This window comes from Lampris incognitus, chromosome 5 (genome assembly GCF_029633865.1).
Source record: "Lampris incognitus isolate fLamInc1 chromosome 5, fLamInc1.hap2, whole genome shotgun sequence".
NCBI lineage: Eukaryota > Metazoa > Chordata > Actinopteri > Lampriformes > Lampridae > Lampris > Lampris incognitus.
This window is the reverse complement of record NC_079215.1, coordinates 27,278,630-27,347,787: the sequence shown is the minus strand read 5'-3', so window position 1 is coordinate 27,347,787 and position 69,158 is coordinate 27,278,630. Positions and strand designations below refer to the sequence as shown.

Genomic DNA, 69,158 nt, shown 5'->3' with positions numbered 1-69,158 from the left:
CGCACCATGCTTCATTTGCATCGAAATCTCCAGCGGGGGACAGCAGGAAAAGGGCATGCGAGGAGCTACAGCGGAGAGTGCAGACGAGTCAGCAGCAACTACGTGTGTGGACCAAGCAAGGTGACGGGAATTCCGCTAGCTTTGCGGGGGCTTTGGCAATAGTAAGGAATGGAAAGTCATTCACAGATGGCGAGTATGCCAAAACATTCATGCTTGATGTGGCCAATGAAGTGTTTGATGACTTCCCAAATAAAGACAAGATAATCAAACGAATAAAAGACATGCCCCTGTCAGCAAGAACTGTGCACGATCGTAGCATCATGATGGCAAATCAAGTCGAGGAAACACAAATTAAGGACATAAACGCCGGGACATACTTTTCTCTCGCGTTAGATGAGTCAACAGACGTTAGCCATCTATCTCAGTGCAGTATCATTGCCAGGTATGCTGCAGGTGACACACTGCGTGAGGAAAGCTTGGCTGTTTTGCCAATGAAAGGGACAACAAGAGGAGAGGATTTATTCACGTCTTTCATGGAGTTTGCTAAAGAAAAAAAACTAGCGATGGATAAACTTATTTCTGTCTGTACTGATGGTGCACCCTGTATGTTGGGGAAGAACAAAGGATTTGTAGCGCTTCTCCGTGAACATGAAAAGAGAGCCATCCTAAGTTTTCATTGCATCCTGCACCAGGAGGCGCTTTGCGCTCAGACGTGTGGCCAGGAGCTTGGCGAGGTGATGTCTCTGGTCATTCGAGGGGTCGACTTTATTGTTGCCCGAGCTTTAAATGATCGCCAGTTTAAAGCTCTGTTAGAAGAAGTTGGGAATCATTATCCCGGTCTGCTTTTACACAGCAACGTGCGTTGGTTGTCAAGGGGGAAGGTGCTCAGCCGTTTTGCAGCTTGCCTGAGTGAAATCCGGACTTTTCTTGAAATGAAAGGCGTCAAGCATCCTGAGCTAGACAACACTGACTGGCTCCTGCAGTTTCACTATCTCGTGGACATAACTGGCCATCTGAACCAGCTCAATGTGAAAATGCAAGGTATTGGAAATACAATCTCATCCCTTCAACAAGCAGTTTGCATTTGAAAGCAAGCTGGAAGTCTTTCTCAGGGACATTGAAACAGGTCGTCTTCTGCACTTTGAAAGACTGCAACAATTTAGAGATGCATGCTTAGCAAGTGACTCCACTCAACATCTGGATCTCCAGCAGCTAGCTGGCTTTACGTTCAATCTCCTGCAGTCATTCAAAGCACGTTTTGGAGAATTTCGTGCGCGCACTGGTCTTTTCAAGTTCATCACTCATCCACATGAGTGTGCAGTGGACAAAATCGACCTGACATGCATCCCCGGGGTCTCTATCGGAGACTTTGAGCTGGAAGTTGCTGACCTGAAGGCATCAGACATGTGGATGAGTAAGTTCAAGTCACTTAATGGAGAGTTGGAAAGTCTTGCGCGACAGCGAGCAGAGCTGGCGAGGGAACACAAGTGGACAGAAATTAAAAATCTTCAACCTGAAGACCAGCTGATTCTTAAAACTTGGAACGAGCTTCCTGTGACATACCACACAATGCAGCGTGTGAGTATTGCCGTATTGACCATGTTTGGCTCTACATATGCATGTGAACAGTCTTTCTCGCATATGAGGAACATTAAGACCAACCTACGCTCACGTTTAACTGATGGAAGCCTCAACGCCTGCATGAAGCTCAACCTCACCACGTATGAACCAGACTACAAGGCCATCAGCAAAACCATGCAGCACCAGAAGTCGCATTAAAAGTAAGACATATTTAATTTATTATACGTTAAAAATACTATATGGCTCTCAATGAAATATATTTAGAAATATTTGGCTTTTATGGCTCTCCCAGTCAAAAAGGTTCCCGACCCCTGATCTAAGGTCTACAAAAGCAACGGAGTCTACCGCTCTGCATGTTGTTGGTGTGATCTGGCCTCTAAACCCAACCCTGTTCAGCCCAGACCCTCGACAGGAAGTCCGAACCCCTCCAACTAGGGGCCAAAAGGAGAACAGTACGCAAGAGATCCAGCCTATGGGAGGCTGAAAAAGCCTTTTCATTGGACATGTGTGTGCTGTTTTAAATTCTACAGTCTTAAGGACCCCATGAAACGGCTAACGGAATGCTATTTAATTCCACAAACATGCGTTTCCTGTAAAAACAGGAAGCTGGGGGGGGGGACTTGTTGCGGATATTGATTGGCGTTTACAGTAGCCAATAGCGCTGAATGCGCCGCAAACAGGAGGGGGTCCCGCGACATGGTGTCCGACGCTAGATGTATTATAGTAGAACTGGATAATGGCTCATTTATGCTCAACGTTAAATACGTATACGGACGGAGTCTTCTGTCCGTACTCTGCGATCATTTCGTTCGTATTTCTGCACGTTTTCTGGGAGCTTTCGGATCCGTACAAACGGAGCAGTACCACCGGAAATACCACAGGAAATCGAGGAGGCAGTGTTGCGCAGTGTAGTTAATAGTTCACGTGCGACCAGCCAGCAACACGCAACAAAGAAGTCGAAGAAATGGCGGAACTTTTAGGGGAAAGGCTGTGCGAGTTAGAACTAGTTCTCTCATAGGTAAAATCAGGGAAAAGAATTCTCCGTCCACATGCCATGATGTATTTAATGGCCGCACAGTCCACCGCCGCCTACTACGCTGCCTCTTTTTTAAGATACATGATCATGATCTCCTCCACCGTCGCCATGTTTGCGCTCTTCTTCGTGTGAAAGTTCCGGCAGCCTAGACACCTTCCCTCTGAACTCGGACGTGAACTGTGAACTTAACTCTGAACTGCCCTCTAGTGGATGTATTGCTTAACAACAATGCCAACGTAAAACACGGATGGGAAGTATGTGGGCAGTGACGTTTAGAACATTTGAAACGGACGTATTTACGTACGTAAAGGGAGCATGCGCCGCCGCTCAGCCTTGCAGCAAATTCTTTCTAGTGGTCACTCGCGGTATTGCAGCCAAAAATCCCCTGGGGCCCAAAAAGTATTTCCCCCATAGATCACCATTGTAAAAGAGACGCCTGGAAAACTGTTGACAGGACACCTGCAGCTATAATCATGGTCAATTATCACTCTTTATATTGTAAATTTTTAAGCCATGGGGGTTTAATCTTTTTTTTAAATTCCAAAGCCCAGAAAAATCTTTTCTCTGCATGACGTCACGGCTGTGTGCGAGCGCTCTACGCGCGGTCATGCTGTATCTCGGGAACGAGGATCTTTGCGAGATTAAGCAAACGCTGTTCGGATGAACAATACATCCATGGTTTCAAGTCCCAAGTAAGTTCCGTAGTATTCTTATTATGCATCCATGAAGTCCGCTGGCATAGCATTATGAACGCGCAGCGCCGGATCCTGAACGCGGTTCACCCGTTCTCATAGCCAAGAGACATGATGGGAGTAACACTACTGCGCATATTCAATGGAACGCATGTACCCGGAAGTAAACCGGAAGCCAGAAACTTTTTTCGGCGTATGCGCCAGGCGAGCGATTCTCATAGGAATGAATAGGCGCCATTTTTAGATCCGGTATCCAGTTCTACATCCATGGTCCGACGCTGTGCTGGCGAAGGGGACGGCGTACAGCGGTGTGCGGCGGCGACTGTGGACGCGCCCCAGACCCTTCTCACGGCCTCGGCTGGATCGCGGGAGTTAGTTAGCACAACCAAAAACACAGCGACGACCGATAAGTGGGGTCGTAGGTGGTCCTGTGCGCCGGGCGGTAACTGGCAGAATTTATAGACATGGGGGAGGGACATTCAAAATTCGATAAAGTATTTTCATCGGACGCAACATTAGTATACGCCCCCGAGTGCAGGATGAGTCATGAACGTCTTATCATATTCCAGGAAATGACAAACTTATTAGCTACACGGGCTATGTTATCGGTTTATAACCCCCTTGAAAAATGGCTATGGTTGGTTGAGCATGAATACTGTCGTCATACATAAGAGACCCTCCATCTCTTCTGTGTGTGTGTGTGTGTGTGTGTGTGTGTGTGAGCGAGAGAGCGAGAGAAACCCTAACCCATGCTGCCTTCCTTTCTGACGCCAACGGCTAACGTTAGCTATCTCATCCGTCGCTTCTGTATGACGACAGTACAACGAGCACTCACCCTCCGTCTCTTCTGTATGACGACAGTATTCGTACTCAACCAATCATAGCACAGACAGACGAATCGGCGCAAGATTAGCGATTAGATCTTTCAAGGGGGTTATAAACACGGCCTATGTTATGCCTGCTAAAATACCGTTAAGAATACTTACTAAACGACTTTTTGTCATTGTCAAGCGCTTTGAATGGCTGTTGCAGCTAGAAAAGCGCTAAATAAAATGCAACATGATTGATTGATTGTTGGGCCAGATACTGGCGTATAGGTGACGATCAGTGCAGGATTTATGCGATTAAAAAAAAACCTTAAATATCTATTTTGGTTTCATGGGGACTTTAAAATTAGGAACGCTGGGATCCAGGCTGGGCCCAATACAGCATGTTCATACATACAGTGTATTAAGGCACAGGCCCCAAAACACACTGGTATGGTAAGGGGCATCAGACCAGTCTGTTTGCAGGCCGGCTGACACAGTTTGACAGCAGAAACTGTTTCACCGGGTGCGACACAGTAAATTCATATAGGTTGAGTTTCGGTTTCAGTCTCAGCAGAATTGTTGCCACCATGAGAGAACCAGTGTCGGTACAATCCTGACATCACGAACCATTGTCGAACCATTTATTTAATGAATGGGTCTTTATTTTATCCATTTGGTTCTGCGTAGCAGCAAAGGCATTTTTTATTGCCACAGCTAAAGAACCATAAAAAGGGTTCTTTTTAAAGGGAGAGCAACACTGCATTATCCACTCTCCATGGGGTAAACTCTGAGCTTCTTGTATTTCGTTGGAGACTGTGCACCTGTTTTTGCCTTTCATTGCATGGGAATAATCTGTTGACCTATTCTATATTGACTGATGTAGTCTCCGTTGTATACACTCCCTTTCACTGTTTAGATGTAATTAATGCACTTTTTTTTCTTGGGTGGGGGGAGGGGGATCGTTAGATAAAACACTGGAATTGGGCACATTTTCACTGTAGATGATTGCTCTATCAAATATAACTGGAAATAAAGCTGAAGCCCTCCCAACACAACTGAAGGAAACTGTTCCCTAGGTAACATCATGCAACCTGGTGATTAAGTTTCACCTATTCGCTATAAGTTATGTAATAATTGTATATATTGTTTCACTGTTTCGCTATAAATCATGTAATCATTAAGTGCCTCCCGGCACCTATTGCATGCCTATCCATCCTGAAGGAGGGATCCTCCGCTGTTGCTCACCCTGAGGTTTCTCCGATTGTTTTTTCCAGATAAGTTGGGGTTTTTTTTTTCGTTTTTTCTGTGCAGTTTTTCCTAATCTGAATCAAGTGTTTTAGGATGGCGGGCGTCGAACACTGCACACAATGTAACGTGACCGTAAAACCCTCATTGGACTAGATTTTGATTGAGGGCTGTAGGAATAAGTTGGACTTGACCGTGAAGACTTGTGCGCTCCTACACCACTGACCCTGCACCACGAGGCTGAAGAGCCAGCCAGTCCTTCAGGGCTTTGTCACAGGGCTAGGATTACATCATCACATAAAATATGGCTGCCTCTCCCCAAAGCCCACTTCCATATAAATCCACTCTCTTCCAACTGGGTGGGCCTCGTTAGCTAACCGTCCAATAGGACTGACCTCTGACAATGATATGCGGTGTGAAACGGTGATGAACATCCCAGTCAGGCCGTCTGTATGTGATGTTATCTGAGGTAACACGCTTTAGGGAGAGGGGGACCTGACACCAATCTTTGGGGTCTTACAAAATGGCTACAGTGTGGATAGTTTGCCTTGCAGCTGTCTAATCAGAGTTTAAGCCCACAGTGAGAACTGTGTCTCCACTATGAGCTCACTATCACTTACTGCAGAATGGCCCTTTAAGCTAACAGACCACAGCGCGGAAGGCCTAAATCAACACCTGATTGCCAAAGGAAAGGAGCACTCAGTTACAGTAATGCAACTCCAGCATACCACTTCTACAGTGGTCTGCTGGAGAAATGGTACGGGATCTGCATCTTGGTTCAAATGTACTGAGTTATGGTGAGTTGTATATTGCTGGAATGGAGGAAGACGATAAATTAAAATTGAAATTAAAGCGCTGTTGTGAAGAACTGGGCTTTAGTCCCAAGGAGCTCCTGTTGTACTGTTTTCACCCATTGTGCTGAATTAAAATTGAGTCCAACATCATCTCCAACAATTGGCTGGGGGGGGGGGACACCAATTAGCAAACAAACAAACAAATGTGTCAATTATTGACATCAGACTTGCATGCTAATCACATTTAAGTTATTCATAATGACGACACAGAGCACAAATAGGTCTATGTGAGTTATCTGTGCTTATCAAAACGTCCTGCCAGGCAATGTGTCCCGGACGGTCAACTGGTCCAGCTGATTAGATCTCGTTGCTAAAGGAGAGCTGAGAGTCGGCCTTGTTGTTGACCTTGGCAAGTGTATGAGACACAGATGACTATACAACACCTCATACAGGCTGATCCCACACGTCCTGCTCAGCCCATTGATACGTCAATACATATTCATACTTTTAACCAGATGAGAAATGTGCAGTAAGAAAGACAAGGGCTTGCATCACCCATATGAATCAGCTGCACAGTACACTGTACAGATTGACTCGACAACCATATGATCTACACAGCAATATTACATTTTTTCTACCATAAGGGGTTTTACATCTTTCGTTTATCAAAGAGTCATTGTTTTACACTTGTTTGACTTTATAACAGCTGTGTTAAAACACATTACCCCTACACTTGTCTTTGTAAATATTCGATGTTGTCACAAGACCATCAGATTAAACACTTACATTGCATTACGTTACATTACGTTACATTGGAAAAGCAGCTTTTACATTTTATACCTTTTATGACAAATTACCCCCCCACCTTTTTTGTGTGCTTCATGCAGGTTTTGTACACTAGACTAATGGTCAAGTGTATTTGGACACATGTTTAACATATTGACTCAATAGTTGTCTGTGTTTTACGAGTAGATCATTTGCACGACAATTTGGACGTTCAGACCAACCACTTGAGTTGCATATTTTTCCTTGTAATTTCTACCAAAAAAAAAAAACCAAGACAAAACAATTCCAACCATTTCTATAAACGCTGCAATTTTTCCCAATACACAGTGTTGACAAGCTAATGGCGGTCGGGGATTTGGTTTTAAAACGAAGCCATATTGTGCAACATTAGCGCCTTCATAACTTTAACCATCAAACGAGAAGTCTCCTGTGAAACCAGACATTACACAGACAGAGACTATAAACCGACTTAGATTAATGAATGTGGATACAGCCGCATAAACCTGTTTTTGAAATTAGCATAAAACGAAAATAGGAATGATGGCTTGGTATGCCAAAAAATAAATAAATAAATAAAAAACTGAAATTCATCCTGAAATCTTTCGATTAACGTGTTGCTGCAGGACGGTTTCTAACCATTTGATGCCCCATTGACGCAGAGCGGACAGACACACTGTTGTCTGTGTGGACTGTCTGAAAGGACAAAAGACAAATCCGTCTCTCGTCTTTGCTTTCCGACTTGATATGCCAGCCTGCATTATCGCCCATCAGTGTCGTGAGACAAGGCCTTTATACTCTGAAGAACGACCCAACCTGTCCTAAGGAGCACACACACAGACACACACACACACACACACACACACACACACACACACACACACACACACACACACACACACACACACACACACACACACGATGTGATGTTTACAAGATTGACTGATAACTATTGAGGTATCAGAGTATTATTCTCAGGATGCTTTCGATGAACTAGAATGAAAACCTGCCTCCCTCTCCCTCTCTCTCTCTCTCTCTCTCTCTCTCTCTCTCTCTCTCTCTCTCTCTCTCTCTCTCTCTCTCTCTCTCTCTCTGGATTTTTTTAATACACCATCCATGAAGAATTCAACGTAATTTAACAAAGTGATGTATCAGTATGCGTCATTGCATAGTCGATTTTGAATGTCATCTCATTTAAACTAGCTGACGAGTGATTTGGACAAATGTAAATATTATAGCTATCAAATGATTAATGCTAACGCATAACAATAATAATAACAATAATGATAATTATCATTATTATTCTTATTGTTAACATTAATAATTTGATATTTTTTTGCATATATCCAAAATGTGTAATAATAATACAACAATAATAGCAATAACAATATAATAACTATAATGATGATAATAATAATTATAATATAATAGCGATAATAATAGCAATTATTGTCATTGTTTACATTATCCAATGCATAACATTATCCAAATAATAACAAATTAGACACCTTAGTTTGGGGGAGAAAAAAAAGGATAGACACAGATTCGTCACACGTAAAACATTAAAAATTCAGTTAGTCTGAAAATTAAAACAAACAACAACAACAACAAAAAAATAATTTCTTACAAATCCCAATAGAGCAAATATATTATGATCATTCGTTTTGGTATATTGCAGATAGCCCGGTGGAAAGGTTTGTTTTTTCGTCACGGCACTAAAATAACAAAAAAAACAAAAAACAACCAACAACCATCATGCCAACGCTCGAGGACGGGCGGCTAGGTGACAGGAGATGCGACGTGTCCCCCGGTGATACAGAAGGAGCCTTTTGGTCTGAGTCGCGGCCCGACGCGGCGCTGCGGAGAGGGAGCTGCACGCTGCTCCTTCACAGCTGATATACGCAGCCCAGCTCTACATTACCTTTACAAACCAAACACCCATCCACCGCTTTGAGTTGAGGGACACGTCCCTACATGTGTGTTGTCCTCTACACACTCGGCATTCTGAGCACGTCCGGGTTAATCCAGCTATTTACCAGATACGGTTAAAATACTGACTGCAGAAAAAAATGTCACAGATTATTACTCCAAAACGCTTAAATAGATTGAGATCGCTCTCTCGCTCTCTCTCTCTCTCTCTCTCTCTCTCTCTCTCTCTCTCTCTCTCTCTCTCTCTCTCTCTCTCTCTCTCTCTCTCCCCCTCTCTCTCTCTCCCTCTCTCTCCCAAGCCCTCATTTACCGAAAGGCCTATTCTGGTATCTCGCCACACAGCTAAATTAGACCAAAGATGATAAGAGCACAAAGCATTGTAATTCCGCCCGGGCTCCTCCTCCTCCTCCTCCTTGCAGCCATGCGCTCTAATTAATGGGACACCCCACTCGCCAAAGCCCCGCACTGGACTGCAACATAGTCAAAGAGTGAGAGGGAGAGGGCGAAAGTGCCACTGGAGATAATTGATTATACCTCCCAATCAAATGGTAACTTGTTAGTAATCGTCAGTTCCCGCAACTCTTTGGACCTCGCCATTTTCAGGGAGGCATCTCACTCCTGCGGACTTGCTCTGGGAACGATTTACTCTCAAGACATCCCATTTTTGGAATATCCTTTTCTCTCCTTTCGCCCCCCCCCTCCCTTCTTCTTCTTCTTCTTCTTCTTCTTGCATTATAGTTTTCTGCTAGTACGTTGGTTTCAACTTGGAACTGTTATGTGACGTTTTGTTTTTTTTGTTTTTTTATATACAACATCGTTGTGTCGGCCGCTGGTATTAAACGAAATTAGTCCGCGCGCGTGCTCAATCGCTAATGATGACATCCAAAGAAGTGTCTAAATGTGACGCGGTGGAAAACAGACGGCGAAGCCCGCTAGACCACTTGCCCCCACCTGCCAACTCCAACAAGCCGCTGACTCCGTTCAGCATCGAGGACATCCTGAACAAGCCCTCCGTCAAACGAAGTTACACCATCTGTGGGACCGCACACCTGATTTCCTCGTCCGAGAAGCACCGTCCTTCAGGCATCCCTCTGTCCAGCCGGGCGCTCCTCACCCAAACCTCCCCTCTGTGCGCGCTGGAGGAGCTGGCCAGCAAGACCTTTAAAGGACTGGAGGTTAGCGTTTTACAGGCGGCGGAAGGTAATTCTTCACATGCATGGCCTTTGTATTGCAATGTCTCTTGAATATTTTTGTTTTTCTTTTTTGAATCGCGCATCTGTGCATGAAAAAACCGGAGTCTTCTCTGATCGCATGCTTTTAGAGCCTGAAAACATACGGGCCAACAGCAGCATATTATTGGTTGAGTTCCTTTTTCTCTCTTTTTTGAACACACGTCACCTTTTCCGCACTTTTACGAACTGACTTTCATCACGATAATCAAACGAACCGGTGATGCGGACGCGGTGGGAAGTAGCCCGCGTTATGGCGGGCCTGTGTACGCGCGCTGAAGTTGGGACCTTGCTCGTGTGCTGCATGCCGTGGCCTTCACGCGCGCGCGGCACAGCGAGCCCGGGAAAACAGCGGACGAAGCGCCGCAAAGGAATCGTGCGATTGTCGCAAAAACCCCATACACTGTTGTTACGATGATTATTATTTCTTTTTTCCCCTTTTCGTTTACACTCAAGGTTTCTTTTCATCTTCCGACAGGGAGGGACGGGATGACCCTGTTCGGCCAGAGGAGCACGCCGAAGAAGCGGCGGAAGTCTCGGACGGCGTTCACCAATCACCAGATCTACGAGCTGGAGAAACGCTTCCTCTACCAGAAATACCTGTCGCCCGCCGACAGAGACCAAATAGCGCAGCAGCTCGGCCTCACCAACGCCCAGGTCATCACATGGTTTCAGAACCGGAGAGCCAAGCTAAAGAGGGATCTGGAAGAGATGAAGGCCGACGTGGAGTCGGCCAAGGCCGTCGGCCAGGTGCCCTTGGAGAAGCTCGCTAAACTTGCGGACCTGGAGAAATGCGCCAGCGGGACACTCGGACACTCCCGGGCCGAGTCCCCGGCGCAGGGCGGCCAGCAGGAGCACGAACTCGCCCACAAACTGCGGCTGTCCCCCCTGTCGCCATTTTCAGACCACACGACGAGCAAAGAGTGCTCGGAGGACGAGGACGTGGAGATTGACGTGGATGACTGATTGTGCCAAGGTGCTGGGGGAGTCAACAGCGTTGCCGAAATGACATCGACATCACCGCCGAGGACTTGTAACTTGTACCGCTCCTTATTATTGTACCATCTCCGAAAATAAAATGTACCAAACTGTAATGACTTTTGTATTGACGGCACAAATAGGCCTATTCGTATAGTAAAAGCATGAACGAGCAAGAAATATGCAGTGATATTTTACGGTGTACTCATTAGCATCTTTCCTCTTGCAAACAAAGCAATATGATCTAGAAATACATTGATATTTGTTTTTTACAGCGGGTCCACCACGCACGCACGCACGCACACGCACGCACGCACGCACGCACACACACACACACAAAAGCGCGCACACACGCACACAAACGCGCATACGTGCGCGAAAACATACGACACATCCCCTCTCTCTCTCTCTCTCTCTCTCTCTCTCTCTCTCTCTCTCTCTCTCTCTCTCTCTCTCTCTCTCTCTCTCTCTCTCTCTCTCTCTCTCTCTCTCTCTCTCTCTCCCCCCCATATAACACATACCATTTTTGCATGTGAATGCATGTTTTGATTTTTATTCATCATCTATTTATTTTACTTTCTAAATTATATCGCTTGTATTATGTTAAGCCGAACCACGATGTCACCACGTCGCCGCAAATTCATTTTCTTTTTTTTGTAACCTTCACTTAAATTCATATTCTTTCCTTAAGCTGCGATGCATGGTCTGAAAGGCAAACTCGGAAATTATTCACATTTATGCGTTTTATGGGAATGTTCAAGCGATGGCAACACAATTAATATTGCAGTGATTTTGACAGCTACTTTACAGATTTATTGTTTGGATACGATAGATTTACAGTTATCAATTTGTCAAGTTTTTTTTTTTACACCTGTAAGTGCCTTTCTAAATTCAGGACAGCAAATGAAAACCAATGCACAAACTGTATATGTATATACTATGGGAATAAAATGGCTTTTCTGCATATTTCTTTTTACGTTGTAATTCTTGAGCTATTTGCAAACTCTACTATAAGTTTTTTTTGTACCCCATTGCAGAAACAGATTATTGTTTTAGCCGTGCCATTTATTTATTTTTTTTTCTTAAATAGGCCTATTGACTTTCACTTATATTATCAGCAGTCGCGTTTTGTGCCATTGTGTGCCATCCTGTCACGGGATGCTCTGAACACTTTGTGGCTCGGAATCTCACAGGTCTTTTCAAATCCCCGAAATGCGTATCATGGCTTGTTGACCCTGCGACATGCTTCTCCATTCGTGGCAAAAAATTTATGTGAGAAACACAAATCTGGTCCTGGGAGGAGAGAGAGAGGGAGAGAGAGAGAAAAAAGGAACGGGGATGCCACAAAAAAACACAAAGTTTTGGGCCAGTTTCTCCGGGGCTTTATATGCCTTTTTTTGTTGTATAGGCCATAATTTTGAGCGTAAAGCATGAAAAGTGGGGACAAATGAGCAGCGTTCCCTGATGTGACAAGTCGACGAGTCACAATGGAGCGTGGCCGCTCCCCCGCGGGCAGCCATACTGACACGAGTGTGTCCCACCGTACGGAGAGGGCGCGAGCGTTCGGAGGCCATATGGTTTTTGAATTTTTCTTCACAAATCCAGACAATTTGATGGATCGAGCTAACCCTCCTTTTAAACTGTTTAACTCAGTGGGAACAAAGGGCTATAATGCGTACATAGACTCTCGCTTCACGAGGGCATCTGCGGCTATTAATGTCCAAGTGGCTTTTCTTTTGCCCGCATGGCATTTTGAACAAGTCAATGAATTACAATGAAACTGGCTCCTTTTTGTGTGTAGGCCACTCCGTCTTTCTTCGCTTTCTTTCTTTTTTTTCTTTCTTTTTTTCTGGCCCTGGAATATGTTTGACTTCTGTCCAAGAAGGTTTTCTAAACAAGAAATGTGGCACATTTTGGCGAAAGTGTTTTTCATGTTAAGCAGCTATAGGGAGCCATACAGCGTTTAGATGCCAAAGTCTGCTTAGTGACTCTTTTGTTTGTTTTTGTTTTGGGTTTTTTTTCCCCACCGCCCCAACTCTTTCTTCTCGACCCTCTTTATCTCTTTTGTCTTTAAGGAGTTTAATGAAGCTGAAAACATGATGTGAGAAAGTGTCCAAAAGGGGGGGGGGAATTAACCCTCCTTGTTGAAAGAAGCAGGGTTTTCTGTTTTTTGTTTTTGTTTTTAATTTGTTGTAGGTTTTTGTTGATCCATGATATTTCTGTTGAGATCAACACAGTAAATCGATCTTTACAGAGTCCAAGTCGACCAGAATACACTTTTATATACACAACGTGTTAACGTTTCCTAAAGCAACCCCAGATTTTAATGCATGGTTGAGAAATATTTTAAGTATCAGTAAATCAATTTAATATTGCTTCGGTTCTGCTCTATCCTTTTTATCTCAAATTCCCCCACTCCCAAAATATCGTCTTTGAACGAGGGCGGTCTGGCGTTATAACTCTGCCATTGCTTTGCGCATTATCTTGACTTAATTCAAAAACATAACTGCGCACATTAGCAAAGATACGGTCATACGTATCGAGGCCTTCACATATTCACTCACACTGTGTGCGCGTGCGCGTGCGCGCGCTACCGAGTGCGTTTGTGCACGTATGCATACGCTTGTTCTTAAAATCACTTATTACTCCTCTGTCAGTGTCCTGAAGCCTATTCTGAATAAAGCATATTTATGACGGGGGAAAGTGTTGAGGCAGGCGGACTTTATGGATTTCCCTTGCTTACTTTATGAGGGCTTGTCAGGCGGGCTCAGTGATAAGTAATACTACTACAGTCTGGGAGATCAGCTCGTGGTAATTAATCCCGAGGTCTTAAGTGTATTTCACTATTTCAGTTCAAGATGGGGAAGAAAAAAAATCACTATTTCAATCGTCCGGAAAATTGAAGTTTGATGCATGAGTCCCAGCTGAAACAATGGGGCCACTCCTCTCTCTTCATCTACACTCCCTTTATCTATTTGTCCATTTCTTGCTTTTTTATACACGCACACGCACACACGCACACGCACGCACACACACACACCATATATATATATAAAACCACTTAAAAATAATTATTATCATTAATCATGGGAAAAAACAAATAGCTGTAGGACTACTTTTTTCAGAAAATAAAATTAGCAAAGACGGAAAATCATAAGCTCATTATTATTATTATTATTGTTATATGCCCTCTGATGGCCTGGCGGCCTGTCCAGGGTGTCTCCCTGCCTGCCGCCCAGTGACTGCTGGGATAAGCTCCAGCATCCCCGCGACCCTGAGAGCAGGATAAGCGGTTTTGATAATGGATAGAATGGATGGATATTATCATTAGTATGCTAATAATTTTAATAATTTCAATAACTATGACTCTATTCATTCTAATTGTGCCCACAATGATGTATATTAGAATTCTAATCATGATAATCATCATCTTTATCATCATCCCCCTCATCATCATCAAATACGGCTTTCAATAGATTTAATAAACGATAATTATCAGAAGTATGGCATAGTAGTAGTAGTACTTATAGTAGTAGTGGCAGTAGTAGTAGTAGTAGTAGGCTAGTAGTGGTAATAGTACAAGGAGTAGTAGTAGTAGTAGCTATAGTAGTGGTAGTAGTAATAGTAATAATAGTAGTAGTAGTAGTAATCTAGTAGTAGTAGTAGCAGTGGTAATAGTAGTAGTAGTCGTAGTAGTAGTTAAAGTACTAGTAGAAGGCTAGTACTAGTAGTTATAGTAGTAGTAGTAGTAATAATGATTATAATACTACTACTACAACTACTAATAATAATAATAATGGATTACATTTCTGTAAAAGGCTAGTAGAAGTTATAGTAGTAATAGTAGTAGTAGTAGTAATCTAGTAGTAGTTGAAGCAGTGGTAATAGTAGTAGTAGTAGTAGTAGTAGTAGTAGTAGTAGTAGTAGTAATAATGATTATACTACTACTACTACTACTATTAATAATAATAATAATGGATTACATTTCTGTAAAAGGCTAGTAGAAGTTATAGTAGTAATAGTAGTAGTAGTAGACTAGTAGTGGTAGTAGGAGTAGGAGTAGTAGTACTGGTAATTATAGTAGTAGTAGTAGTAATCTAGTAGTAATCTAGTAGTAGTAGTAGCAGTGGTAATAGTAGTAGTAGTCGTAGTAGTAGTTAAAGTAATAGTAGAAGGCTAGTACTAGTAGTTATAGTAGTAGTAGTAGTAATAATGATTATAATACTACTACTACTAATAATAATAATGGATTATATTTCTGTAAAAGGCTAGTAGAAGTTATAGTAGTAATAGTAGTAGTAGCAGCAGTAGGCTAATAATAGTAGTAGTAGTAGTAGTGGTGGTGGTGGTAGCCTAGTAGCAGTAGGCTAGTAGTAGTAATAGTAGTAGTAGTAGCAGCAGTAGGCTAATAATAGTAATAGTAGTCGTAGTAGTAGGCAAGTAGTAGTAGGAGTAAACCAGTAGTAGTAGTAGTAGTATAAATAGTAGTAGGAATAGTAGTAGGAATAGTAATAGTACTACTACTACTACTACTTTATTCTAAAGTAAATTTGCAATATAAAAAAGTAAATTTACACCCCGTTTATTGTAACGCGACTTTGAGTATTAGAAAAGCGCTATATAAGATTGATTTATTATTATTAGTAGTAGTATTAGGAGGAAAAGTAGTAGGAATAGTAGTAGTAGTAATAGTAATTGTAGTAGTAGTAGTAGTAGTAGTAGTAGTAGTAGTAGTAGTAGTAGTAGTAATCTAGCAGTAGTAGTAGTAGTAGTAGTAGTATAGCCTAAATATTAGCTTAAGAAAGAGCTATTGTATATTACTTGGAATACACGGCCGTCCTGTTGAGGCAGTTAATACCTCAAACTTCAATTTTACGCGCTGTTGAACTAAGCATGTTCCTGACAGAATTGATGTATGTATTAATTTCCTTTAACTGTTGATTAATTAGCCAACGCCGAATGGTTCAGAATGGAACAGTTGGGTTCGAATTTACATATTAATCAAATTCTAGTTGATAGTCCACATGATCTGGACGGTCAAGGTCATGTGATCATTGCTTGGACAGAAACACACTACCAGGGATTCTCTGGCTTGCTGCAGCAGTAGCCTGTCCACTGTATTAAAACCAAACACGCAGAACGAATAAAGTTACTTTCGCTTAAGAGAGTTTGCCTGTTTAGTTTTGTGATGGCAACCTCACACCACAGGCATATCAAAATGCCACTTAAGTGGAAGTTTACTACCAAACCACATGTAGCCCGTGGAATTAGATTTACCACCCGGCTACACACACTATATTGATGATCGTACGAGTGCGCACATTTTTGGCTGCATCTGTATATGCGTGTATGTGGTTTGGGGGGGGGGGTACCTATAGCCTGCACGGGCTGTAGTCCCATTCAGCGCACATAAGGTGAACATTTTGACACACTGTCAGTTGCCGCGGTGACTCATTTTGCCCCAATTCCCCAATAAAGAGTTGGTGCCAAGCCAGATGGTTAAGGCAAAAATAGCGCAATCCATTTTCGATTCGAGTTTGATCGACTCTGTCTGCACGGTATTAACTACATTTTTGTTGACCAATATTCATAACACGGGGTAGACTCACGTGTTATTACGTCAGTTAGACGCTTTTTTGAGTCTTTTGCAGCGTCAGTGATGAGACCAAAATTATGCTGATCAAAAATATGCATAGTGATGGAGGTACGTGCGCAACCGTGCACTTTTCAGCAGACACTTTCGGTAATTTTCAGGTACATGAAGAGGAGGAGGAAAAAGAGACACCTGCTGGTGCTTGTGAGAGAGGTCCGGCCAAGAGTTAACCAGCCATGGTTGCGTGTGTGTGTGTGTGTGTGTGTGTGTGTGTGTGTGTGTGTGTGTGTGTGTGTGTGTGTGTGTGTGTGTGTGTGTGTGTGTGTGTGTGTGTGTATGTGTGTGTGTGTTCTTATGAGAATAGAGAAATTCCACTTCCTTTTTGCTCTTTATCTATCCATCTGTAGGGTCACGATGGCAACAGGGCAAGCAGAGGAACCCAGTCAACCTCTTTACCCAGTGATTTCCTCCAGCTCCTCCTGAGGGATCCCCCAGGCCAGCTGAGAGGTGCAGTCCCTCCCGCTTGCCAACAATACCCTCAGCTGGAGGCGCCCTGTTATCTTTCTCTCTTCAGTCACCTGGGGAGTAGTACCTCGATTTTGTGCCCATGTGTGATGTGCTGCCTCCCCAAAACTTTGGAATTCTCCGAAAAACCGAATAACTAACAGAAGGAGGTGGCGACAGTTTTCAACAAACAGACAGAGGAAGAATCTTCTTTTAGTTTAAATCGATTTTCAATTCAGAATTTGCTTGATTCCGAGAATGTGAATCAAAAAAAGTGACGTCATGTTCTGCCCGTCAAAGCAAATCTCATTAACTTCGGATCGCTACAGTTTGCTGCAGTCTGTAGATAAAAATCAGGTTTACATTTCCATGTCAGCATTGCATATTTATTTTTAGGTCCCTACAAGACAGGCGGTCTGCTTGAGATTAATAATGAAAATGAACTGAGATTCTTATAACCTTATCCTTTTGAGTTGTTATATCATTGTTCATGCTTCACACTATTTTCCTCAATTCTTCATGCTGTACTCTGACCCTAGAAGTAACTTTTTAACAAAGCAGTAGTTCGCCGTTGTGGCTACAGAAACTATCGTCCCAGCTTTAAGACGTTATGCGCACACTGCGCCGTGTTGTGCAGCATTGGTCCTCGCCAATACCGTGCCGACTATCCCACAGCAACGTCATCAATGCTGGCGGTATTTTGAAGAAGTAGCTTAGCGTTTGGTTTTTGTTGTGGTGGTCTGCAAAGCCAGAAAAACGTGCGAAAATCCCAAGTATGGTAAGAATAATTATCATTTAAAACATTGCAAGATCTTTTGTAATGGCCGATACATCATAATAGCAATATAAAGTCTTTTTTTCAAAGTATCTTATGTTTCTTGGTGCCGGTGTGTTCGCGGTTTTTGCTCGGCTATATTGTAAATGTCTCTAATTCAGTATATTTCTGAGTTTAAATAAAGGTTGAATGAACGAACCTCTGAGCATTACCTCTGAGGATTGACGGTTCGCTCGGTACTAGTTAACTAATTATAATTCATCCGTAGTTTCAACACCAACTAATTTGCTGGGTGCAAATGCCACACATCAGCAAACAGACACTATGTTTGTCTTCAGGCTAAAGCAAATGCCAACAAGCCAGATGACCAGGGAGCCCTCTATGCGGGATGCTCCGAGACTGCGCAGACAGAGCTGCTGAATGAATGTGAAGAGCAGTTTGCGCAGCTTGTCAAGGTGAGATGAGGTTTTGATGGGTAGGCTAGATACCAGATTATAGGCAACCAACGTGCCATGAAGCAACGAGTATGCAGGTGTGCCATCCGACCTGTTACGATACCAAGTGATTACACACCGTCTGTCCTGCTCAATCACATTTCTGGTGTTGCCAGTGGTTGGAAAGAAAACCTGCATAACCCTTGATACTCCATGGCACATGGTTGCCTATGTCTGGTCTGTACTTTTCAGCCGTAAATTGTGGGATGTGCTGTGAAGAAAAACTATTTGTTTTTCTGTTACAGCTTCAGAATGAGCTTGTATTGTCTGAACAAGATTTGTGTGAGAATCCACAAGAACAGGTGAGGCAGCAATGATATGATTTCCTGTCCTTGTTTTTCAGCAAAAATACTTTCTATGAGTAGTTCTGCAATATGATCCTAGTGAGTGATATATGTGCTATAATTTATTTTAGACTCAAGTCAAGTGAAATATGTATTCATCACCATAGATCTGTAAAGTTACAGAAATTGTTTTTAACAAGTGTCATTCAGTCAGAAAATGAATAATTAAGGTAACATTGTTGGCTCCTTAAGATGTTTTGTAAAATAAATGCAATTTTTACAACATATAGTTCATTCTGGTTTTATCATATAGTGCCTATAACAAGTTCACAATATCATACAAACTAAATACTTCATTTTACTCCTGCACACAGGGATTTTATACCCTGTTTCCACTCGCCGGGCATTAGCTTGCTGTGGTCATGTTGGTGGAATGTCTTCTTTACAGCTGGTGTCTCACTTTCTTCACATCATAATGAATCATGATGAGTTTGGATTTTAACAAATTTCTGTTCAAGCTAACCATCACTCAACCGTTAAACAGTATACTGTTGTGATCTCAACCTACCATAACAACTCTTACCAAATTAAAAGTATATAAAAATGCTACTTTATTTGTACCAGTGGTCATTTAACCTCTGAATTGTTTTTATTAATATTCTAAATGTTTTTACAGTATTATACTGTATTTGAATTTATATTGACGTCTTAATTCTGCTCCAAGCCTTGATTGTAGTATGTGACAAGCATTGGAATCAAGCATAGGAACAAAAGCCTTTTCAGATGAATCTAAAGGGGCATATGATGAAACCATTAGAAAATCTATGAGGATGCATATTTCTAAGTGCACTGTAGTAGACTTAAGACTTATGACTAGTCCAAGACTACGTTTTAGGCTACTCATAATTTAAGTCTGAAATGTGTAATTAGTTTTAGTTCTACTAATATGTTGTAATTTCTGATAAATTCTAAATAGTTGAATTTAAGATGTATGTTAAGTTTGCACATAACACGTGTGTTAAGTATGCAAATATGCTTGCACTTTTAACACGAAATTACCTTTCATCCCTTAGTCAGTGAATAGACTACTAGAGGTTGAAGCTGAAATGAAGCAGTGGATGTCAGTGGAGCCCAAATGTAAGTATGAAAAAAATAGTCAGATACTGCATCATGTTAGAAAATAAATAACATACATTATGTAATATGAATGAAAATAATAACAATAAACAGTCAACATGATAACAAATGCTAACAAAATATGAATTCTATGATCTCAAAGGGGAACTGCAGAGTTTTTGGCCACTGGTAGTGCTACTGAGCAAAGTGGGTCCCCAGACCTTAACATAATGTTTCATGGTTTTCAAACGCGCGTGTGTGGACATATGTGCATGCCTTGAGCACAGAGATGTCAAATGACATACAAAATACTAACTGGCTGACAAAGGCTAACTGTAATTTTACAGCTGTTAGCTTTTTTTTATGGTCTTGCAGTCGTCTGACAACAAATATAAAGATATATGTCAATGAAAACACCTGTATTGTGTTATTTACTATATTGAAATACAAATAAGTGATCAGAGACTGAATTTAACACAACAGAAGGTTGTCTTCTTAATGTTGTGGGCAAAGGGGAGGACCGATCTTTGCCTTACTAAGATGAAGAGGAAGTATGACTGCCATGCCTGCAACTTAGACGATCAGTCAAATGAAGGGGCAGGCACTTCCTCTCCCAAGTTGCTCCACTGAAATCCCGGTTTTTATTGTGGCTTTCTAAATATTAAAAATAAAAATGTTTTGAACATCTTTAAAAGTAATAACTTGTCAACATTGCTGTGTGGGGTCTAACTGCATACATCTGCATGAGGGAAATTATGACAGTTATAACCAGCCCATGTTTGGTTACATGGAAAACTCTGCAGTTCAGCTTTAACTGAAATATCTAAACAGATTTGTGACACAGTAGCAAGACATTGCCCTCCTTGTTGTTTTTTTTAAATTTTTTTTATCTCATATTCAGGACAAAAAAAGACCTGTTCCAACTTTTCTACCTCATAGGCAACATTGCTAAACAATTTCCCCCCACTGTCATGATTATTTGAAGTTGTAACCCCAGTAATTCTTGTCAAATTCAATTATGAGTATTCAATTATGAGTATTGACGGCACGGTGGCGCAGTGGTTAGCACGGTCACCTCACAGCAAGAAGGTTCTGGGTTCGAGCCCCAGGGTAGTCCAGCCTTGGGGGTTGTCCTCTGGAGTTTGCATGTTCTCCCTGTGTCTGTGTGGGTTTCTTCCGGGTGCTCCGGTTTCCTCCCACAGTCCAAAGACATGTAGGTCAGGTGAATCGGCCTTACTGAATTGCCTCTAGGTATGAATGTGTGTGTATGTCGGCCCTGTGTGATTGCCTGGCGGCCTGCCCAGGGTGTCTCCCCACCTGCCGCCCAATGACTGCTGGGATAGGCGCCAGCCTCCCCGCGACCCTGAGAGCTGGCTAAGCGGTTCGGATAATGGATGGATGGATGGAATTATGAGTATTGTCAGTGCACCACTAATCCTTTAGCAGTCTAAATTATGCAATGTGCATCTAACGTATGAATTTGTTTCTTTAGCTGAACTTTGTTGATTAATGCAATTAATGTTTTTTTTTTCCTTTTCCAGTGTTGGCAACAAATCCTGAAATTTCACTTAATGCTGGAAAGAAGGAGGTACATATGTATAATAGAAGAATTTGTTATAGAGTATAAAGTAATTAGTGAACTTTTTTTTTTTAGCTTAAAACGTATTGGACCTTTGATGGTACAACTGATAAGATGTTTTTCACAACAGCCATATTGACATAAAATAGCAGGTAAACACAGGTCTAATTAAGGAACTTGATTAAGGATCTGTTCCATGGGGTGTCTAGCTGGCGTGGCGGTCTATTCCGCTGCCTACCAACATGGGGATTGGTGGTTTGAATCCCCGTATTACATCCGGTTTGGTTGAGCGTCCTTACAGACACTACAGACACGTTTGGCCGTGTCTGCGGGTGGGAAGCTGGATGTGGGTATGTGTCCTGGTCGCTGCACTACTGCCACCTCTGGTCAGTCGGGGTGCCTGTTTGGGGGGAGGGGGAACTGGGGGGAATAGTGTGATCCTTCCACGCGCTATGTCCCCCTGGCAAATTCCTCACTGTCAGGTGAAAAGAAGAGGCTGGCAACTCCACATGTATCAGAGGAAGCATGTGGTAGTCTGCAGCCCTCCCCGGATTGGCAGAGGGGTTAGAGCAGAGATCGGGACTGTTCGGAAGAGTGGGGTAATTAGCTGGATACAACTGGGGAGAAAAAGCCCCCCCCCCCCCAAAAAAGGATCTTTCCATTTAGTGTTAGCAGAGCCTTTCCAGTGAGCCAACATGCACCATAGCAGCACCTGACTCTGTTTGACCGAACTTTAATTTGTATGATTGGTAACGCCTGGGTTTACCCTATTTCATGTCAAACTGACTGCTGTGAAAAAGTTCTATTGCCCTCATGCTAAATTCAGCAAAACATGACTAACATTTTAGGGAGAAATTTTGTGCTTTCTTACTACCGGGGAAAATGCACATTAAGATCAACCATTGTAATTATCATCCAAAGATGTCAAGACCCATATGACATCAAATGTAGGGCCCACTGTGTTAGACCAGTAAAAAAAATGAGCCAAGTAGAAAAGCAACATCCCAGCATTAGCCAGCTAATATCTCTGGGTGGACTTGGGAGAAGCTGAGGTGTGGTGTTCTAGTACAGCACCACAACCTTCAGCCTGCCCACACCACTATTACTGTCCTCTTGCTCTTTACCTCCTTTTTTTTGTTTTTTGTTTTTTTCAAAAATGTGATTCGGTACTGATGGGCTAAAACCAAGTAATGTCCCCAGGTAAATACATTCTGGTATTGTAATCAGTCTTCTTCTCTTTGTTCTCCACAGATGCTCAGGCTGTGCTCCGAACTTGAAATGATTTCTTCTTGCTGCAAAGCCAAGAGAAATAAACTGCGTGAAACCAAAAAATGGTGACATATCAACTATTACTCTCCAAAGTGGCACAATTTTACTTTGCCTCACAACATGGCAATATTTTTCTGAAGTGCTGAATTAAACAGGCTTTTTTTTTTTTTTTTGATGGGGGGCTCATCCACATGTTGGTATGAATACTTGTAAGTAATGGCTGTGGAATGCTTTTTAAAAAAATTTTTTTTTCAGTGAATTGAAATGGCTGGAGAAACGGAGGGAGCTACTGAGTGCTGCCACTGCTCATGCTGACCAACTCAAAATAGAGAGGGAAAAACTATCTGAAAAAACGTACGTGTGATATCACTTTTATATTTATATTACTCCTTGGGCATTTAACATTTGGGTATGCTTGGGAGCGCATCTGAGAACGTCAATGGAGGGCAGAGGAGTGGGGCTTTAGGGTTTGGTGCAGAAAGAATAAATCAAGAGACACTCACATTTGAGCTATATCCTGAAAATGCAAGAGGCAAAAGTCAAGATATCCTCTTTTCCTATTAAGATTTTAATTGAGAGATAAAAATGAAAGTAGCCTATGTCATGTTTTAATTTAGGCTTCAAGTAGGCCATCACAAAATATGCAAGCTTCTGTTGGAAATACTTTGACCCATCTTTTATACTTGCCAGTCCATTTTAAATGAAGAGGTTTTCGCCACCACTACGAGAGAGGGTGTGTATTAATAGTTAGGAAGCAACCGAGGCATTGAAATTATGTGGAACTTTAGTGAAATTAGGTTTGCTTTACATTGAACATATGGTACTTGACTCAGACAATAACATAGCTAAGTGGGAGCAGATTCATTACGGGAAACATGACAAATTTTGTAAGCAAATTTTGATCAAGTAATGTTGATCCCCATAGGGAAATTCTTTTTTCATATGCCAAACCTGAGAATTTGGTGGTAATTTGCCTAAAATCTCAGACTACAGGTAAACACTAATACATGCTGTACTGTTTATGACCAAATTTTTAACATATAACCTTGCTCACAGCTGTTGAGTTTTGTTCTTTTCCTGGAATTGCCCTAAACATACATTCTTGGCTACAGTAAGCCCAGGCTCAGACTTATGCTTGATGTTAAAATCCTCTTTTTATCTTTTACCTCTAATTAAATCTGTCCAGCCCCTTATTAGAACTGCCTATTTGTGTTTTCAACTATAGGTGCTTTCCAAAACATACGATTCTACAGGAATCTACTTGAGAAAATCCTTCAGAAAAATTGTAATGGTGGCTAAATAATCCAAAGTGATAAATGTAGCATGGCCCACAACAAACCCATCACTGAGTTTGTACTAAAAATCGTTGTACCATTTATTGTTTGTACACACACAAACAGTGAAATCTATTCAAATGTTAATCATTTGTTGACGCGTGTGGTGTGTGCGTGTGTGTGAATATATTTGTATCCCTGACAGTATACTGCAGGACATCAGAAACAACATACAGAAAATGAGAGACTACCAGAACAGCTTAATGGAGACATTGGGATATGTATTGGACACTCACTTTCCTTGCATCGGGGACAAAAAGGTGTAAATACCTACCATGTACAGTATTTCGCAAACACCATTGTTATCACAGCCTATTCTTCACACAGACACTTGTGGAAACATTGTCTTTTGAGTTTTCATCATTCATGTTTATCTTACTTGCTCGGTTTCCTTTGCAGGACACTCCGCATCCATTAAATGAGAATCAGATTTCACTCAATGAAATTCTTGAGGTGGGTTTTGTTTCAATTCACGATAGATGTAAAATTGATAAACGAGCGACTTGTTTTTAGAGTTTAATTTTTTAGCAAGTTTAGCTCACCAATTAATTGGTACTGTAAATTGCCTCCTGACTAATTCACATTTTTTTGTGAGTAATACCAGCAGGCTTCTCTTGGGAAACGTATTTACACATTACATAACTAGTTGTATTCATCGTAAATAAGTGTAAAGAATATCAAAAATGTATCCTTGTCCAAAAGCATTTGCAACTCACTGCATATCATCATGGTTATTAATTCACTTTGCAACCCAGTAGTATTAAACAATCCATACATCACTTCAACGCTACATAGTCCTGTGTAACAAACAAAAATCCCATCAAACTGAACCAAATGCAAACGCACTGTTACTTTGAGAATCCCCTCATCTCAGTCATTACCTGTCTGTCATACCCTCCTAGCGGCTAATGAATAAGGCCGTAGAGACGCCACACGACCCCTACGTGGACATCGATGAGACGTTCTGGCCACCCTATGTAGAGATGCTGCTCCGCTACAGTGTGGCAGTGAGGCACCCAGAAAATAACTTCAAGATGCGCCTGGAGATCTTTGATTAATGGCTGTGGTGGATTGCCCAACTACAGTTACAGTTACCAGTAGCGGAAGTGTCTTATTGTACAGTGCTATCATAATAATGTTGTCTGTACTGTTGCGCTATGAGCTTAACTGTTGTTTAAGCTTGAAAGCCAGTTCGGAATTATTTCATGTATTTTACTGTTAGTGTGCAATGTCAATCTGTGATTTTGCATTTACCCTTTTTGTTTACCAAATTAAGTCAAACATGTTATTGTAAAATACGTTGTATCTAAATACATTTTTAATTATCCCATTTTCACTCCCAATAAATGTAAAACTCCAAACAATGTCGTGGTGTTAATGTGGGGACTGAAATACCAATGTGTGCCTCAGTTCCAGATAACTTGAATTCTCACTATCAGACATAATGTATTTGAAAGTAAAGAGAATAAAACTTTGTACATTTTATTTTTTACGAAATAAAGTTGGTGCCCGTCGTTCAAAGCGTGTCGTCAGCCCGAGACTGTGGGCGGAGAAAGAGGTTCCGGTTCCGGGTATTTTCATATTTGTCTCGGAGCTGTTCCTCCTTCTGACTATGGTCTTTCATTGGAAATTTGCCACGATTGACGAAGATTTTTAATAGATCGCCCGTATCGAAGCCATCGTCACTAAGCTGTTAAAATGACGACTCGTTCAGAGAGAGAGAAGGCCCAAAAACTCAACGAGCAACATCAGGCCATCCTGTCCAAAATGTTACGAGAGGAAGACAACAAGTACTGCGCCGACTGCGAGGCTAAAGGTGCGGTATTTGACCAAACTTGTTCGCGTGGTTTAACGTTAATATATCAACGTAACTCTTTTTTCCGAAATCCAACGCTGGCCTCTATACAGTCAATTTTCCATTTATGTTACCTTGTTAAGCTAAGCTAACTAGCCAACTAGATAGTTGGGTCAGTGGGCAAGTCAGCTGATATCCTCCCTTCCTTGAACTAAGTGGCTAATGCTAAGCTAGCTAGCCGGTTGATTTAAACGAGGCTACTAAGGGATTTTTTTCGCACATTTGTTTCAAAAACCTTTTAACTGTGTAGGCAGTCACTCTGATAAATATTGAGTGCAATTTTTATGCCATGTCATTGTTTTAAGACTAGCCATGTTTCAAGTATTTCCCAAGTCAGTACAAGTTCATGCATGTTTGTCAGCTGCCTCTTGCATATCTCCTTCTCCGCCTTTTCCCCCTTCAGGTCCAAGATGGGCGTCCTGGAACTTGGGTGTATTCATCTGTATCAGGTGTGCTGGAATCCACAGAAATCTAGGCGTGCACATATCCCGAGTTAAATCTGTCAATCTTGACCAATGGACATCAGAACAAATACAGGTAGGCTTGATAGCCCACTTCGTTCTGTTCATAATAGACTTTTAACTGATATCTTATAATAGCCTCGCTTGGAGAGGGATATTGATACGACTGTCTCCTCCAACAATGCATTATTCTAACCTCTTATGATTACCATCATCATTATCAAAAGACACACAACAGGAAATGTATACTACTATGACCTAAATTTGTCTTCTCTACTCATCCCGTTTGTCTTTTCTGTCTTAGAGTATACAGGATATGGGTAACACCAAGGCCAGACAGCTTTATGAAGCCAACCTTCCAGAAAGCTTCAGAAGGCCTCAAACAGACCAGTATCCTTTATTATTAATAGACACACACCAAGCACCCTTGTTTAGATTGTTCTTTATCTATTGTGTTGCATGGTTTTTGCCCCCTTTTCCACTTAACTTTGATCCCAGAGCAGTGGAATTCTTTATCAGGGACAAATATGAGAAAAAGAAGTACTACAGCAAGAATGGGACCAATGGAGGCAGTGTACGCGGCAATCATGTATACTTTAGCATCCTACTTTTATTAATGGGGATCTATATCACTTTTTAAAACAAGTTGTCTTTTTTTGTTTGCTCAAAAAAAAATCCTAGCATATTAAATGCCAAGCTGTCTTTTTTGTTTGCTCACAAAATTTACCTTGCATCTTGAATCAAGAGTTAACTTCTTTTTTTTTAATCCAATCACTTTCTTTCAAATTTCCTTTTGGGCCCTCTGGCTACTCCAGACTCAAATAAAATGAAATGCATTAAATATGTAAATGCATTGCATAGTTAAAAATACCATTTGAATAGCTGAAAAACATGAGCACTCATCAGGCATGTGGTTTTTTCCAAATTTTGACTTTTTTTTTTACATTTTGAGATCATGATGAATCAAACCAAGTCCAAATATATGACAACCATATTTAAATAGATGAATAACCTTAAATGTTGATCCCTTGTATAAATCCTTTTAAAATTGGAAATGGTCCAGCACTGACAGCATTATTGACCATTTAATTTCAGCTTGCCTTAATTTTTTCTTATTTTTTTTTTTAATGCATCTCAAGCCTACTGTTCAAATCCATTTTCTCTTTTATTTGCTAGCCGAAAGAGAAGGATGGCAAGAGAGAAAAGGAGCCAGACAGAGGGAATAAGGTTTCGTCCTACGCAAAGGTAAATATTATAGACTTTCCTTGGTAAGTTCTGATGATGGCATCTGAAAGTTAAAAGGTATATTGAGTATTATTCTGCTGCTTGTAAACACATTTTGAAATGTTGGCCCCTCCTCTCTCGTTCAGCAAGATGCGAAGCCCACAACTCGGTGTTGCTTTTCATTACCATATTCTCCTGTGCTTGCCAACAGTGGAAAGCCGACACCAGATTCACTCTGATTTTGGAGTGAGCCCTGTCTGCTTGGCTTTTGGCCTCACTGTATTTGTTTTTTAGGGGCTGTGACGGTCATTAGGTATCATTTCACCTGTAACGATCTGGCACTGAACTCACAGAACGCTGCAGTTTCAAAGAGTTGCACACACAAGCAGTGCTATTGGTACCGGGCATTGACTGACAAACCCACTGCCAAAATGTTTACACCCAGAAACATCCTGAACATTCAGAAAACAAATACATCCAGAAGGCAGGGTCTTTACTGACACTGATGCAGACTACTAGTAATGATTAACTAGGTACATTTCTGGATAGTTTATGCTATCTCATGGGGGGAATCCTACTTGATGTTCCTTTAATCTGTCTTTTGAACCTCCCTGAATATTTTATGGTTAATTTTAATATCTAAGTAGTGTGTATCTTCTTAACTTCAATTGACTTTGTCTCAATCTTCTTTGTTGAAGAGTGAAGAGTGCCGGCCCGTCCCCAAAATCAGCCCAATGAAGAGTTCAGAGCCCTCTGTCAACCTTCTGGGCCTTGGTGCGTGTCTTTCCCTGCCTCAATGTTTTTTAACTCCTGAAAAGATCCTATTGTTCAAAATGTTTTGGAAATGCCATGAAAATGTGTATCATTTTTTTTTGGTTTGTTTTTTTTCCCAAACCACCTTCTTTTAATGCCAAGCTCAATAGTTGGTCAGTGGAGATATAGCAAAAAACAAGTCCTTATATCTTAAGTTCCGCTTAAGAGCTATAGGTTGCTTAAACAAGACCATTAACATTTCTACTGGCTGACTGACCATCGGCAGCTATTTTCGTAACCATTATTGAATGATGACAGAAATTTGCTGTTTGTCATGGAGAAGTAATGAAACGTAGCAGTTCTATAGGAACCTTACTTTATTGTGTTGCACTAAATATTGTTGTAATGTCTGTTATTTGCTGGTCTGAGAAATTCATATAGTGTTCTGATTGTTGCCAACCTTTTTACATATCCTGCCCTTTCCTCTCCAAGCACATTGTTACAGATTTCAAGAGCCCCATAACAACACTAGCAATTTTTCAACATGGATAACTATGACAAAAAAATGTGATTGCAGTCTCTTCAAGGCACGTTTGACTAATTGTCAGCAGTGTCAATGATTTGGAAAGAATATCCAACACTTAGTTGTGAACTCCATTATCCTTGCTTGTTTGCCTGATATGACTCTTCATCTGTAGAGAGTTAGCAACTGTTGCATCCCTAATTCTAATGGCTCTCATCTCTTCCTCAACATCTACAGTTTATTGCTGTTTTGCATCACAATTGAATAGATTGTTCTTGTTCTCCTTATTTTTACAATTAAAACTACAAGCTCGACAAACGGCCTTTTTTGATGGGAGATTTCCCCACTGCTCCCTTCCCAAATCACCTAACATATTTGCTACTCAACACTATTTTGAATGAGCACAATCATATGAAGTTCTGCTCACCAGAATAGTGATAGGTTTCTCCAAAATACAAAAACAACCACCCTTTTCTCTCATTATCTGACTCTGGTAATGGGTTCAGGGAGCAAGATTAGTTCTTGTCTCTCCCTTTGCCCATTTCTGATTTTACATCAAAAGTGATATGGAGATTAGATATGTTGTGGAGTTTGTATTCTTTCAGTTTACTACTGAAAGCTTAATTGTGCTAAGTAGTTAGGCTAGTTTGATTTTCATTGTAACTCAATGTTTGTAGCTGTATGGGCCAACCTACGGGACATGCTAATGGGCACAAATGCTTGCATCAATTAAAGCAGTTATTTGTATTTGTTTTGTCAACAACTTGTCAATAACTGTCATAGTGACACCCCCCCATTAAAAAAAAGAAGAAGAAGCAAACGCACTAAGGCAGTGGGAACATGTTCAGTTCCATTTCGGCTGTAGTTTTAGTGTATCTGTTTTTGCCACCTGTCAAACCAGTTTTCTCACCTTTCTGCCACAGATGCACCAGCAGCTGTTTCAGCTAACAATGGTAGCACAAGCACAACTCAGAACAACAACGACCTGGACATATTTGGACCTATGGTATCCAACCCCCTCCCCTCATCCAACCCTTCTGCTCAGTTTACTCAGGTAAAACCAAGAAATAATGATGATGATAAACTTTAATTCAGTACATTTCGATATCTCTTACAAAGTTTTACAAAATAGTATACTTGAGCACAGTTCAGCTAAAGTACTTGTATTTCTGAATGTTGCTGACCCTCACTTGTATAACTACAGTATACTGGACCATTTGTGGACCTTTTGTGAGTCACAGTTTGCTGGATTATTTATAACTCGTGCTCTGTCAGAGCATCAGACAAGTAGGAAATATAAATAGTTAAGTCTATTTTTTTTAATCTATTGTCATATGGTTCTTGATTCCAGTCCAGCTGATCAGTGAATCAGAAACCTGGTATCGATTTCCTTTACTCTTTCTTCCTTCAGGCTAACTCCAGTAACCCCACCAGTACCCCAACACAAGCTCCGGCAGGAGGGGCAGTAGCAGTGGGGGTCAGCTCAGGGTCATGTCAGGGAGAGCTTGACTTGTTCAGCGATAATGGTGCCAGCAGCAAAGGGGATGATGTAGCCAAGAAGCCGCTTTCCAAGGACTCCATCCTGTCCCTCTATGGAACTAGCAGTATGTCCCAGCAAACCCCCGCTGGTAAGGACATGCTTGTTTAAGATTTTACACAGACGTGTTTCTTTGAGAATAATCTTGATCGGTTAGAAACCTTTTCCTTCTTAGTCCATGAGTTTGACACCTTTAACAAAGATTGTAAAGGATAGAAGATGAGGCTGGTATATTCTTGGGATTATTATAGGGGCTGTCATAGTGGTACCATTTTTACGACAGCCTAACTAGCTTTTATTGGTATCCTGTATTACGGTTTTTCACCACTAAGTGTGGTAGGTGGCCTTTCCTATAATGTATTGTAATTGTGTGTTTATAATTTGGTACAAGCAAGCAGCGTCACATGGCTATACAGTAACAACTCTTTCATTCTGATGTTGGTTAGTGATTTAACACTTGAAGCTCATTTTTGCATGGATGTATTCATTTGTCCATATCTTCAACCATCATCGCTGGTTCAATAATGCACATTTTGCATTTTATGATTACAAAATGTGGTGTGTGAAATTCGTAACCCATGTTGGACATAAATTACAAAAACCACCCTGATAAGATGACCCCAGAAATGTAGGCTTCTTCCAACAATTTATGGGACTATGGGAATAACTTCTCCAAAATGAAGGGTTGCTTCCCAGCCCTGCTGCCCAGTCTCAATCTAGAGATTTATAGCTTTAAGGTTTGAGTCTCAAAAGGAGAATCACATGGTTAGTTTTTTCAATCTAAGGTTTATTGATTCTCAAAACGAAAATCACATGGTTAGTTTTTTCAATCTAGAGAGCTAACTGAATGTGAATGTAATAAGAGACTCGTGTCTACACCTTAATGTGAAGAAAAATGGTCGATAAGTTCCTCATGAAGAAGAAATCCAGAACCCTCAAACCGGATAGCTATATCTCTGATGACAGCCCTCATATACCTTGGTATTCTCATTCCAACTTTTCTTTTATAAAATAGGCCCAAAAAAGGGCAAAAATACCTAAATTTAATTTTAGGTGAATAAGAAACTGTTAAACCATGGAACCATGGATGCTGTGAAATATTTTAACGCACTGATTTGCCCCCACTGGATGATTTGCTTGGCCAGCTAGACTTCAAGCATCGAGAGGAACATTAAAACCCACCTTAGGATATTTCATTTATGTATTTGTTTATTTTATTTTTTTAACTTATGTGAATTTTTATCCGTTGCCTGGTCCTCGTGTGAGTCTGCATGCAAGGCCAGACGAGGGTGACAGTGTGCATCTCTTGCCCATGTACTGCTCTGTATATTGTCTCTGACATACCGATGATTGCCACTTGTCTGTGAGTATGTGTATGGTCTGGGTAGATTGTAAAACTGAATTGCCCTTTTAGGATAAATAAAGTTGTCGGAATCTGAAAAAACCCATTCAAGGTGTTTACTAAACAGGCATTTAAAATGCTTGATAGAAAACTTTAACGTCAATGCCACGCAGTATTCCCTTCAAGTATGACTGTATGAGCCTGATATAATCCAGTGACATTTACAGATGCCTATCTTGGCTTTTCTGCAGGTTGGCCCTTCCCGTTTTCCACCAGCATGGAACTGGTTCTGTTCCAGTTCACGCACCTAATTTTTAACGGTTCAGAGCATTTCGACCAAAATTAAATTGATTTGGAACCCTAAAAGTTGGTTCCCAGCTGGAACCAAAAAATAGTAGGACCTGAAGTGGGAACTGTGTTGACATCTGTGGGTGTGTCATATTCTAGGCTGGAAAGAGAGATGGAGAAGGCAACAATGGAGAAGTAAAGTGAGAAATCATTGGGGGGGGGGAAAAGCGTGCAGTCGTCTGCCAATGAAACCCAAAGCTTGGTGATGATTTTGTCATCTCTCAAGTTTCAGAAAATGCTCAAGAGTAGCACAAGAGAGTAAGCTGTATGCTCAACTAGTCAAAGAGTTGGCCAAGGCACACTCAAACTCCAAAACAAATAATAAACTACAAACTTCTTTCAGATGCAGGTGCAACGAAAACTTGATTTCTCTGGGATGGGGTGCTAATTAAAATAAATCATATTTAAAAATCACTATCAAACTGATGTAAAAATCGCACACCCAAGTTCTTTTTGATATGCTTCTTTATTAGTCTTTGACTAAAGAAGCATATTAAAAAGAACTCCTTGGGTGTGCGATTTTTTTTTTTTACATTAGTTTAATGGTGATTCTAAAATAAACTGCACAGTGCAATGCTCTCCATTGATGATGTATCCTTGATTACAATGGCTCAAAACTGATGGAAACACTGGCAGGTTCACTAAATTGCACCAAAGTTCCAAGAATCTTGAACAGAGCAGGTTCAAGAACCAGAGCTAATTTGGTGGAAAGGGGTTATTAGTGATTCTTTTTTTTAAAAATATTTTTTTTAATAAAGCAGAATTCAAAGCAACAGATCCACAAGATCTATCCTGACAGGTGTCTGTCATCCTACTGAGAAAAAAATCCCTTCCTCCAGCCTGCTTTCTCACTGAGAGCCACATATATTTGGAATATGTAGCATTCATACACAACAGTACAAAATAGTACACACATTTAAAATACATGCACAACAGTACAACATACAATATTTTCAGACGCAAAGTAAAAGTATAGTGCATGGACAATCCAGTGCGGGAATGACCCTTGATACAATATTATAACACCCCTCTCCATAAACAATTTTTTTTTTAAATCCTGCTTTTTTACTCCTACTGAAGTGCTCCAAAAGTGGCATGTTCCTACTTCCTTTCATGTCTCTCACCTGGTTATTTTAATTATAATTTGCAGTTATTATCAAGCCGCAGGGATTACAGTAAAAATGTCCAAATGGTTGACACTGGCCAGTTTACCTTTTTTGAGGTTGATTAATCTGTATGGGCTCTGTTTAGATAAACAAATGAAAATTTGAAGCCAAAAATGTAATATTAAGATGATGCTGATAACTGATATTAAGTTGCTGGTCCAAATCTTTGCATTTCCTCAATCCCTTGTTTGACCTTTTTGTTGCATGGTGATATCCCTCTTACGTGGTTCTCTTTCACAAGTTAAAGTAATTTACTGCATAGGTCACTGTCGTTTTATCCATCATATAGATGCAAATCCATGCACACAGCATGTAATGCCTGACACAAACCAGGTTTTTAAGCTTTCTGGGGCCTGCACTACACCTTCCACTGCAAAATGTTAAAGGGAAATGTCACAGATTGTTTTGTGTATGTGCAATCCGTACCGACGAGTAATGTGGTCGATTGAAGAAAAAGAAAATCTCACTATGTTACTACTACTACTACTACTACTTTCGGCTGCTTCCGTTAGGGGTCACCACAGCGGATCATCCGTTTCCATTTCTTCCTGTCTTCTGCATCTTCCTCTGTCACACCAGCCACCTTCATGTCTTCCCTCACCACATCCATAAACCTCCTCTTTGGCATTCCTCTTTTCCTCTTCCCTGGCAGCTCCATATTATTATCATTCTCCCAATATACCCAGCATCTCTCCTCCACACATGTCCAAGCCATCTTAAGCTTGCCTCTTTTGCTTTGTCTCCAAACCGTCCAACTTGAACGGTCCCTCTAATATGATTGTTCCTAATCCTGTCCTCTTTCGTCACTCCCAGTGAAAATCTTAGCATCTTCAACTCTGCCACCTCCAGCTCCGCCTCCTGTCTTTTCATCAGTGCCACTGTCTCCAAACCATATAACATAGCTGGTCTCACAACCAACTTGTAAACCTTCCCTTTAACTCTTGCTGGTACCCTTCTGTCACAAATCACTCCTGACACTCTTTTCCACCCCACTCCACCCTGCCTGCACTCTCTTCTTCACCTCTCTCCTGCACTCCCTGTTACTTTGGACAGTTGACCCCAAGCATTTACAGTCATATGCCTTCATCACCTCCACTCCTTGCATCCTGACCATTCCACTGTCTTCCCTCTCATTCACGCATAGGTATTCCGTCTTGCTCCTACTGACTTTCATTCCTCTTCTCTCCAGTGCATACCTCCACCTCTCCAGGCTCTCCTCAACCTGCACCCTACTCTCGCTACAGACCATAATGTCATCCACGAACATCATCGTCCATGGAGACTCCTGCCTGATCTTGTCCGCCAACCTGTCCATCACCATTGCAAACAAGAAAGGGCTCAGAGCCAATCCTTGATGTAATCCCACCTCCACCTTGAACCCATCTGTCATTCCAACCGCACACGTCACCATTGTCACACTTCCCTCATACATATCCTGCACCACTCCTACATACTTCTCTGCAACTCCCGACTTCCTCATACAATACCACACTTCCTCTCTCAGCACCCTGTCGTATGCTTTCTCTAAATCTACAAAGACACAATGCAACTCCTTCTGGCCTTGTCTATACTTCTCAATCAACATTCTCAAAGCAAACATCGCATCTGTGGTGCTCTCCCGTGGCATGAAACCATACTGCTGCTTGCTAATCGTCACCTCTCCTCTTAACTTAGCTTCTATTACTCCTTGCCATATCTTCATGCTGTGGCTGATCAACTTTATACTGTAGTTGTTACAGTTCTGCACATCGCCTTTGTTCTTGAAAATCGGTACCAGTATGCTTCTTCTCCACTCCTCAGGCATCCTCTCATTTTCCAAGATTGTGTTAAACAATCTAGTTAAAAACCCCACTGCCATCTCTCTTAAACATCTCCATTCCTCCACAGGTATGTCATCAGGACCAACTGCCTTTCCACTCTTCATCCTCTTCATAGCTGCCCTCACTTTCTCCTTGCTAATCCACTGCACTTCCTGATTCACTATCCCTACATCATCCACCCTTCTCTCTCTCTCATTTTCTTCATTCATCAGCCCCTCAAAGTACTCCTTCCACCTTCTCAGCACACTTTCCTCGCTTGTGAGTACATTTCTATATCTATCCTTGATCGCCCTAACTTGCTGCACATCCTTCGCAGCTCGGTCCCTCTGTCTAGCCAATCGGTGCAAGTCCTTTTCTCATTCCTTAGTGTCTAACCTGTTATACAACTCACGATGCGCCTTTTCCTTTGCCTTTGCCACCTCTCTCTTTGCTTTACACTGCGTCTTCTTGTACTCCTGTCTACTTCCTTCATCTCTCTGACTATCCCACTTCTTCTTTGCCAACCTCTTCCTCTGTATAATTAGCTGTACTTCCTCATTCCACCACCAAGTCTCCTTGTCTTCCTTCCTCTGTCCTGATGACACACCAAGTACCTCCCTCACTATTTCTGCAGTGGTTGCCCAGCCATCCTGCAACTCTTCACTACCACCCAGTGCCGGTCTTAACTCCTCCCTGAACTCCACACAACAGTCGTCTTTCTTCAACTTCCACCATTTGATCTTTGGCTCTGCCTTCACTCACTTCCTCTTCTTGGTCTCCAGAGTCATTCTACAGACCACCATCTGATGCTGCCTGGCTACGGTCTCCCCTGTCACTACCTTGCAATCTCCAATCCCTTTTAGATCCCACCTTCTACATAAGATATAGTCCACCTGTGTGCACTTTGCTCCACTCTTGTACGTCACCCTGTGTTCCTCCCTCTTCTTGAAATATGTATTCACCACAGCCATTTCCACCCTTTTTGCAAAATCCACCACCATCTGTCCTTCCACATTTCTCTCCTTGACACAATACCTACCCATCACCTCTGTTCCCTTCACCAACATGTCCATTGAAGTCCGCTCCAATCACCACTCTCTCCTCCTTGGGTACCCTCTCCACCACGTCATCCAACTCACTCCAGAATTCTTTTCTCTTCCATCTCACACCCAACTTGCGGGGCATTGCACTGATAACATTCAGCAATACACCGTCGATTTCCAGCTTCATACTCATCACTCTGTCTGACACTCTTCACCTCCAGCACACTCTTGACATACTCTTCCTTCAGAATTACCCCTACCCCATTTCTCCTCTCATTCGCACCATGGTAGAAGAGTTTGAACCCACCTCCGTTACTCCTGGCCTTACTCCCCTTCCACCTAGTCTCTTGCACACACAGTATGCCTACCTTTCTTCTTTCCATCATATCAGCCAACTCTCTCCCTTTACCAGTAATAGTGCCAACATTCAAAGTTCCGACTCTCACCTCCACACTCCTACCTTCCCTCCTCTCTCGCTGCCTCTGGACATTTCTGCCCCCTCTCCTTCTCCTTCACCCAACAGTAGCATGGTTTCCACCGGCAACCTGCTGGTTAACCGTACGGTGGAGGTCGTTGGTAACCCGGGCTTCGACCGATCCTGTATGGAAATCTTATTTATGATCCGGATATTTGATTTGGCAAAGATTTTACACCGGATGCCCTTCCTGACGCAACCCTCTCCATTTATCCGGGCTTGGGCTCGGCACGAAGAATGCACTGGCTTGTGCATCCTTAGTGGCTTGGGTTAAAATCCTCACTATGTTGATGGGAGAAATTGGCATTCGCCTGCTCAGTCTTTCCCACAGTGCCTACACACATATCAGAATGCATTGCACGTAAGCCTCTATTGTAGTCCAAATGCCATTTCGCTACTGCCGCAGAGACGCAGAAACAATCGGGGACACCTGCAGGTGTTTTTCATGTGCAATCCCTGTTGCAGATAGCCAGAAATAAGGTTGAAAATCGGTGAATTTTACCTTTAAATTAACTATTTTCGTTATATAATACTTTTTCTCTGTTTTTTGCATTTCTTCCCTGTTGATCAGCTGGCATGTTCATGGGTCCCTCTCAGATGCAGTTCCCTGTCCAAGCCACTGCCTGCTACCAGGCCTTCCCTGGCATGGGGACGGCTATGCCTCCCACCACAGTCATGGGTGCCATGATGGCTCAGAGTGGGGCAGCCATGATGGGGCCTAACTCTGGTGTGATGGTTGGCATGACAATGCCCAATGGGTTCATGGGGAGTGCCCCCAACACAAGTGTGATGGGCATGGCACCCCGAATGATGGGACCACAAGGTGGAACCATGCCTGCGGGCATGGTACCTGCTCAGGGCATGTACGCTATCCAACCTGGGCAGCAAGCTCAGTGGAACATGAGTCAGGTATGGAGAAGTTAAACCTCCACTGGTATGTTGATGTACTAATTACCCAAGTAAAAATTTGATCACAGTGTTAACTTCTCTCTCTTCCACCCTCAGATGAACCAGCAGATGTCAGGGATGACTCTTAATGGTGCTGGAGGACAGATGGCTTTTGGCCAACCTACCTCAGCTATGGGTGGTTGGGCAGCCAATGCTTCTGGCCAGACCCTCAGCACACAGCTATGGAAGTGAGCCTTTGAAGAGTCAGTGATTGGAAAAGTAAGAGGAGTGGTTGTAATTGGTGAAAAACAAATCTTGCGTATCTCTGAAGCCCACTATGAACTGATGCCCATTTCCAGCATTGACCATTCCCCTGAAGATGAAAACTTTTTTTTTCTCTTTCTCTCTGTCTCTCTATTTCTCTCTATTGTGTGAGTGAATTGGGAGTCATACATCTTTAATGGTCAGCAGTTTCTGCTCATCATCTGGTTTTTGAACATACATTTTATTTTCCTTTTTTTGGAAAAAAAACAACAAAACAAGGTAGACTCTCCCAAAAAGACCATCAACATATCAGAAAAGCTGCAGGACCAGTTGCACAAGCTTTTATTGTATCACTGTATCATTATAAAATTATGGAAAATTTAAAATGAATAGTATTTAAAGGGAGATTTAAAGATATGACTATCATGTCTTGACAATAGTGCTCCCGAATGTACAGCGCTGTATAACCTTTTAAGTACCTGTGGTTCCCCTGTAAAAAAATAAAATAAAGTATATTAATCCAATGGTATGATTTTGTTGAGTCTTTTAATTAGCTGCTGTTTTTATGGTCCGAATGTGATGGACCTCTAAAGCCTAATCATTTTTAATTTTGCTTGAACACTGAATCCAGATGAAGTCTTGAGAGCCAGGAAATGACATCACTGTAAAGGTCTACTCTGTTACTAATGGGCAACGTATCTGGTCTCACCTGCCAACTTTGATCCTTTTACCTTAACACTTTTCTCATGAACAAAGCTCAATACGGCTAGATGGCCGGATCGTATTACAAATACTTAACCATTTGCAAAGCCTCTTTCAAATCTAATCAATGAAATCTTTATCAGTGTTATAATCAACTGGTAGCCCATGTAAGGATGCTTTCTTTATTCATGCTAAAAGTCTAGCTCACTTTGTAGTGGTAGAGGTTTTGACCCCTTATGTTCAAGCAATAGATTCAAGCCAGAATGTTTCGATGAATCAAGTTTAAGATTCACGGCAAGAAGTTCTTGGGTTCGAGCCCCGGGATAGTCCACCCTTGTGGGTCGTTCCTCTGTGTGGAGTTTGCATGTTCTCCACTGGTCTGCGTGGGTTTCCTCCTACAGTCCAAAGACATGTCGGTCAGGTGAATTGGCCATACTAAATTGTCCCTACGTGTGGATGTGTCAGCCCTGTGATGAACTTGTGGCCTGTACAGGGTGTCTCCCTGCCTGCCGCCCAATGACTGCTGGGATAGGCTCCAGCATCCCCATGACCCTGAGAGCAGGAATAAGCGGCTTGGATAATGGATGGATGGATGGATGGATGGAAGTTGTAGATGAGGCCAGCCAGAGGCTTAAGCAAACTAAACGGCCACTTACGGCCCTGTGGTTATTTTTTTTTTTCTTCTCCGCAATTGTATCCGGCCAATTACCCCACTCTTCCAAGCCATCCCGATCTCTGCTCCACCCGCTCTGCCGATCCAGGGGAGGGCTGCAGACTACCACATGCCACATGTGGCGTCGCAAGCTGCTTCTTTTCACCTGACAGTGAGGAGTTTCACCTGAGGGACATAGCGTGTGGGAGGATCACGTCATTCCCCCAGTCCCCCCCCCTCAACAAGTGCCCCGAGCGACCAGAGGAGGCGCTAGTGCAGCGACCAGTACACATACCCACATCCGGCTTCCCACCTGCAGTCATGGCCAATTGTGTCTGTAGGGACGCCCGACCAGGCCGGAGGTAACACGGGGATTCAAACTGGCGATCCCCGTGTTGGTAGGCAACAGAATAGACCGCCACGCCACCCGAACGTCCTTGGCCCTGTGGTTCTGTGTAGTCACATGAGTAATGATGTGTTGCTGGGACACTGGTTTTGGGGCTCATCGAATTCTGATTAGGACCCCAAAACGGCTTGGGATCGAAGCCAAAAATATTGGCAGCACATAATTTGTTAGAATGAGGTTTCTCAAAGGTTTGTTTTTGTCATATAATTGTATGACATCAACTGCAAACGGGAACAAGGACAAAAGTATTAAGGTGATGGGCTGGGCCAGTTAATAGAGAAAGGATATAGCCTATTAGCCATTCACCACAAATGTAGGTTATCCTTTTCACTATGTGAGCAATCCGTGGCTGTGTTCAGATATGTAATCAGATGTACAGTCGAAATGGATTTATCAACCAATGAACATGTAAGAAAACACTGCACATGAAACAACACTGTTTCAAAGCAAAGTCAGTTATGAAGTCCCCCATCTTCTGTTTTTCAAAAAGTGCAAAATTAACACACGTTTCGGGTTAAAACTCTACCAAATTGGTACACAGGATCTTCCATCCCTCAGACATGAAAAGATGGGGCAAGTTTTTGAAAATGTCAAAACTTGAGCCCACAGTGATTATAACAGTCTTACAATAAATTGTCCTGTACACAGAAAAAGGTAATAGTGTGCCAAATGTCTGAGCAAACCCGATGGGAATAATTCACAAAATATCTGTGTAGGTCTTGCTAGCTATTTGGTGCTAGCTACATCCCACCAGATAACCCTTCCAAAGAAAGACAGACAGGGATTCTCTTCCATCAACTTTAGTTGGAAACTTGTGAAACTGTAACACAATACAGACGCTGTATCAGAAATGCATGCAACATTACAGCTAGCAACAGAAATGCGACATCGCGGCTAACATAAAATATAGAGCTAACGGATCTAGCCTAGTCTAACTTAGCTAGATAACAAGTCGGCTGAGTATATTAATATATTTGTTAACATACAAACTGTACTCAGATGTTGCTTTAGCTGGCAGGAAAATAAGAAAAACAGTGTTGAAGAACTGCAGAACTGACGACTGCTAGAGACGAGAGCACCAAGGTAACGTCACACTGGTTCAGGGAGCCTCGTGTGCACCAAGTTAAACAATAACAACCATGGCTATATACTACCACAAGAGGGCGCTACGACATCAGCTAAACATACAGCTACACTCATGAGGCAGAACAATATCAATGACAGACAGAAAATAGCCTATGATTTTTTTTTTCCAGAATTTTCTCCCCCCAAAATTGAAATTTTTGTACATTGTCAAACCTCACACTACATTAAAGAAATGTGGAGTACTTTGCAAACAAAGCAACAATTTAAGACTGTTGACAGGCTGAATAGATTTTATTCGCTAATATTTGATCCTCAAAGGATCAAATTATGGACTGTGCCAAGATAAGTTACACCTCTGCACTGATATGCAAAACTTTACATCCAACTTGATTCTCACTAGGACTATTATTCAGCTTATTTCACACAACAAGCAGAATTTTGACTGAACTATGTAGGCAAGATAAATGCAAGTGAATGAGTAGAGAATTATAGTGTCAGCTATAATTTTGACAGAATTTCTTGAGTCTAATTGGTTTTTTCCCCCCTACTGCCTCCTTTTTTGAAAGAATTCTATGACAAAAGTGCCAAAAGATCTTCATGCACATAAAGACCACCGAAGATCTCTAAATCACACCATCTCCATCTCTTTTCCACTCGTCCATCCCTCCAGCCTTCTTTGCAAGCTCATAAAGTTAGCGTTACGACTGAGGTAAGCTAACCATAAGGTCTTAGGTTTCTCATTTTCAGACAAAGCATAGCTCCAATTGTGCTGGAACCCCCTTCATTGCCGCCGCAAGATGCAATATTTTTCCTTGCATCCTGAACCAAAGCAAATATATGAGAGTTGGGGATTAGATGCTTCTATTCGAGGTTATCTCTGTTGTCTCCCTCGGCTTCCCAATTCACCATCACCTTAGAGCAGCTCTCTGATGTGAAACATCAGCAAACTGAGCAGACCGCTTCACCAGAAGCTGACTCCGTCTTCCTTTATGATCAGCCCCTTCATAAAGTCACTTAGATCTCTTCTTCAAGGCTATGATGACCAGTATAATGGGCTGCTCTCTCTGATCACACATTTAATATATGACCTCTAGACACTAGAAAAAAAAGATTTGCTTCAGTGTCTGGACCTGTGGGTAAGCACCCTGCATAGCATCTCCTAGCATCACCTAGCATCTCTCTCATTTATGTCCATATTTCATCTGTTTTATCCATATGTGTTTGTAACAAGAAGAATTTTGACCTACTAAATGGCAGCAGGCCACCTTAGATTGCATGGTAGAACGAGGTGCTTATGAGCCAAAGTTACTTGTGGGCCTTCACACTGCTGAAATACAGAGGCCAGCATAGAAGTAGACTTACTCACAGTGCCTTCACTGAACAAACTGAATTCTTAAATAACATTTTTTTCTCCTTTTCATTTGATTCTCCAAACTTGAAAGTATCTAAGTTAGTACTTATTTATGAAGTTATGAATTGAATAATTTATTGAATAACCCTGAAGTTGTTAATATCTACACCTGCAATACCTTTTGGTGTGGAGCTTCTTGAACACTTGATGGCAGCATGGTACCTCGACAGCAGAACAGTAATATCCAAGTAGACCACAAGCTGTCAACTTTGAGGCCGTACCTATATATAAGGCCTGACAGCCACTCCAAATCAATCCACTGCATGAGACTTTTCATACACAGCAAGGTGTGGCTGGAGCAAGCAATGTAATATTTTGTTTGATTATATGTATCACATGTCTGTTGTGAAGCAGGCTTTGGGGAGAATTTAGGGAAAGCTGAGTCACACCATTTAGTTGCTCTGGAAGTGAAATGCTCCTCAGTCTTTTCTGCCTTTGAGCAGCATTGCCCAGGCAGCTGTCTCAGTCAACAGATATGTATTACATTTTTATTTGTTCTTTAAAAGTTGAACACAACAAAAAGGCATATTTTACAATCTGCAGAAGTCAAATGTTATTTTCATCATTACCTCATTGAGTTTTGTTTGTTCATATCACAATGTTAAAGGATTGAAAACCATTTTTTGTTCGTGTTTGATGATCATTTGCCATGATGACCGTTTCAATTTGTGCAAAAGCAGCTCGCTCCTGCGTTTTGCAGCTCTGCCATTGTTTGCAGATGGAGAGATAAGAGAGGGCTTTGCTTTCCTGAACTAGCCCAACCTGTTGAAATCCCCCCTTTCATTATTTCTGTTATCTTTCCATTGTGTGCTCTAATCAAATGCCACTCCAAACTTCTTTATGTGAATAGCAACAGTGAGGATTTTTAATACACCATTTGAAAAAAAAAAGAAAAGAAAAAAAGCATAAACTTCAAGTCAGTAACTCTTTGGCAATATCAGGAACAGTAAAATGTATAACAACTCTGGTGAATTTTGATGTGTTTGCACAAGATGCAGCATGCTTAAACTCTGCTCCGGCTCATTCTTGGCCTGATTTCAAAAGCCCTGAAGAATACTTGATGCTTTGAGGCAGAGTTTAAAACTTTCACAGGTACGTCTGATGCCGTACCCTGGCTGTGACCTCTGGCAAAGAGGTTAGCTATTCCTCTCAGAGTCGGTGTCAAACTTAGCACCGCTCCAGAATAGAGACTGTCGGCAGAGTGAAGAATGTCTCTTCTCTCCCCCGGCCCTCATATGGGCCTTCTCAACTGAGATACACAGCAACATTCCTGCACTCACTCTGTTTTGGAGACGGATATCTCATGCGCACCAGCCTTGAAGTTATCTGTCGTAGGCAAAGCTAATACCTAACTAAACATGCCAGTTACAGGGGCTTATTTTTAATTTGGGGGAAATGTCACCCGAAAGATTAGGCATACTTGCAAAGTGAGAGGCAGACAGAAGCAGAGGTGGCAAAACCCTGTCCAGAAAGTAAAAATCCTAACCATATATTTGTTCCCCCCATGTACTAAACCAATTGATTCTAATCCACACCACTCTTCAGTTGGGCAGGGGGAAACTAGATAATGAAATCAGCTGATAGTACATGGGTGGATCAAATGCATGGTGAGTACTTTTACTTTATGGATATGGTTTTGCCACCTCTGGTTAAAGAAGTGAGTCAGCCGAGCTTCGCTGATTCATTAATTCATTTGGTGTTTTCACATGTTTAACTTGTAATATTTCCTTTGCAGTCTCGCATTTTGTATAGAGTGTATAAAATACATTTTGTGTATTTTTTGCTTTTGTCCATTTTACACTTATTGTATGTCTGTCCGTCCGGGAAGAGGGATCATTCCTCTGTTGCTCCTCCTCAGGTTTCTCCCATGTTTTTCCTGATAAGGTTTTTCTTGTGGAGTTTTTCCTTATTTGTGTCGAGGATGTCATCTGTCATATATTGTCATATATTGTTATATTTGTACTGACCATAAAGCCCTTTGGGACTACTTTGGGATTTTAGGCTATACTACAAATAAGCTTGACTTGAATATAAAACCGAGAGTGAACATTTTTGAAGCAGTGGAAGGAGAATACACACAATAACTAACACATGTACTCATAGTTGGCAATGGCTGACTCTCATTACAGATTTATGGGTTTGGTTGATAAGAAATTTCGGAAAAAATCCAAGGGGATTCAGCTCCTCGCTAAAGGTTACATCAGTTGTTGCATTTACTTCTTGTGGGATTATACATCATTATTTTACTAAACCACTTTTGGAAACATGCACAAAACAAGTATCAAATAGCCATCAGCCTAACAAAGTTGGGGGGACATACTTACTAAAACATCTGACCTCTTTTACTTTGATCTATTGGAATCATCAAACCTGTAACGACAATGTGCACTTTACTGTGATGTGAGATCAGAGCTGCAAAGCAAACAGCTTAGCTTTCATGAGATATCCGTCATCAAAACTGACTTCCTTTCCTGACAGGTGCCTGTGGTCTTGGCTTATCGCAAAGTGGATTTAAATCACAAGAAGGCTTGGCATATCATTACTGGATGTAAATTGCCTTACACCTTTAGTTTGTATTTTCACATGACGGAATGTGCACAATGATTTTTCTCAATAACACTGACAAAACAGTGTGTAAATACGCTCTAAAATGCATTTACAAATGGGTTGAAATCATACTTGCCACCACTCCTGGAGTTTTGACTGTTTGGCCTACCTTGTCAAAATGTCCGTCCCTCGCTCAGATTTGTAGTAACCGTAATACAAACCCAATCCCTAACCCTAACTAACCCACAAGCACAGGTTCAGGTTAGAGTTGGAGTTAGAGTTAGAGTTTGGCCAAGATCTTGATTGATTGATTGATTGATTGATTGATTGATCGATCTCTAAGATAAAATGTCTGCCTTCCCTCCCCCACTGTCTGACCATCCCTGACTGACCATCCCTGACCATCCCTTGTTAATTATTATAATGGCACACACTCCTCCTGTCTTGATCAACTGGCCCCCGTTAAAACCAAAACAGTCTCATTCACACACTCATCTCCCTGGTATACTCCTGAACTCCATCAAATGGACTCCCATAAGCACCAGCTCAAAAGATTCTGCAAGAAAACTGGTTTAACCGTGCATTTCCAGGCCTACACAGACTACCCTCAACAATAAAAAGATGCTCTCATCACAGCCCGGTCCACCTGCTACTCAAACCTCATACTCTCTGGCTCAACAAACCCCAAGGCTCTCTTTTCCACAATAAACAGACTTCTCAATCCCAGTGACAATACCTCCAATTCCTTCATAGTTAACAAGTGCACCTCTTTACTTTCATTTTTCCAAACTAGACTTAGACTTAAACTGCTTTTATTGTAATTTTTGCATATGCATGTCTCATACATACGGGGAATGAGATTGTGTTTCACATGGACCACAGTGCCATATAAAAACAAATAATGCACAATGAATATTAAAAAACAAGAAGTACATTAAAAACAAAAAAGCTCTTCACAAACCTAAACATCATAAGGACCCCCGACACAGACACTGAGTTTCTAGCAGTGATAGTTGTGCAGGTAGGTGTGTTGTTTAAAGTGACAGTACAGTTAATTGTGCAAAAGGAAGGTCAAAAGGTCATTGTGCGTAAGGTCTGAGTGTTCAGGCTGTTAAGGAACCTCACACCCTGAGGAATGAAACTGTTGCATAGTCTGGTGGGGGCAGCACAGATGCTACAGTACCTCCTGCCAGAGGGTAGGAGGGTGAAGTGGATGGCATCCTTCATGACACTGAGGGCCTTCTGGGCGCACCAATGCATCATAGATGGCCTGGATGGATGTGAGAGCAGTTCCTATGATCTTTCCAGCTGTCTTCACTATTCGCTGTAAGGAGTTGCAGTCAGAGGCATTGCAGTTCCCATGCCAGACAGTGATACAGCTGGTCACAATGCCCTCTATGGTGCCTCTGTAGAATGTGGTGGGGATGGGTGGGGGGAGACTCACCCTCTTCAAACACTACAGGAAGTGGAGATGCTGCTGGGCCTTCTTGGAGAGTGCAGTAACATGTGAGGACCAGGAGAGGTCCTCTGTGGTGTGCACTCTCAGGAACTTAGCGCCTCTGACTTTCCACGTCCATACCATCAATGGTCAGGGGGGTATGTTGGGTGCTGGGCTTTCTCAAGTCAATGATTACCTCCTTAGTATTCGCTATGTTTAGGGAGAGGTTGTTGATTTTGCACCATGCCGCCAGTTGGTCCACCTCCACTCTGTATGGTGATTCATCATTGTTGTTGATGAGGCCTACTACTGTAGTCATTAGCAAACTTTATGATGATGTTGGAGGTGGATGATGCTGTGCAGTTGTGAGTCAGCAGGGTGAATAGGACCAGACTGAGCACACAGCCCTGTGGTGTGCTGGTGCTCAGTGTGATGGTCCTGGAGGTGATCCTGCCGATTTAGACTGACTGTGGCCGCCCTGTGAGGAAGTCCAGCAACCAGTTGCAGAGGGACGTGTTAAGGCCCAGCTGGCTCGGCTTCCTGATCAGGTGTTGAGGTATAATTGTGTTAAAAGCTGAGCTGAAGTCAATGAACAACATCCTCACATAGCTGTTCTTTCTCTTCAGGTGGGACAGGGCTGGGTGAAGGGCAGAGGTTATGGCATCTTCTATGGAGTGGTTAGCACGGTATGCAAAGTGGAGGGGTCCAGAATGGAGGAGAGGCTGGACTTGATGTGCTTCATGACCAGCCTCTCGAAGCACTTCATGATGGCGGTAGTTGTTGTGGCAGGACCCGGGGAACTTCTTTGGCACTGGTATGATCATAGTAGACTTGAAACACATGGGGATGATTGCATGGGACAGCGAGATGTTGAAGATGTCAGTGAGGATATTTGCCAACTGCTCAGCACATGCCCTGGTGGCTTGGCATGGGATTCTGTCTGGACCCGCAGCTTTGCGTGCGTTACTCTGGAGAGGGTCTTTCTCTTGTCGTCTGTGGTAACTTGCAGAACCTGGTTGACCCCTCCCTTGGCATCGCTGGTGCTGCCCTTTCCTGGCTTAATTTATATCTCACAAACAGAGAACAGTTCATCACCATCAACATCTGCACCTTCTTCACTGCTCCTCTGTCCCAAAGCATCCCCCAGGGTTTGGTGCTTGGCCCTCTCCTGTTCATCCTTTACATGCTCACCCTTGGTAATGTCATACATCATCATGATCTCCACTTCCACTGCTACGCCAATTACATCCAGCTCTATATCTGCACTAAATGCATCACGACTACAACTTACTTCAGTCTGACCAACTGCCTCATTGAAATTAAATCATGAATGCAAGCCAACTTCCTCAAACTAAATTGTGATAAATCTGACATGATTATTTTTGGTCCCCGAATCCTTTACCAAAACCACTCACAACTTCTGCCTCACCATTGATAATGCCACTCTGTCTCCCTCCCAACACATCCGTGACCTTGGAATGATTTCAACAGGAACCTCTCCTTTGAACACCACGTCAATCAAGTCACCAGAACTGCCTTTTCCACCTAAAAAAATATGGCTTGTCTCCGCCCATCACTTTCCTTCTCTGCTACCAAAACTGCCGAAACAAATCCAGAATATACTACTGCAACAGCATTCTGTACGGCTCACCATCCAAAGCCCTAAACAAACTCCAATATATCCAGAACTCTGTTGCTCGTCTGTTCACCCATTCCCGCTCCTATGACCACATCACCCCTGTACACCAGAACCTCCACTGGCTCCCTGTCCCACAACAGATCCAATTCAATGTCTGTCTCCTTACTCACAAAGCCCTCCATAACCAGGCCCCCTCCTACCCCACCGACATGTTCCACTACCATGCTCCTTCCCGCAGTCTTCACTCATCTGATGCCAACCTCCTGTCTCCACCACTCAGGACCAAGCACCGGATCTGGGGCAACAGAGCCTTCACCATAGCTGCCCCCTCCCTCTGGAACTCTCTCCCCAAATACATCTGAGACTGCAGTGATCTGTCCACGCTCACATCATTAATCAAAACTCACCTTTCCAGAACTGCTTTTAATGTGTGATTAATGTTGTGTGTTACATGTTTTTGGTGTGCTGCTTTTATGTTTATTTTATCTTATGTAAATCATCTTTGTGTACCTTGAAATGTGCTATACAAATAAAATGTATTATCATTATAAGGTTTTTGCTAAGGTGATATTATCTGGTATGGTCAAAATGTTGGTGGGTGAAGAGGGTAATGGGTGTGACTTTGCAGATTAAACTAATAGTCTTGTCAAAAACAGAGTATTACACCATCGTCTGAGACTCTTGCGATAACTTAATGCACAATTTGTCCCACAGGTCTGACAATTAAATCTAAATTGGCGTAACCTCTGAGTTAGTACATACACCGCCGACAAAGGTACAAGGACTGCTCTCTCTCTCTCTCTCTCTCTCTCTCTCTCTCTCTCTCTCTCTCTCTCTCTCTCTCTCTCTCTCTCTCTCTCTCTCTCTCTCTCTCTCTCTCTCTCTCTCTCTCTCTCTCTCTCTCTACCTCTCTCTCTACCTCTCTCTCTCTCTCTCTCAGATGGACGGACACTCACACAGAAATGCACAGACACGCCCATTCCACAAGAATGGGGCACAAATGTCCTTGTCATCTTTCTCACACAGACATTAAGTCCGTGCTGTGGGGGTTTTAAGAGCCCCTCCCTCCATGTTACTGTATCATGAAACCACAATGGTCATGTTGCCTCACTTGGAGCTAATAAAACAGGGCAAAGTACAGCTCTGATACCCACTTTGTCAACAGTGGTTCTCTTTGTTCAGTCGGGTTTTCCTTTCCCCACTCAGTGTTGCTGCAGTGAGTAATGTGTGTACTTGTTTCCAGGCAACAGGGATTTTTCAGAGTATACTTCATGTAACACGATGTTGAAACCTTGCAGGGAGCAGATTAGTCAGACGCTTGGGCGTGTCTTGTTTAAGAAAAAAAAATTCTTCTGTCCACATCCCTGAGTCATTTCACGTACTTTGCGGACACACAACTTGCACTTTTCTTGCTGTGTGTTTCCTCGGTACGTTGGAGTTAGCAGGCATCAAGTCAGACATGGTTTTCCCAATGTGAGCTTCTCTTTAGTGTCCGTCCGACTGCTATCTTTCCTACGCTGTACTTCTTAGCCATTGTTCACCTCTTCCTGACAACATGACTATTACATAATATTATTTTCCCATTACCCGGTCCCCATCCTCATCCCCATCCCCACCTCCCATTATATTACACAGTTGCCATAACAACTGTCCAAACACATGCTTGTTGTGGAAGAAGATACAGGCTTAGTCTGTATTGTATATCTGGCAACGGCTTGTCAGTTTTTCCACAAAGCTATATTCTTTACAATCAGTTCGGACACAAAGCAAGCAGATTTTTTTTACCAGCACATTTTATTTTCAGAGACAAGTCGCACACATTTACACACACATACGGACATGCATTTGTTCCGATGAGTTACAAAATGGTCTGCCTCATTTCCCACAAGTATTTTAAATTGCAGCTTTTCTTGTGTAACAGCTTCAAAATTTTGTGAGTTGGTGGTGTTTGTGTGTGCGTGCATGTGCGTGTGTGTGTGTGTGTGTTTGTCTGAGAAAAGATGGGTTGTCCTGCCAGCTGGGATCCTAACTGCGCACAGTGGTGGTTGTAACTGTGGTCTTGGAGCTCCCTGTTGAAAAACGGCCAAAAAAAAAGTAGAATATTGAGCTATAGAAAAATATCGTTGCAAGCATTGCACTATATACATAGTGATGTTTTTGTATCACAGAGGAAACTTACCTGAACCGACAGGCCTAAAAAAAACAGGGAATGGACAGAAATGGGGGAAAAAAAGAGAGATTAGATTGGGGAAAAAAATAGATCAAGTCCCATTTATTTTAGGGTTTCATTACTTTATGCATTGCATCAATAAACACATGGCAAGAGAACATTTTATGATCTAATGGGCTTGGTGTATACTCTAGAGTAGAATGGGCTCTGTGTTAAGACTGTGTCATAAAAGGTCAAATTGACAAGCGTAGAAAGATTCTTTATATTGTCACCCCTGGTCATTACATCACACCCTAAGAGAACATCATTACCATGTCCCCATACCATTGGGTAAAACAGCTCATACTTCTTTATATGTAATCTAGTGTCATGGGGAGTACCTGGACTCTTCTGTTTCTAGGAGGCTCCTGTAGGTTGCAATCTCCTGCTCCAGTCTGGTCTTGATGTCCAGCAACATCCTGTAATCTTGTCCCTGCTGTTCGATGCTGGAACGCACGTTAGCGAGCTCTCCCTCTAGCATGTTGATCTGATTCTGGAAGCCAGCTAGCATGGCACTGTAGCGAGCCTCTGTTTCTGCCAAGGTGTTCTCCAAAGCCCCTTTCTGTTCAGGAGGATAAAGAGGCAAAGTGACACATGGGCCTATGAATTTACACAAGCAAACTTTGTTGTTCATGCATGTCAACCAGTCCAGCAAAGTGAATGTGTGGTGACAGTTATTTCCGAAGATTCAAAATTAAAATCTTTGTCGGCGGGCCACGCCCTGGATCATGTATGTGAGACACACTGGTCTGGCGAATGCTTGGTGGGCATGTAACTGCAGTAATGTTTTCTTTATCAAAAGGCTGTAATAATGGAAGTATGCGTAAGAGTCTGCTTGCTAAACTTTACTTTGTGCTGCATTACTCATTGTTATGACGGGTCTGCAGAGGCAATTCACTGTACTGTATTTGCAAAGGTGGATGTTGCGTTAATGTCAGCTAAACACTGATAATCCAAGAGGGCAAGGGTTTAAGACATCATGCCTCGCTTTCTTTCATCTTCAGTCAAGTTTTTTTTCCTCCCCCTCTTTCTTGCAGAGTTAGAGCAGATGTCTGTAAATGTCTTGGCTAAGTTAGAGTCCTTCACATCTCCACAGCTCTTATCACCCATACTCACCCACCCACCCTCTACTCCTCATTCTTTTTTCTTCTTTCTCACTCCCCTCTCCTCTCCTTGCACTATCTATCACAGTTCACCCCCCCCCCTCCTCCCGATGAGACAGGGGCATGGGATTTTTGCTCAAATAAGGCAAGATCTTGACTTGTGGACACAGATGGTCTGTTTTGAGGGTGGGTCTCTCACCATACTGAGCTGAGACTGTAACTCGATCTCCAGGCCCTGCATTGTGCGTCGCAGGTCGTTGATCTCTGTCTTGGATGTCTGGATTGTTTCTGTGCTAACGGCCACCTCCTTGGACAGGGATGCGGACTGGAAACAAAAAATATAGACGCATTTAGGCAAACTTTATTTTAAACACAAAACACTCAAACTTCTTGAGAATACCTCACTCCTTTTTACTTTCACAGAGATAAGTGACAGTTACAACTCCAGAACTACTGAAATAAGAGTTTGCAAGGTAAATCCAGGGATTTTCAGGTGTGGTTTTGTAGTTGTCTTTGTGAAGGTGGTATTTATCTTTTCTTTTTTTTTCATTACCTTGTCGTTAAACCAAGTTTCCTGGTCACGGCGATGTTTATCCGTGATAGCTTCATACTGTGAGCGGATGTCGTCCAAGACTTTGTTGAGGTCCTGCTGGGGTGCAGCGTCCACCTCCACATTGACGGTGCCAGTGAGCTGAGAACGCAGGGCTGCCAGCTCCTATCAAAACCATGAGAAATCAAGAGTTAAGAGGAAAGCCCCAAGTCCCATTTTCACACTTGGTTTAATCATATTTAAATTCACCAGTCTCTCAGTTTTGCTGTTCTCATTGCAAGGGGTCGTAATCAAGGAACTATATCTCAAAGGTTCAGGCTGTGCTCAGTACCCACCTCTGCGTGGTTCTTCTTGAGGTAGGCCAGCTCATCCTGCAGGCCCTCGATCTGCAGCTCCAAGTCAGCCTTGGTCAGAGTGGTCTGGTCAAGCAGGCGACGCAGGTTGGCAATGTCAGCCTCCACTGACTGGCGCATCATCAGCTCATGCTCAAATCTGATTTTTGAGGACATTTGGAAACAAGGCTGTGTTACCATCTTCTTTAACCAAAAACAGGCTACAGCTTTAGTTCTGCAGACATTTGAAGAGTTGCACTTACTTGGTCTTGAAGTCATCAGCAGCCAGCTTGGAATTGTCAATCTGGAGCAGGATGTTGGCATTGTTGATGGTGGCATTATTGATCTTAAAGAGAATACATCATTGGAAATTAGTCAGCAGGTAATCGATCTTGAAAATACATTGTCATGCACTCACGTGCAGTCGAATTCGTCTTTTCCAAGATGTGATTGGTTTCACTTTGGATCTTTTTAGTGCTATGTTTGATAAGTTTCAGCAGCCCTCATTACCAAATTATTATTGAAAACTCTACCTAATACATTTCAGCCATATCTTGAATACCAACCATCAGTGGTATGAAATAGCTAAAGCTCGTTTATCAATTCTGGTTTACTTTACCATGCATACTGTTCCTTTTCTGAATTCTTTCTCAGCAAATATTTGCGTACATCATTTGTATAAGCTCTCCAAACAGTTAACACCGCCTGCAGTTATCTTTTAAAACGTTTCTATGTCATTGAACTGATTAAATTAACTATGACCTGTTTCTGCCCTAACTCATTAAACTCTGACAATCATCAACAGTACAGCAAATGTTTGACTTCATTAGCCTGCTGGGTGAGTGGGGGGTGCTGCACAGCTTTGACCCAGAGATGTGGTTTCCATACCTTGTCCTTCAGGTCATTGATGATAGCCCAGTAGTTGCTGTAGTCCCTCTCAGCTGCTGGCCCCTTCTTCTCATAGTACTCTCTGATCTGTATCTCCAGCTTGGAGTTGGCGGCCTCCAGGGAGCGAACCTTGTCCAGATATGAGGCCAGACGGTCATTGAGGTTCTGCATGGTAGCCTTCTCATTCAGGTGGATGGTGCCCTGATCCAGGGCACTAGACAAGTCGAAACCACCGCTGCCAGAGCCATAGCCACCGCCATAGCCACCGCCATAGCCACCGCCATAACCGCCACCAAAGCCAGAGGACATGGAGTGCATTGTGGTAGAGGCGATGCGGCGGGGTGCACTGCCTGCCACACTGAAAGCTTTGGGGGCAGAGGACACAAAGCCGACGCGGCTGCTCCTGATCATTGATGCACCACTGCTAGGGCCAGAGCTAGTGCTCATACGGTAGGTTTGGTAAGACATGCTGGCTGGTTTTCTGCTGGTCGGACGAGAGGACAAGAAGAAGGACCGTTATACAGCAGGCAACCCTTAGGACAGTAGAGTTCGATGTGGGGAGGCTGGGTCCTGATATAGTGCTAGCCCTGGGGCGGGTCTGGGAGCTGGTGGGAGGGGGGAGGGGGAGGGGGAAGTTAGTTGGAGGAAAAAGGGGGAGTTTGCCTTCAGCAAACGCACTAATGCCAGCAGTCGGTTTGGCTTTAATAATAAGGGCTCAGTTCCTTTCCACTCTGGTGAGGAAACCATTACGGAATGTGTGTGTGTGTGTGTGTGTGTGTGTGTGTGTGTGTGTGTGTGTGTGTGTGTGTGTTTGTGTGTGTGTGTCTACTGTTTGCCTATGTACCTATGAAAACCTCTCTGTCACAATCACAAGTGTTTATTGTCTCCCCAAAGCAAGCAGCAAAGTAAGAATTGGGCTATTGTTTTAGAGCTCTGTCATGAGTCAACATTCATGTTAAGCTCTTTGCAAACAGCATTTATTATCGGTACACTTTTTAAGAAAATTACACTCAATGATAAGATGCAGTTAACTCTAATCAAACCTTTCACCAGCTTTTAATTTGTACCATTTTCAGTTTTAATGGCTTCTCTGGTTATAATTCATATTTTCATTTTTTTCCCTTTTTAATTATTATCATCATTATCATGGTTGTAAATACCAAAGGTTTGATTTTATTCTGTTTTCTCTAGATACGATGAGATTTCCTTAAATAAGTGTCAGTGATGCCTGTGTGGAAACTGAACTTTTGCGGGAGCCAAAATAGTGAACAGATAGAACAGATAGAAACAAACATCAGATAAGTACAAAAGTGAAATATAAGAATAAATTTGAAATTAAAGCTTGTGGGTTTATATTAAGGTGCATTTGGGCATGGTTTGCAGATACTGTGGTTGAACCTGCAGCCATCCAACCCTGGTTCTTGAGCACTGGAACTTGGTGGTTGACTAGTTGTGGGTATTATCAGATATTAGGCAGAGAAAAATATTGGGAAATGAAAAGAATCTTAAAAATTTGAATCACCGGTGTGGAATTTTATGAGACAATTCGGATAAGTCCAGATAACTTTAAATAGGGCAAGAAAACTAAATCAACTAATAGCTTGGATCGGTCCAAGATCCACAAACCCTTTGTGTTTACAGTACCTTCAGTGTAGTCCATTTAAGGGAATATGTTGGCACCCCATTGTTTCCAATATCCCACAAAACATCCCCTTCAGCCAAATGTCCTGTGTGCGCGTGTGTGTGTGTGCGTGTGCATGCATGCATGTGTGTGTTGTGTGTGTGTGTGTAGGTCTGTGTGTGTGTGTGCGTGTGCATGCGTGTGTGTGTGAGGTGTGTGTATGTAGGTCTGTGTGTGTGTGTGTTTGTGTGTGTGTGTGTGTGTGTGAGAGAGAGAGAGAGAGAGAGAGAGAGAGAGAGAGAGAGAGAGAGAGAGAGAGAGAGAGAGAGAGAGAGAGAGAGAGAGAGAGAGAGAGAGAGAGAGAGAGAGAGAGAGAAAGAGAAAGAAACTGTACTGATCTTTACTGAAACTCCCAGGGTTGTTCACTTTGTTGGTTTTGGCTTGTGTTATGGACTATGTGAGTAATGATGAGAGACATCCTCGGGCTTGCGCATGCACGTGTGTGTGTGAGAGCACATGTCTGCCTCTTTGTCTATGTCTATGCATAAGTGAGTGAGTGCATATGTGTGTGTGTGCGTGTGTGTGTGTGTGTGTGTTCCTTATCTCACCCTTGGACTCTATCCAGTATCCCCGCTCACATACCATAACAGCTGGTGTCAGTTGTGAAACATGGGGGGTGGGGTTTGAGGTGGACTAAGCTATGGCAACGCAGGACCAACTCAGAGTTGGACGTAAAAGCGAAGCGAGCCAGGGTGTGGTTGTGGATTCTCCTAAATGTAATTCATTCAAAGTATGAATGCACTACTTCGTGCTTTTTGCATAAGACAAATTTCCCCCTCAGCTACTTTACTATGCTATGCAACTGCTTTTACACCATCCAGCTGATACTCGCAGCATTCATTTACCAACGATCTTTTCTTATCTTTGAAAAGTTTATTGATAGTAGATGATTCACCATTGAATTATGTAGCGTTCACATCATGTACTCATATGAGTGATAGTGAACAAGGCTAGTAATATTGTGGTGAGCCAGTGTGAAAGAATGCAGAGATAGAGATCTCTTATTCACAACTCTCATGTCCTATATGCCGCACGACCTCAAGAATGTGGTTTAATTTAAACACACCATCAGAACCGAATGGAACTGACGGGAGAGGAGAGGCGAGAGGCAAAGGATTCAGTTAATGGCAGCGCTTGTATCCCATACACTGCACGACCCCAGGAGTGCTCCTTTATTCTGCCCCTCTCCATGGTTGCCCGAACAATGGCTTCCCCTAACAAGGTCATCATCCATCTACCCATCCATTATCCAAACTGCTTATCCTTCTTTCAGGGTTGTAGGGATGCTGGAGCCTATCCCCAGCAGTAATTGGGTGGCAGGTTGGGAGACACCCTGGACAGGCCATCACCCCCCCCCCACACACACACACACACACACATGCACACCTAGGGACAATTTAGTATGGCTGATTCACCTGACCTACATATCTTTGGACTGTGGGAGGAAACCGGAGTACCCAGAGGAAACCCACAAAGACACAGGAAGAACATGCAAACTCCACACAAAGGATGACCCGAAACAACCCTCAAGGTTGGACTACCCCGGGGCTCGAACCCAGCATCTTCTTGCTTTGAGGTGACTGCGCTAACCACTGTGCCACTGTGCCGCCCTTCTACAATTCAACAACCTTAAATTTGTGCTTGTTGGTGTGTATGTCGGTTTACACTGGTCATAACTGGTCATAAAAGAGTCCATGCTTCTTACTGATGTCCACAAATACCATTCATGGTCCTACATGGTCAGTCAGTAAAATGGTCAGCCACCCAATCCGAGTCAAACATCCAAACAACAACACTTATCAGAACATAAACACACCATTGGACACATAAGTCAACAATTTCAACAAACATTAACAATCACAAACTCAGGAAGGTGGTCCTGGGTTCGAGCCCTGGGGTAGTCCAACCTTGGGGGTCGTCCCGGGTCGTCCTCTGTGCGGAGTTTGCATGTTCTCCCTGTGTCTGTGTGGGTTTCCTCCGGGCGCTCCGGTTTCCTCCCACAGTCCAAAGACATGTTGGTCAGGTGAATCGGTTGTACCGAGTTGTCCCTAGGTGTGAATGTGTGTGTGTGGGCCCTGTGATGGCCTGGCGGCCTGTCCTGGGTGTTTCCCCGCCTGCCACCCAATGGCTGCTGGGATAGGCTCCAGCATCCCCGTGACCCTGGGAGCAGGATAAACAGTTTGGATAATGGATGGATTAACAGTCCCATGAGCCATTGCGCTCCCCCAGTGTGGAGTCGCTGACAGTTGGAGCGACCAACTCCCCCGGTCGCTACAATATATTTAAAATGTGACTCCTTACTTTTGCCCGAAATAAGTTAAAAGGAAACAATAACCCAGGGGGATTCTTACAACGTAATGTAAGAACAACACCGACAACTGAGATTTATTCTGTACCCTTTACAGTCACAGCCCACATAAAGCGAACATAATGTATCACAAGTCTAGGAAAACCTATTCCTACCCTCAGCTATATCATGAGGTGTCCTTTTAGCAGCAGCAGCTCATCACACTTGGAACCAGTGTGGGTGAAAACCTTTGCAAGATGAGTCATTTGCAGAAGCATAGTGTTGTTTGCAGTAGGCCAGTAACAGGACTCACACGAGAGGCCGGGTCAGCAAGTAGCCCTTTACACTGCTTCATTTGAGCAACTCATCAGGGCAGGCAGATAATGAGTTCATCTCCGCTCAGGTTCATGTCAAAGTGAATATTTTCACTTCTTCAAACTGACTGAAAAACAGCAATGAAGTAATGCAAAACATGTGAGCTGGGTGAATTAGCATTGCCTTTGTATCTTAATGTTAAGATAGATAGAAGATGTTAGATCTAGAAGCCCAAGCTGCCCTCAATATTTTATAGATAATGATAAGACTATAAATAACATGGAAAATGTGGTCAATGGCTTCAACAGATTCTTTGTAAATGTGGGCCCAAAACTGGCATATAAAAATCAAGGACAAACAATCACAGAGGGGAATGATAGTGATTATGGGGACAGAAATCCAAGTTCCATTTTTCATAGAGCAACAGAAGAGAAGGAAATCGTGGAAATTGTAAACAAATGTGAGAACAAAAAGAAAAAAAAATCTACTGGCTGGAATGATATTGATATGACAGTAGTTAAAGTAATTGAGTGTATTGCAAAACCACAAACCCACATCTACAACGCCCATCTATAATGTCCTTTCAATCTGGCAAAGTTCCAAGCAAAACACACAAAATGAAAATTGCAAAAGTCATATCCCTATATAAAACTGGAGATAGACACCAATTTACAAACTACAGACCGATCTCATTATTGTCACCATTCTCCAAAATATTGGAAAAAGTATTTGCTGTCAGACTAGACAAATTCATTGAGAAGCACAATCTGCTGACTGATAGCCAGTATGGGTTTCGACCAAACAGATCCATGTCTCTGGTGCTCATTGAATTAATGGAAGAAATAGCTAATTGCACAAACAAAAAAATTTGCTTTGGAATATTTATAGATCTAAAAAAGCCTTTGACACTATTGATCCCAATAGATTAATAGACAAAATGGAAAGGTATGGTATTAGAGGGGTGGTTCAGAATTGGCTAAGAAGCTATTTAAGTAACAGACAGCAGTTTGTAAAGATAGGTGAATATAAATTCTCATGCATGAATATTACTTGTGGTGTACCTCAGGGGTTGGTTTTAGGTCCAAAACTGTTCATGCTGCACTTCAATGATATATGCAAAAATATCAAAAATATTGAAATTTGTTTTATTTGCAGATGACACAAACATAGTATTGTTCTGGTGAGAGTTTACCGCAGCTTTTGGAGGAGACCACAATAGAAACAGAAAAATTAAAATGGTGGGTTGACAAAAACAAATTATCCTTAAATCTGGGAAAAACAAAGTTTATGTTGTTTGGAAATTATAAAAGAAAACACCAAAGTAAAAGTAGTGCTTGACCATGTCCAACTAGAGAGAGTATATGAAAATAAATTTCGAGGTGTGATACTAGACCACAAAATCTACTGGAAACCCCACCTCAACCTCACCTCAACCTCACCTTAACCTCTATGTGCAAGCAAAGCTGGCAAGAAGCATTACAGTCATGAGAAAAGCAAGTCACATTCTGGATCATAAATCATGTACACTCTGTAGTGTTCATTTATTTTACCATATCTGATCTACTGTGTGGAGGTATGGGGTAACACCTACAAAACCAACCTACAACCATTATGTATACTACAAAAAAGAGCCATAAGGATAATTAACCATGTAGGATATCGTGAACACACCAACAAGCTATTTTTAAAGTCAAATGCCTTGAAGTTCAGGGATTTAGTAGAATTCAACACAGCACAAATAATGTTCAAAGCAAGAAACAATCTACTATCGAGTAATATACAGAAAATATTCTCATATAGAGAAGGGAATATAATTTGAGAGGGAATTTAAACTTCAAGAAATGATGTGTTTGTATAACTTTGAAGAGCATGAGCATTTCAATCTGTGGGGTAAAATTGTGGAAAGGTTTGAGCATGGAACTCAAAGTACAAACATTTCACAGTTCAAGAAATACAAAGGATCGATTATCAAGAGATACAGGGATGATGAAGAGTTGTGTTAACTGTCTAAGTTTTATTTATATATAAACATTTCTTATTACTTTTTTCATTTTTCTTTCTATGACATCGAGTTGATATTTGGGTTGTACGTAGCATTGAGATCTGTTTATTCTTGGTACATGACATAAGGATGTGTTTTTCTTTTTCTTTCTCTCATGTATTTTTCTCTTTTTTCCTCTTATTGTTTGCAATAATCGAGTTTGTGTGGTGCAGCACAACTTGCATTGAATTTGAACCATACAGTACAGTGGGAATTGAGTTTGAAATGTATAGTAGCTGAATTCACTTAAGAGTAGGCGAGAAGAGGTAGGGAAAAATAAGTGTATACTGAGTTTGATGTGTGGATTTGTTGATCACTTCAGGTTATTGGAAATGGCTTATCTGTATGTTATATCCTGCTTATTTACATGTTTGAAATAAATCACCATTCATTCATTCATACATTTACTCAAGACATGACAGTGGAGTTAGAGGTGCTGGGTACATGTCCGGTTCTCACACCAATCACAATTCGGTTTCTCAGTTGATTTGGGAGCAGATTGCACGATCATAGATTGGAGTCACACCCCAGTTTATTTTCACTGGGTGGGCACATTAACTCTACTTTGATGCTCTCGTGCAAAATGATAAGAAAAACAGACATCAGCACTTGTTTAAATCAGCACATCATCATTCATCACATAGAAGCACACACCAGACGCAACCGGATGAAGAAATCTTTGAAAATAAGATGTCACTGACAGGTTTTTTGGCAACCAAAAACAAAAAAACCTGCCATGAGTAATATGACTTCATATGAGGTAATGCCTCTGGTGGAGCAACAAGTAAAGTGTTGGTCAGTGCTTGTTATTAGTTGTTGTTTTTTTTTTTGTTTTTTTTTCATGAACAGCTGCTAGTGCTAAATGACACCATAATTTTTATGTTGAACAGCCCAAAAACCCTTACAACTTGAGAGATTTGAAATGACTGGAAACTAATCCACGAGTGGGATGTAGAATGAGGCAATCTGCCGCCTGGTGCAGATGAGTGCATGGTATCACTTATGTAAGAGTACGCTATCGCTGAGATTTATTTCAAATATGTCCCATCTGAGACAAAGCTTACACGTCCAAGCTCCATACACCTTTGTTTCTCACGTTTGACTTTACTTGTGTGTCAGTCACAGAATTGGGTGACTCACTGTAGAAATGCTGCCCCACCCATAGCTCCCCTTCTCTAATCCCTGCTGCTTACTGAAAGACAGAAAGATAAGAATTCTTCAGAAATGGACTTCAACCTTTGCAAGGAGTTTTTCCTTTAGGTTCTGCTGGAGGAATTAAACAGAGACGGTCATGACTGATTTTCGTTTTTTTTGTTGTTGTTTTGTTTTTTTTGTTTGTTTTTCCAAACAGGTAAATGCAACACATCAGATACATCATATGAGAGACAGGACACATGAAATAGAAAAGCAGTTATATGGTGGAACAGTAGACAACACTTGGACTAAGATTGATGAAAGGTGAATTCAAACTAATAGAAAATAAATGAAGAAATTGTTCAACATAGCACATAAAGAAAGTATTACACTGGCAGATAAATAGGTTATTGAGTATCATGTCATAGGTCTAGATGGTTGTTAGGGATGTGAGCCGAGAGGCCCTTTAATGAAGGAGATGTAATTCACCCACTTAGCATGATATGTCTCCACCTGGTTGAAAGTCTAAAAGAGAGGCCCTCATGGGCTGCCACAACACCCAGCTGAGAGAACCACACCCTGGCTGGTGGTAGGGTGGTCACCTTCCATTCTGTGACTATGAGCTTTCTCTCCAGCATGAGGCATGTCTGGACCCAGTCGGTCTGTGCTGCAGGGAGGGCTTTTAGGCAGAGAGGATCACCCAGGACAAACAGCCTTGTGCAGAATAGGATGTCTGATTTAAGGATCAATTTTGTATTCTAATGAATGGCTAACCAGAGTGTTTGTACAACTAGGCAGGACCACAACATATGGGGGAGTGTACCAATGCTCCCCCCACAAAAAAAACCTCCAGCAATTCGGGCTGTCGCTTAATTTCACATTGGGTAACCTTGAAGGGGACCAGTATACCCTACTCATTATTTTATACTGCACTAATCTTGTTCCAAGTTTTCATGACGTTTTCTTACAGTTCCTTAAGATGTTGTTCCATTCTCCATCTGTGGATGAAAGACTGAGATCAGTCTCCCAGACTAACTTCAGATTAGAGCCCTTACTGTTGGAATTCTTAAGAAACAGGAAGTAGTATTTTAAATCCTTGTGGCCTGTACCAAATACATTAACTACATACGGGAGGACATCAGAGCTAGGTGGGATTGTTGTAGTGGAATCAAAGGTTTGAGATAGGAAATGTTTAATTTGAAGATATCTTCAAAATTGCTGTTGAGGAAGCCCATACTGTTGTACCAGCGCTGTGAATGATTTCAATGTGCCACCATCATATAAGTCCCCCAGAACAAGAATACCCTTTTCCTCTTACTGCTTCCAGAGGAATGCTTTTTTTTTTGTGGTCTATATTTAACTTGGGATTCAACAAGATACCTGCTGACAAATTCAAGTGGGGATTAAATTTAAGCCTGACTGAAATTCTTTCCCAAAGCCATTGCATATTTGCAAGTATAGGGTGGGTGTGAGTCTCTTTGCACAGCACTGCTGTGATAAAGTGGAGGGGAGGGCAGCATCACCGAGTTTGCTTTCAATGCAGAACGGGGGGAGGGGGGCAGACACCAGTGGATAAGGTGCCTGAGGAGGCCAAAGGCATGAAAGTATAACAGTAAATTTGGAATACCCAGCCCACCCTGGTCCACCAGCCTTTGTAGTTTTTGTAAGTTTAAGCCTGGGGCGCTTGCCATTCTAGAGAAATCTGTTACAAATCTTATCAAATTGTTTGAAATATTTATAGCTATAACAAAATGCAACTTGATTGATTGATTGATTGATATTTAAGTGGCATTCTAACTGGAAGTGCCTGGAGAATATAATTGAACTTGGGTGCACAGGTCATTTTCAAAACATTGGCTTTCCCCCACAGCGATAAGAAAAGAGGAGCCAATCTTTCAATATCTGCTTGAAATTGATTCAATAGAGGTTCAATGTTGATTTTACTAGGTCTGCTAATCTAGGGGGGATAGTAACACCCAGGTATTTGATGCCATTGCTGGGCCAGGAAAAGTTTCCTCCCTGGAATATGGTCCTAGGGCAGTATGAGGTTAAGGGGAGGGCTTCTGATTATTTCCACCAGTTAACTTTGTTTGACAGATGACCGAATGTGTCTATGATTTTAAGTAGCATGGGAAGGGAGTGATCAGGTTCAGAAACTAAAATAAGGACGTCATCTGCATACAACCTAAGCTTGTGAGTGGATTGGCTAATTCGTATCCCCGGAATTGATGGTTCCAATCGGATGGCTGTCACCAGAGGTTTCGGGGCCAACGCGGGAAGGCCACAGCTGAATTTTCTTTAACAGGACGTCTCGTTATATGTACTTTAACATGTACCATTTGACACCCAAAGCCACTGAAATTGGTAACATTAATTCACCACGATACAGTACTTTAAAGATTATGATGAAATAGGGTGTGCTAAGTCTTTAAGACCTTTTTCGGAAGACAAATCCATATAATTTAGCATTTATTAAGATTAAACCAGAAGCAAAATTTCTTCATATTCAGCTGCTTGCATTTAAAATGGAGCAGTAATCTGGGCTATCGTGTTTGATAGTTCGTAGTTTCGGGGGAAGGGGGGGGATCTGTGTCAATCCAGCGAGTAAGGGCTCATACGAAGCTATGTGTTGCATTTTGCAGGCCTGACACCAGAGGCAACTGGTTACCTCGAAGATTTAGTAAAATAGTAAAATAAGCAATTCTGCATTACTTCCTTGCAGTTTTAGCAGTTATTAGGAGGTATCATGACACTATGTACCATTAAATGACACTGAATGTGTACTGCAGGGACTAAAGACTGCCGAACATGAATCTTTTAAAGGAGCGCATACAGCAGGATGGAGTCAAGGAGGGAGTCTGCCCTTTGAGCCCAGACAGCACCTCAGCAGTTGGCCATTTGTTTGCACCATAGCAACAAGAGAGATAACATGGAGCAATAGGCATGTGTCATTTGTCGTTACATGAGCATTTCTCACCGTCCGAGTTCAGGATAATCTAGATTCCTAACACCTGGGCAAGGATGGGTACGGCGTCTTTGCCACTTTGATTGCTCAGTGAGAGTTTCAGTCACCTGTTATTCCCATGTATTTCAAAGAAGAACACATCACCTCCTTTTTAGAATGATCGTGACAGTGCAGTATACTGCAAATACACACCAGTGCATCTGTTGTTTAAAGCATTTTCACATTTGTCAGTCCTGACAGCAACATAAAGTTCTGCGCTAGAAATTAATCATGTTTGTTGTTTCTATATGACTTTAGAAAGGATTTGCAACAATAGAAAGGAACACCATGTAAATTACATTCTCTATGTCAGTGAGGTTGTACATACAGACACCCTACACCCACAGAGTCTTTTTTGGATTTACCACACCCAAACACAGGTGCTATGGAGTCTTTTTACCTATGTTTGGACAAGGAAGTTAGTTTGCTTTTCATTGTACTCTGAAATTCCGCTGTGCACAATGGCCGTTTAATCCTCATATTCCAACAGCCAATTGTCTCTTGGCCCCGGAGTAAATTGTGCAGTAAACTGTGTTGTGTCAATAGAATTGTGTACGATCAATCTACCGGAACATATAGTAACAGGTTCAGAGTAAAGCTTTCAACGAGTCGCATAAATTTGTGAATGCCTAATAATGTCTCGTCCGTTGGCAGTCTTTTCTGTGAGAACTAACTGGATGAGCCAACCCAACATTTTGCCCTTGTCAGAAAATGTAATAAGCAGTGTAGTACTCATGCACACTGAATCCAACTGGAGGAGGTCAAGGCAGCCAAAACTTTCATTGTAATGTGCAAGTATTCATTCTTTCTGCAACTTTATTTAAAACTATATGGTTCCATGTCTTCTAGAAAATGTAAATCGAAGTTGTATGGATTATAACTGTAGCCTACTTGGTCTTTTTTATTGTTGCTGTCTGTTCCTACTTATCATTTCAAACCCACGAATGTTTTTTACTGTGTTGTTTTTATTGCATGTGATGACTGTCTTTGTTTATTGTTGATGGATGTATGCTCTTTTTCTGGGGCAAACGAATTTCCCCCTTTGGGGATTATTAAAGTTGTCTATCTCATATTACCGTATGGCATACTACATTTATTTATTTATTTATTTTTTTAAATTCCCTTTAACAAACACAACATTTAGTTTAAGGGGCTACTTAGACTCTCCCTCTCACAAAATTTGACGATGATTTCCCCTCAACTCTATTTCTGGTTAAATACTTTGAAACTGTCCATGAAATAATACTCATAATGCTGCTACTGTACATGTCCATTATACTTGCTTGCTAAGTGTGGTTAGATACCATATTTGAGGCCAATGAGGTAGGTTTCCATTATACTGTCCTGTAACAAGCATAGATGATGAGAAAAACTAGTTATTACAGTGTGACAGGATACAATTATTCGTCAGGCAATCACATGAAACATTCCCAAGGAGCTTTCAAAATGTTGACTGTTATGGTGTACCTCTTCAACAAAGTAGTACTACTCTATAGACCACCGAGTGTGGCATATTAATATGCACAGCACTACAGTATTTTTGAAAAGAAAAAAAAATTAAATCTGATTTAGGATTTAGGTTCTTTGCCATAATTCCTTGAACAATGAGTTCTTTGGAAAGGAAAATGACCATAAAGGAGTGGAGTAAGCTCCCAAGGTGCTGGTAAATAATGTCTGACTGTTGCCTTAGCGTTTGGGTTTATGCAGTTCAAACACAACCGCACCCTTGGTCCACAAACTCCTACTGTAGTAACAGTTCGCCCTCTAGCGGTAGTCTTGGGAGACGTTGCCCCGGCTGAGAGGGGCTTATTTCATCAGCAGAGGCCAAACAGGGTCAAGACAGAGCACCAATGTTTCTTTTAATGGCACAAACGGGCACAAACCGAACACAAACAAACGAGATCAGTTTTGAACATTTTGGACGATAATGGGGTGCAGGGTGATGTCACGGCCTATATAATATAATGATTAATATGTCAAAAACCAATACAGCACAAACAATAGATTTTGCAGCACAAATCAGCACAAACGCTGCACAAATGATAATATTTTTATTAATGTTCTGATTACATGGGGTGCCAACTTCATCCAGGTGTCAAGACGAGGTGGCCGAAAAATAAAAATGAGAAACAACTGTACCGCATTAAGAAATTGGGCCTTCAGTACAGTGGTTTCTTTTTGTTCGCTTCTAGATTAAAGGCCACTCATCACTAAACAATATACAGGTACTACAGCCATATTTGTATTATAATGACTGGCAAATACTGAGTAACATAACTTGTTCGAATAGTCGCTGCTGAGGCAGTGATTAATGGGGCTCTGAAATAAAAAATAAAGAATAACTATGGTAATGATGGCATAACATTTGATATTCACGTGTTTAACAGTTTGTTACTTTTAATCTTGCGACACAAATGATGCAAAACAAAATTTTTGACAACATGTAATTAGTAAATTTATCTCATTAAGAATATTTCATCTGACCCTTTCACACCCTCTCAAAACTGATGTGGATTATATTTACCACATAATGACCACCATAGGAAGCAGAACAAGAAAGAAAACTGTAGATATTTAAAAAAATACTCAGTAGTTACCAATCTTTTTTTTTAAAGTTTAGATATATGTGTTAGTTTAGATATGTGTGTTCTTGTATTTTTTGTCTGTGTTGTACTGCTGTGGGCTGGGGGAAACGGCATTTCGTTTCATTTCATGTACGCAAGTGCATGAAGTGAAATGACAAATAAAGTGTTCCTGATTCCTGATTATAAAACAATTACAACTATTAATACTTGGACATACATAAAGCATTAGCTTTTATATTTTTTCATGCTTTAAAACACCCACAGTGAAGGGAAGAAAAGTAACATGAGCTATAGATATAAACAAATAACACTGGTTTCAAACCAGTCCGAATTACCTATCACCACCTATCTAATGAGTAATACAGCCAAAACGCATTACTTTTTTTTAATTGTACTTTAATGAGTGTTGAACTGCTATAAACTGTTGCACTTACATGTAAACTGACACTTCCATGTGGGTTGGTCGAGGAAACTCTCGCCCGCAAGTGGGCAGGCATCATTTTCGCTGCTGCTGCCAAAACCACACAAACACACATTTCCATAGCTGTACAGCACAAAGACACAATGCACAAACATGCCCATAACTAAAGTGAGCAGCTTGAGTGTGTTTTTGCATGTCTAATCGAACAGGCCTAGGCCTCTGTATGATTGGATGATGACATATTGCAGTAACTTATGATTATTGCCATTGCTACGACTATTGCCCATGCCATTGCACATAACATGGGCTCTGGTACCAAATTTCAGGAGAGGGGCTGGACTCTTTACTTTTACGGAATTGGCCAATGTGACAGGCACTGGGAGGGTATGGGGATACTCACAAGTCCCCCGGTTGAGTGCTGCCATGTTGGAGTTCTCCCCAGGGAATGAGCGGGTCGCCTCTATATGACTATGAGTCACTCGGGAAAGGCTCTGACTGTTGTGTGTGCTTATGCACTGAATAGCAGTTTGGAGTATCCAATCTTCTTGGAGTCTCTGGGTGGTGTCCTGGATAGGGTTCTGCCTGGGGACTTATAGCTCTGCTGGGGGACTTCAATGCTCACGTGGGAAATGATGGCCGAACCTGGAGGGGCGTGATTGCAAGGAATGGCCTCCCTGATCGGAACCCAAGCGGTGCCTTTTTATTGGACTTCTGTGTGAGTCATGGATAGGCCATAACAAACACCATGTTCGAACATAAGGTAGTTCATAAGTGTCCTTGGTACCAGAACATCTTAGGCTGAAGATTGATGATAGACTTTGTGGTCGTATCATCAGATGCGCAGCCGTATGTTTTAGACACTTGGGTGGAGAGAGGAACAGAGCTGTCAGCCGATCACCACCTGGTGGTAAGTTGGATCAGATGGTGGGGAAGGCTGCCGGACAGACCTGGCAAGCCCAACCGTGTAGTGAGGGTGAACTAGGAATGTCTGGCGGAGGCCCCAGTCTGTGAGATTTTCAACTCCCACCTCCAGAAGAAGTTCTCTTGTACCCCGAGGGAGGCTGGGGACATGGAGTCTGATTGGGCCATGGAGTCTGATTGGGCCACGTTCAAAGCCTCTATTGCATATGCAGCAGGTAGGAGCTGTGGGCATAACGTCATCAGTGCCTGTCCAGGTGGCAACCTAAGAACCCACTGGTGGACACCAGTGGTGAGGGAAGCTGTCAGGCTGAAGAAGGAGGCCTTTTTGGCTTGGTTGGCCCAGGGGTCTCCTGAAGCAGCAGACAGGTCCAGGAGGCCAGAAGGGCTGCGGATGCAGCTTCGGCGGTTGTGGAAGCAAAAACTTGGGTGTGGGAGGAGTTCGTTGAGGCTATGGAGTTGGACTTTCGGGTGGCCTCAAGGAAGTTCTAGCAAACCATCCGGCGACTCAGGAAGGGGAAGCAGGGCTTGACTCAGGCTATGTTCAGCTGGGGAGGGGAACTGCTGACCTGTACTGGGGATGTTGTCAGGCAGTGGAAAGAACACTTTGAGGAGCTCCTGAACCTGGCTAACATGTGCTCAGTGGAGGAGGTAGAGTCTGAAGACTCAGGGGAAGTCCCACCCATATCCCTGGCAGACGTCTCTGAGGTAGTTAAAAAGCTCCTCAGTGGCAAGGCGCCGGGTCTGGATGAGATTCGCCCTGAGATGCTGAAGGCGCTGGACATTTTTTGGGCTGTTTTGGCTGACACGCCTTTTCAGTGTCATGTGGAGGTCGGGGACAGTACCTGTGGAGTGGCAGACTGGGGTGGTGGTTCCCATATATAAAAAAGGGGACTGGAGGGTGTGCTCCAATTATCTGGGTATGACACTGCTCAGCCTCCCTGGGAAAGCCTACTCTAGGGTGCTGGAAAGGAGGCTCCAACCGATTGTCACACCTCAGATCGAGGAGGAACAATGCGGATTCCGTCCTGGCCGTGGGACAACGGACCAACTCTTTACCCTTGTGGAAGCACTGAGGGAGGCATGGGAGTTTGACCAGCCATTCTACATAAGTTTTGTGGACTTGGAGAAGGCTTACAACTGTGTACCCCGGGGCAGTTGCTACAAGCCATCCGGTCCTTGTATAACCAAAGTGAGAGCTGTGTCCGCATTCTCGGCACAAAGTCAAAGACGTTTTCGGTGGGTGTTGGACTCGGTCAAGGTTGTCCCTGGTCTCCAATTCTGTTTGTGATATTCATGGACAGCACCTCAAGGTGCAGCCAAGGTGGGAAGTGTGTCCATTTTGGGAACCTCAGAAGTGCATCTCTGCTCTTCACAAGTGATGTGGTTTTGTTGGCTTCATCAGAATGTGACCTCCAGTGTGCACTGGGGCAGTTTATAGCTGAGTGTGAAATGGCCAGGATGAGAGTCAGCACTTCCAAGTCTGAAGGCATGGTTCTCTACTGGAAAATGGAGGATTGCTCCCTCTGGGTTGGGGATGAGTTGTTGCCTTACATGGAGGAGTTCAAGTATCTCGGGGTTTTGTTCACGGGTGAGGGTAGGATGGAGCAGGAGATTGACAGGCGGATTGGTGCAGCATCAGCAAGAATGCAGACGTTGTACCGGACCATTGTGGTAAAGAGGGAGCTGAGCCGGAAGGCAACGCTCTCAATTTACCAGTCAATCTTTGTTCCAGCACTCACCTATGGTCATGAGCTTTGGGTAGTGACCGAAAGGGTGAGATCAAGGATACAAGCGGCTGAAAAAAGTTTCCTCCATAGGGTGTCTGGGCTCAGCCTTACGGATAGGGTGAGGAGCCCAGACACAGTAAAAAGGAGCCTGAGGGAGCTCGGAGTAGGTGCACTGCTCCTTCGCATCGAAAGGAGCCAGTTGAGGTGGTTCAGGCATTTGATTAGGATGCCCCCTGGGCACCTTCCTTTGGAGGTTTTCTGGGCATGAGGAGACCACGGGGTAGACACAGAACTCGCTGGAGGGACTACATGTCCAATCTGGCCTGGGAACGTCTTGGGATCCCTCAGGAGGAGCTGGAGGGCATTTCTGGGGAGAG

The 69,158-nt window shown here is 42.4% G+C and overlaps 4 protein-coding genes across 5 annotated transcripts; 3 read left to right on the top strand and 1 right to left on the bottom strand.

Annotated features, from left to right (window-relative positions):
* Window positions 1-9,741: 9,741 nt before the first annotated feature.
* On the top strand, window positions 9,742-11,392 carry lbx1b (ladybird homeobox 1b). The gene is made up of 2 exons (XM_056280976.1): window positions 9,742-10,069; window positions 10,577-11,392. Exons 1-2 carry the CDS (start codon window positions 9,742-9,744, stop codon window positions 11,062-11,064), a joined length of 816 nt encoding a protein of 271 aa, XP_056136951.1. The 3' UTR covers window positions 11,065-11,392.
* A 6,499-nt stretch (window positions 11,393-17,891) lies between these two features.
* cenpk (centromere protein K) lies at window positions 17,892-25,388 on the top strand. Its single transcript, XM_056281023.1, has 10 exons — window positions 17,892-17,951; window positions 18,287-18,403; window positions 18,688-18,744; window positions 19,800-19,863; window positions 21,384-21,430; window positions 22,673-22,755; window positions 22,946-23,044; window positions 24,170-24,284; window positions 24,424-24,477; window positions 24,927-25,388. The coding sequence occupies exons 1-10, from the start codon at window positions 17,949-17,951 to the stop codon at window positions 25,080-25,082; spliced, it is 795 nt and encodes a 264-aa protein (XP_056136998.1). The 5' UTR covers window positions 17,892-17,948; the 3' UTR covers window positions 25,083-25,388.
* Window positions 25,389-25,578: 190 nt separating this feature from the next.
* LOC130112698 (stromal membrane-associated protein 1-like) lies at window positions 25,579-38,221 on the top strand. 2 transcript variants are annotated; one of them, XM_056280162.1, is made up of 10 exons: window positions 25,579-25,840; window positions 26,283-26,416; window positions 26,645-26,730; window positions 26,839-26,914; window positions 27,517-27,585; window positions 28,263-28,338; window positions 29,764-29,894; window positions 30,252-30,468; window positions 37,122-37,459; window positions 37,556-38,221. In XM_056280162.1, the coding sequence occupies exons 1-10, from the start codon at window positions 25,723-25,725 to the stop codon at window positions 37,688-37,690; spliced, it is 1,380 nt and encodes a 459-aa protein (XP_056136137.1). In that variant the 5' UTR covers window positions 25,579-25,722; the 3' UTR covers window positions 37,691-38,221. The 2 variants fall into 2 exon arrangements, with proteins under 2 accessions (XP_056136137.1, XP_056136136.1); XM_056280161.1 differs by having other exon boundaries at window positions 26,839-26,929.
* Window positions 38,222-49,358: 11,137 nt separating this feature from the next.
* On the bottom strand, window positions 49,359-53,218 carry krt94 (keratin 94). Its single transcript, XM_056281045.1, has 8 exons — window positions 52,666-53,218; window positions 52,041-52,123; window positions 51,781-51,937; window positions 51,449-51,610; window positions 51,095-51,220; window positions 50,134-50,354; window positions 49,763-49,776; window positions 49,359-49,652 (listed from the first exon to the last, which is right to left on the bottom strand). Exons 1-8 carry the CDS (start codon window positions 53,131-53,133, stop codon window positions 49,609-49,611), a joined length of 1,275 nt encoding a protein of 424 aa, XP_056137020.1. The 5' UTR covers window positions 53,134-53,218; the 3' UTR covers window positions 49,359-49,608.
* Between the last annotated feature and the right edge of the window lie 15,940 nt (window positions 53,219-69,158).

Excerpts from the sequence above, each read along its gene's own strand:
- lbx1b (XM_056280976.1), top strand. The coding sequence starts at position 9,742 with ATGATGACATCCAAAGAAGTGTCTAAATGTGACGCGGTGGAAAACAGA. Across the intron at positions 10,070-10,576 it reads CGTTTTACAGGCGGCGGAAG|GGAGGGACGGGATGACCCTG; the intron begins GTAATTCTTCAC and ends ATCTTCCGACAG.
- cenpk (XM_056281023.1), top strand. Across the intron at positions 19,864-21,383 it reads GATGTCAGTGGAGCCCAAAT|TGTTGGCAACAAATCCTGAA; the intron begins GTAAGTATGAAA and ends TTCCTTTTCCAG. Across the intron at positions 22,756-22,945 it reads CTGCGTGAAACCAAAAAATG|TGAATTGAAATGGCTGGAGA; the intron begins GTGACATATCAA and ends TTTTTTTTTCAG.
- LOC130112698 (XM_056280161.1), top strand. The coding sequence starts at position 25,723 with ATGACGACTCGTTCAGAGAGAGAGAAGGCCCAAAAACTCAACGAGCAA. Across the intron at positions 29,895-30,251 it reads CTTCTGCTCAGTTTACTCAG|GCTAACTCCAGTAACCCCAC; the intron begins GTAAAACCAAGA and ends TTCTTCCTTCAG. Across the intron at positions 30,469-37,121 it reads GTCCCAGCAAACCCCCGCTG|CTGGCATGTTCATGGGTCCC; the intron begins GTAAGGACATGC and ends CCTGTTGATCAG.
- krt94 (XM_056281045.1), bottom strand. The coding sequence starts at position 53,133 with ATGTCTTACCAAACCTACCGTATGAGCACTAGCTCTGGCCCTAGCAGT. Across the intron at positions 51,611-51,780 it reads TCAAGAAGAACCACGCAGAG|GAGCTGGCAGCCCTGCGTTC; the intron begins GTGGGTACTGAG and ends TGGTTTTGATAG. Across the intron at positions 51,221-51,448 it reads AAACTTGGTTTAACGACAAG|TCCGCATCCCTGTCCAAGGA; the intron begins GTAATGAAAAAA and ends TTTTGTTTCCAG.